At 38.6% G+C, this 53,305-nt stretch overlaps 1 protein-coding gene across 1 annotated transcript; it reads left to right on the forward strand.

The window, feature by feature from the left end:
* Nucleotides 1–2,547: 2,547 nt before the first annotated feature.
* CCDC93 (coiled-coil domain containing 93) lies at nucleotides 2,548–43,207 on the forward strand (the record flags this gene model as incomplete). Its single annotated transcript, XM_009879335.1, has 20 exons — nucleotides 2,548–2,659; nucleotides 6,684–6,782; nucleotides 8,125–8,181; nucleotides 12,984–13,084; nucleotides 15,970–16,009; nucleotides 17,466–17,558; nucleotides 18,039–18,089; nucleotides 19,052–19,138; nucleotides 23,727–23,843; nucleotides 27,843–27,905; nucleotides 28,091–28,164; nucleotides 28,705–28,786; nucleotides 29,938–30,009; nucleotides 31,124–31,195; nucleotides 31,437–31,545; nucleotides 34,735–34,817; nucleotides 37,536–37,573; nucleotides 38,905–38,989; nucleotides 41,832–41,944; nucleotides 43,153–43,207. Coding segments are annotated over 20 exons (1,603 nt in total), but the record flags the coding sequence as incomplete, so codon positions are not given.
* Between the last annotated feature and the right edge of the window lie 10,098 nt (nucleotides 43,208–53,305).

The following is a 53,305-nucleotide window of genomic DNA, read 5'->3' on the forward strand; positions in this document are numbered from 1 at the left end:
TTTATTTTTTAAATTTTATTTTATTTTATTCTTAGAGAATAAGTGGGCAGCAGGGGAAATTACCTGGTATTTGCTTGTTTATAAGAAAGATTTATAGTATAAGTTTCCTGCTTTTCAAGACCATTCATTTGCAAAACATCGTGCTGGTTTCTAGGTTTCCTAGACTCTCGTTCCACAAACTCTAAAACCAGAAAGAAGCGTATTCGAAAAAAGGCAGCGCTGTTACCCTCTGGTCTGCCGTGTTCTTATATCCCTACTAAGCAATGAAAGCTTTTATGTGGCTCCACGTTGAGCTTGATTGGGAGCTGATCCAGATTAAAACCTACCAAAAAAAAAGGGAAAATAGCTTTAACATGAATCAGTTCCTGAATCCAGTTCTCTGTGCAGCTGCACAGATGCTTTTGCTGGCACAAGGGGATGATGCAGAGGCCAAAAAAAAGGGCAGAGGAAGACCACGCTGCTGGAAACTGCAGTGTGACATCAGAAGACCTTCCTTGGGTTCTCTGTGTCTGCAATTTTGCTGTGTAAATAACCTCTGATTCTTGTTTATGGTTCTGGGTTGCAATTGGAGGCATCAGCAAAGAGAATTTTAAGCATGACACTGTTGCTGAAATGGTTAGCTGCCCCGTACTGATGAGGAGTCCCTTCCTGATGGTGATCCTATGAGATTGTTTTGGTTTGATTTCTTTCTCCTGTGTGGAATTCGCTCATAAGGCAGCTGATTGCTGTGTTAGAGAGGTCATAAAAGTTGTTTAGGCTGATAAAGGGAATATGTTCTAAAATACATTATTACTTTATGTATTCCTGACAGAAGAGCCATAATTAAAATTTAAAAGAAGTAAGAATAGCCCATCAAGTTACAGTTGTGTGAAGGTGTGTTTTCTCAGTGTAGTCAAAAATAATGTGCTTCTGTTCTTGTTGAGAGTCATTTAGCATTGGCAAGATTGTAACACATTTAAAGTTTTGTGGGTATTGCCATTAAAGTTGGTGGCACTCAAGTCGTCATAGCTAACTAGCTACATAAAGCATCGTTAAGTGCACAGAAATAAGTAGAGACTACGAAAGAGGATGGTGGTGATAGTTTTTATAATTGCCATCTTTGTTATCCTTAAGAACAGCAGGACAGGAAATAGTTAAGTTTTTCTGAAAATGTTCTGTTATCTTTCCAGCTGACTGGATGCAAAACTGGCAAAACAAAAATCAGGCTCCTCTCCCAAAACAGCAACAGTGATTTATTTGTAAATCTGAAGTGTTCAGTCACACAAGCATAGGCTGTTTCGATGTCCATGCAGTGTTCATATTGGTGGTGGCTGGGTGGTTTTGTGTTGTTCTGAACATAAGGAAAACTTAACTTGTGTTTTCTTAGTGTTATTCTGGAGACCTTTTGATGGTGTCCTGGATTGAAACAAACATGAAAATACGCATTAGGAGAGGATCTTGCATTTATTGGATAAAAACTTTTTTTTCCTTTTTATTTAAATTGCATTTGCTTTGATTGTGTTGAGAGGTGCAGCTGTTTTCATGTTGTAGAATATTAGTATGGTGCCGTAAAGGAAATTGTCTTATAAGAATTAAGTTGAAGTTTTCACTTATCTTAAGAAGTGTGACTTTTCAAACTCTGTTCCCAGATTTTGGTCTCTGTCTTGTATCTTTTGTTCCCCTTTTGTTCTTCCAGTTGTCCATTTGGGCAGTGCTGAATACTACTGAGGTCAGTACTGGACCAGTAAATTTTTTTTCCTTCATGGAAAAATCATTTTAGTTTTCCCAGTACAGTGTTTGTCCTTAGTGCTGACACCTGCTTTAAAAATGTACTTGACAGCATTGGCAGCCAAAAAAAAAATTCCTTGCCCTGAAATAAGGGATTCAGTGTAAGCAGGATGTTGTTCTTGTATATGATCTCTTGTGTTAGTGTAATCCTTTCCCTTCACCAGCTCTCACCTGAGCTGTAGAACTAGATGATTGCCAGCAGATTCGGTTTTACTCACTTCAAAACTACATGATGTACACTGTGTATTTAGCTTTTAGGTGGGATATATATTCAGACTCATAAAACTTCAGTAGTAATGTCAAGACATATTTTGGGAGTTCTGCTAAACAAATTTTTAAGTCCTTACATTTGATTTTGGCCTTTCTTTGAGTGCATGTCTTTTGCTTAGTATAACTGTTCTTAAAGCTCGTGTTTCTTCATGTGTGCACATATTTTAACAGGGAGAGATGTGTGTAGATTTATTGTGCCTGGGCATTTCATCTGACTGGGCACGCAGACCTTAAAGTTTTGTTTGTAGTACTGTGAATGAAACCACAAGCAGGGAGCCTGCAAGAGATGTTTAAACAGCTCTTAACAGATGAGTAAGATATGTGTATAGTAAAATATAAAAGCTATTTTGTAAATGAAAGTTTGATTGCTTTTCACAGCTGTATACAATGGAAGCCACTAGAGGGAACCTTCTAACTACTAACTGCCATCTCAAAAATAACTTTCAATTTAAAAAAGAAAATTATAGCATGTATGTGTTTTTGTGGTTTGTTTGTTTTATTTTATAATAGTGCCTTAACTGAAAAAATCGTGTCAGTATTACCAAAAATGAAGTGTCCTCATCGTTTGGAGCCACATCAGATCCAGGGACTGGATTTCATTCATATATTTCCTGTTGTACAGGTAATAATTCTTTGACGTATTGATAAATTGCTGAAAAAAGCATAAAACTTGCGTACAGATTGTAACAAAGATCTTTATTATTATTTGACTCTTAACCTTGGAATGAATCATCACAGAGAAGTGGTTTAAATGAATACTTTTAAAGAATTGAATGGTATTATGGATAATAGAATTCTTAAGTGTTATTTGATCCACATTTAAGAAAAATACAAAATAAGCTCTTTAAATTCTCTTAAATTGAATCAGGTTCTGCTGTTGTGGAATGTTTGCTTAAAGAAACTAAGTTTTGGAATCTGATAATCTACTTTGCCTGGCTAGGAAGTAGAACAAATATCTTACAGTCTCTAAGCTTATGGTGTAAGTTATGCAGATAGTCATTTGATCAGAAGGATGTGAATGAGGCAAAAGCCAGTTGAGGTAGTTTCTTTAAGCATAATTCATCCTGCATTTTTATCACTTAAAAACTTTATCGGTGGAAATATAAACTGCTCTGCTGCAGGATCCTGTTCCTGTGTACTTGCTGAGCACCACTACCAAACCATGTGCACGCTCGTAGTTCTCCATTTTATTAAGGTTTAAGCTAACACGTGATGTGTTCCCGTTACACATGGTATCCTGAGAATCCTTGGTATGTCGTTACCACGTTTTGATTTTACTTTCAGCTGCACACAAAAATGTGTATTTGATAAATAGGGAAAAATGAGGACTGCTAAGCAAGCTGCTTTGTCATGAAATACCTCCTTGCCTTATGCCTGTCAAAGAATTTAGCAAGTAAGAGTTTAATTTAAATTCCAGTTTTTAAGAAGTGGGGAAAACTTCCTGTTTTCTCTTTCTTGTTATCTTCTAGTAGGAAGCTTCTGAGGAAAACCACACTTAACTGCACTCCCCACAAACAGTTGCGTGGTGTGTGCCACTGTTACACAGCTTTCAAGCTGTACTGATGCTGCCTAAATCTTGTTAATGTGAGTTTTTACTTCTAAACTTCTCTTTTCCTACCAAAAAAAAAAAAATCCCAACCTAGATTAATTTTTTGCCCTGATCACTTGATAGTAGTTGTGTGGATACATGTATCAAATACAAGACTTCTCTCACAGGAAAAATAATTCTTCTCCTAAAGGGAGAACAAGAACAATTACTCTTGCTATAAAAACTATAATAATAGGTGTTCTTTTTTCTGACCTTCTTTATCCAAAATCCTGATTTGGGATATTACCTCTAGAAAGGAAAAACATCAATTTTAAGCAGAGAGGAGATCAGCTTCTAGATTTCTCTGAGCACTGATTCTCAGTATTAGTAGCTGGCCGGTAGGTGGTATATTTAATCCACGCTTGGTGAAGACGTCTTTCTTGATGACCTTAGTTTTTTGTATGCGGAGGATCTTTATTAGAAATTGTGTCTTCCTGTCAGATTCCTGTGAACCTCTATCTGCTCCAGATACTGTTGGTTCCTCATTTTGTCACAACCAAGATACTTTGAAGAAAACTTTTGTTGGTGTCACCAGTATGCTGTGTTCTGAAGACCATACAAGAGCTTTAGTAGGCTGGCCACACCATGACATGTCAGAATTACCTGTTTGGTAACGTCCTTTACTCAGTGCTCTGATTCCACTTGTGATCTGTAAATCTCAAATCAGTACCTGAATGATACAGAAGCTCCTTTCTCCACCTGGCGTTGTCTCCCAATAGCTCTTGTACTGTGCAAGCTAATCTAGTGAACCTGATGGGAAGAATTTGCATAAATCCTTCCCTACAGGAAGAAATTAGACTGAGTTGGCTCACTGTCATAGACTGTATCAGAACTATGAAAAGAGACCAAAAAAAAGAAAAATACCAAAGAATATTCCAGAAATGGTACTGTTCTTCCTAGTAAGTTCTACTTATCTTCATAGTGAAAAGTACATACTTGATCTTGTGTTGAGATGTGCTTTGTAATTAATAGTCTACATTTTCCATCTCTCTTGTCATCATCTTCCCCTCACTTTCCAGGGGTCCATGCCTATAGCACAGAAAACAGTTGCTGGTTCAAACTTGGGACCCAAGATTGATCTGATCTCTTTTGCGACCTCCTGCACTGGCTGTCAACAGCCCACAAGATTTATCTTCTCCGGCATTATTTAAAATGTACTTCAGTCTTCTGTGGCTTTTTGTGTGGTCTTATAAATGTCAGCCAAAGCCTTTCTTATACGGGCATGTGGTTCCTTTTGAACACTTCATAGGCTTGAACATAAGTCTTTTCACAGTGGAGCTGTAGTTCCTGAAAACAGTTAAGTGATCTGAAGTAGGAAAATTTGGTAGAAATACATATAACCTAGCTGTATAGCCAAAATTAATGAGATGAGATTGTGTTCCAAGTGGTGTCTTTGTCAGAGTATAATTGACTAATGATACAAAACAGGTTCCATGTTGGATCCTGGCACTGACAGCCCAGAACATTTTCTGTTCAACTTAGAATTGCTTCAAATCCAGCAGAGCTCCAGCCCATCTCATCCTGCTCAGGCTGATAGAGATGGATGCTGTGAACAGTTTGAGCTTGCTTTGCAGGAGAATGACCACACTGTAGCTCAGAGACCGTATAAAAGCCACCTGGACTATCTGTTTTAAATCTGCTCCCAAGGGCCTCTTTGGAGTAGAGAGAGATGAACCCATGTGCCTGCAGAGTATGATGACATTTTTCTATGTGTGCTGTAAATCCAGCGCTGCCTAGGACTGAGGGATTTGTTATTTATTTGAAACGGCCTGCTCAGTAGAAGGACAATGTTGATAGCTTTTACAGTGCAGTAGAGTTTTGAGGTTTTTGAATATAGAAGAGGTTGTGTAGGCTGGTACAGCTGAGCTCGTGGTCTGGTGGTTTGCGAGGTGTGCTGGCTATTCCATGGTGAAAAACAAAAAGCCAGAAAATTAATGTTCCTTTGTTTCATTAACTACTGCTTTGTATTTTTCTGTGTTATGTATTATTCTGTGCTTTGCTAGCATGATGTTAATAATGTTTAACAAGGAAGAATAATGAATAATACAGATAACTTTTTAACTTTGTGAAAATGTATCTTTAGCTGAAGTTGTAGATCTATCCTGCTTTTAGTTTTTCCTTCTAGGGTTTATGCAACTCACATTTTTTGTAAGGGGACTTCAGGGTGTTTTTTTGTGGAGAGGGGATATTTTTGGTTTTGGTTGTTTGGGTTTTTTTATTTCCCCTTAAAGATTTAAGCTAAAATAACATTTCAAGTGGCCCACATCCATTTCTCTTCCACAGATGCTCTTCACTTTCCTTTTTGAAATGATTTTACTGTAGATACAAGTATTTGGATCACATAAATTAATTTGGCAAAATTCCAATGAATTTTGCTTATGTTTGTGAAGTTTTCTTATGGTTTTTTTTAATGTTAGTCAACTAAGAATTCCCAGTAGTTGAAATTTGCAGTAGAATTTTCTTTCCAGACTTACAATTAGAGATTATTTAGCAATTCAGTAGCTGAAAATTTAGAATGCAAGCTAAATAAAGGGGAGTTTGTGGAACAAAATAATTATTCTTACAACACACTGTTTACAAATAACATTCAGAAAAGTATTTTCTTTGGATACCAGGCCCCACTCCAGGGAGCTTATAAGGGAAGGCAGTTTATTCTTCTTTGCACTGTTGAATCCCACTGTAGTGTGAACAGTATCGCTCATTGAGAATTACCTTGCTCAGTAGAGTTCAACAGGATGGAGAATATTTAGGTTTTTTTATATAAAACTTTGATTATAGGAAGAACCATGTGATTTTCTTACCTTATGCATTATCTGATTGCTCAGCTTTTTAGTGCGTAGAAGAACAGCAAAAGTGAAGTTTAGAAAATAGCTGATGCTGAATCATTTTGTTAGGACTAGGTCCCCAAGTTACCATGTTTACAAAAAACCTGTTCTAGTTTGTGTGCTTAGAATGTGCTTTTAGGTTTTTGTCTGGTATTAAAACCAGTTATGCAGTAGTTAGGTGTTCTCTGCTGTTATTTTACTTTTGCACTGATACAGACTTCATGTTTTTTCAGTGGCTGGTGAAACGTGCAATAGAAACAAGGGAAGAAATGGGAGACTATATTCGTTCTTACTCTATATCACAGTTTCAGAAAACTCACAGGCTACCAGAGGTAAGATCAAGCAAGTTCTTATTTTGTTTATGATATGCCAAATATCCAGATGCAGTACCAGTTTCAAAGCTCTGAAATCAGGACAATATACCAAAGTTGTCTTTGCCATTGTTTTGTTAATTGGCCCTAAAGGAATCCATGTACAAATTCAGATGGGAAAGAAAACGAAATAGTGTTATAACAGAGAGTTCATACTGGTTAACTTTTGCTTAGTAGTCTCTTTGATTTTTCTGCAGTATTTGGTAATTCCCTGTCAGTCTGTTGCCAGGTAACTTGCTTTTGGAGTGAATGTGCAGTGTACCCAGGCCTACCGTGTGAGTGGAGCTATGTTTCCTGAAACATGTTTGAAAACACTCAGTGTGCTGTGGCTAGAGTGTTCCAAGTCAGCTTCTGTCTCCTGTACCCAAACATCAAAATTAGTTCTTGAAAACTAGATTCCTAAAACACTCCATTCAAAAACTGATCTTTTGGGACAGACAGACAGGCTTGGCTTAAAAGGAAATAACGTTTGTCTTTAAAATACGATTACCAGAGGAGTAAGATGTACAGTTTTATCTCAAAGTGTAGTGGCAAAAGTAATTTTGCACTGTTTCAGATACATTGATTGCATTCCTTCTCCTGATAATGGTTAAATGCTGCCCATTTTGAAGTTACATGTTTAGAACAGTGTCATGATCCTCTCTTCTTCCTATCCTGAAGTATGGTACAAAGTTTCCTTGGTGTAGAAGGAGAGCTGGAGCAAGCTTGGATTTGTACCTGTAGAGCAGAGCCATCAGTTCCGTTCCTGCATATCCCAAGACAATTTCATATTTAAAATCTAGAACCCAAATTTTTTAAGTCATTCAGTCGCTGATTAGCTGTCACTATTCAGTAACAGCATTAGAAGTAGATGTCCCTAGTATCGGGAAAGACAGCTGGATTTCATTAGCTGCAGGTGTTCTGGATTTTATTTTGGGGTTTTTTTTGATTCTTTTTGATGCTTAGAAACTAAACTAACTGTAGGGGCAACTTCTCATTTCCAAATTAAGCCCATCCCAACTTCATTTCTTTGTAGCCTAGTACTGATCGGAGATCCCGCTAGTGGTCTGGGATTGCGTGTGTGGCAGCTACTGTATAAGCAGAGAGCAGAAAGGCTGCTCATCTGGATACAGTTTTAAAGATCTACCTACCTATCTGATGAGAAAAGTAGATACTTTTCTGTGTTACAGGAAATGACTGTTTCACCAAATAATTGGGCGGCTCAGATAGAAACTATTTAAACAGCTTTGCTAAACTCATTACAATGGTTGAGATGTAATCTCCATTCCTGGTATTTTTAATCACCTCCGTTAATGTCTTGCAGGATGATGAATTTATGCAAAGAAAAGAGAAGGCTATCAAAACCGTTACCGATATCTCTGTAAGTATGCTAGATTTTTATGATCAGGGAGTGAATCATTTTAGTAATGAAATTGCGATGGTTAATTCTGTTTAATGCAGCCAGTCATAAGCCTTCTCATGAGAATGTCTCAATTAAGTTAAATCTTGAGCTTCATTATTAGAACATGTCTCAAACGCCAGCATAGCAAACTCAAAACCTTTTAGGTGTGCACAGAGCGAGTAGGTAAACCATTATCAACTGCCTGCACAGAGAGAGTGCTCTGCAATCAAACAAAAATCACAAGGTGCCTTACAGGCTATTAAGCCCTCAACAGACTAAGTGTTTATTTGGAGCTATCAGCAATTGGACTGTTAATCATGAAATGAATCAAAATGGTGACAATCTCCTCAATTTAAGTGTCCCCAATTTAAATTTCACAACTTGTCCTTTTTAGTTCTTGTAATTAGCAATGAAAATACACACTTTACTTTGGAAATGTTTTCTTCAAGTAGCAAATCTGGGTTGGGAAAAGTGGTATCCTTCAGATGTAGATCTTCTCTCCGAATAATTTCTATTTTATGAAGGCTTGTTCATGAATGCTACCAGGAGTGATATGTAAAATACACAGGCTACATCACTGTCTCATACTTGAATTCACATGCCTGGGTAGCAAATTGAGTTGCTTTCTCTCTAATTTTCCTGTTTACTTGGGACTGTCAGTTCATCATTTCTGATTCCAAAAGTTTGCCTTTTTTTTTTTTTTTTTACTACCTTGATAAATTCACAGGCCAGCAGTTGAGAAGGGATGAGAAATCTGGGTATGCTTTGAATGCGACACTTCCAAGGATCCTCAATAGGTGGTGAAACCTCACTCTTCTGAGGAAATCACTGCTATTTCAGGTAGCTCTAGCCAGACACCCCGAACTCTTAGCCCTTGGATGAGGTGTTAAGTGCCAGTATAACGAGTTATAGCATAGCTTGCACAATGAAGCAGACTATGCTTAACCAGTACTTACTGAAGCAGTAAGTCCTCTTACTTCTTTGTCATGTTTTGGTGGTAGTTACTTTGCCATATTAACCTCCTGAGTGCTGCTGAGCCTGATATATGTGGTTGGATTGCAGTGTATGTTTATAGAAAAACATTGCTATATAAGCCTCTGGGTGATGACCAATGCAAGTCCCTTGTTAATCTATTTGCATAATTACTCTTACTTTAAAGGTTTCAATTACAGTCTCTAACTGTTGTTCCCCGTGGTCGTGTTGTTTGGGGTTTTTTTAAAAATTATTAGCAGACTACAATGAGTCTTTTACTCCAACCAGCAATACTTGTATTTCTAGTGAGATCTGTTTCCTGTTTTACAAGTTAGTTCTCCTTGTAAATGGGTATTACTGTTTTTTTTTGTTTACGGGTATAACCCTTTAAATCGAGAGAGAATGCAAACCTATGTAAGAAAGCAAATTCCAAGTGTGTGTTCTGTAGCACTTGAAATTTATTGAGCTTCTGCTTATTTTCAGTTTTCAGAATAATTGTTCTGATGTTTCAAATGTGTCCGTTTTCTACCTGCATTGTCTTTAAATAGCACTGAAGATTCTGTATCCAAGTGGCTGATACCAACCTTGTTGTTGAAGAGACAAAAACAAAGTAGTCACAATACTGAGACACCAATACCTAAAATTTTTAGTATCACTTAAAAAACATACAGAAGATAGTTGTTTAACACTGATGAAGGGATCCCTTTGCTTGCTGAGGAACAGAGGTGGTTTCAAGGCTTAGTTTTTATGTTCTAATGATTTGGGGGGTTAAGTTTATTCTATTTCACTAATGCATTTATTTGGAAGAACTTGTGTGGGAAGGAATGCAGTCTACTTTCAGTGTGTAGATACGGAGTAAATGTCAGGTCCGTTCAAGTGGGTTTTCCAAAGTTCCATGGTGTTTGGTTGAGTGTCCTGTACGTATCTGTCTGCATGTATTCTGAAATTGCTTTTTAGAGCTCTGGGAGAATGACATGGCAAAGATAAAGCAGATATGTGGATGCCAAATTAAGTGTTTTCTTTGTTGGTTGAAACCAGTGAATTGGTTTTCACTTGCCAAGAGTATCAGAGCTGTTAGTTTAAAATTCATAGATCCTGGAATCGGATATGCATGGATCTATTTCTGCAGCAAAGGGGGTAGTTCCATACTGAGGATCCAAGAATGAAAGCAGGGAAAACAAGGTACAGTCTTAAAAGTTGGGTAGTATTTTGCACCATTCAACTAGCCTGTCAGAATAGCTCTGAATGGCTCTTCTGCCTTTGAGCGTGCTGACTGCTCGCCCCAGTTTGGATCTATCTGGAGTGCTGATAAAGGTGTATCTTGTCTTCTCCTCTGGATCGTGAATCTCTAGTTCTTAGATGCATCCTCATAGGAGATAAAGTTTTTACATTTGTTCATCAGCGCTCAGGATATCGTTAGACAAACACGTTTTCCTTACATTTAAGAGCACTGCCAGGATTATATCTTCTACAGCTGGCACCTGATATACTAGATGAGAAATTACTTCATGAGATCTCTGAAGGTATCAAGGCATGAGTGCAATCTAAAAAGAACACAGAGAGAATTTTCAGGGAGGGGAGTACACAAGCTTTCCTACCCATCATTAGGAGCTGGAGGATGGAGAAGGTAGCTGTTGGAGGAAGGCTCTTTTGCAGGTCACTTTTAAATCATGATGCATTGGAATGGGAAGAGAAATCCACTTTCCTGGAAGAGGACCAGCAAGTGTGAAAGATTGGTGTGTTGTCTGAATTCATTATAACAACTCTGGTCTGAGGACCTACCTTCTCTTCTCAGGGGGTCAGTGCGGTGAGATTTACGGTCATGATCAGGCCTAAAGGTTAGAAAAGGGAATATTAAATATCAGTAGTGGTTATTGGAATAAGAACTACTGCTGCTGAAAGGTGACTGTCCAGTGAATTGAGGTTATCTTGCAGTGGTGGTGTTCGACTACTCCATTATCAGATGCCAGGACTAATGTTTATGGTATGATGCCTACACTTCATGTAGCACAGGTATAATATAGAATGCTATCATAAAAGCTATAATTACTTTTATTTCTTACTTAGATAGGTGTGAAAGTGCATTTTGTGGGAGATTCTTGATCATAAAAAGCTTTTTTGATATGACAGTCAAAAATGTAGCAAGACTTAATAGCTGGAAACAAGACAGAAACAGATTAGAAATGAAGTAAAAATTGCAAAGGATATCTGACAAATTCAGGAGGAACTTGCCCAGGGATACTGTCTATATTCACTTTTTTCAAATCTCTACTTGGGGATTACATGTCTCTAAAATAAAGATTGAAAGCTATTTTGGCAGAATTATGGTGCAGGAATTGCTTATTGAAAATAGTTTGTGTTGTACAGAAAGTCAGATCAAGCAAAAATAATTTTCCTTTTACATTTTCTGTTAGAGTCTTTGCAATTACTTGCGTTCAATCTTCTGTCCCATGTGAATAAGATTTTCTGAAGTTAAACATATATGTGGAAAGCCCAAGCTTTGATTTCAAGTGTTGTTTTTGTAATGTATTTTTTCTAAGCATTCTGAGCCTGGCCCTCAAAGGATTTAAAGATATGAATGTAAAACAGACCTTAAGAGAGGGGAGCTTTCCTTCTTAATGCTGATGGTTTGGAGGTGATGATCTCTTTCTTTGGAGCGATAAGAGCTGGAATTTCATTTCAGAAAAAGGAAAATGTCATTTAATTGGTTGAAGGGGACACTTTTTGAAAGTATATCAATTGGAGTTAAAAAAATCTTTGAGATCACAGGTTCTTGGTTAGTTTTTTCAGTATCATTGCTAGCAGGATAGCACTAAACACTAGACCTCAGTTAACTTCAGAGTCTTTATTCCAGCGACAGAAATGTTGTGTTACAGACTCACTGTGTCGCTAATCTTTGACCGAACAAACAGCAGAAATAATGCTGGTCGAACTAGATGTTATCTTGGTTCCAGTTTTCAATTTGGGAAAGCTGAGGATTTCATGAATATTTCTTGTTTGGTTTAATTTTCATTTTGTGTTTGAGGTAGAATAGCTTTTCTAATGTTTTATAAACTTTGGCGGTGACATAGTTGATCTATATGGAAGAAGAAACTAAAAAAGGTGCTTTAATGTAGACCAGTGCTTTAACAGTTGTGTCTGTGTTAACAGTCAGGAAAGCAGTTCTGTCAATTCATTTTCATTTTACTTTTAAACTGGAAGTAGCTCTATGAGCACAAAACAGTACTTGTGAATCCTTGTCTTATTTGATGGGCTGTTGTCCACCTGTAGGTTCACGCTGGAATAGCATGAGATTGAATGATTTTAGTACCAAACTTTTTAAAGTATTTCTGTTCCTCAGATTGCAATAAAATCTGGTTTAATTTCATTGTAACCTGTGTTCACCGAGTAGTTAATAATTACTCTTAATTATATAACAAGTGATTAAAAATAGAATTAACTCACAAAGGAGGTAACGTGATTTAAAGACACTGCCATTATAAGCTAAATCATAGGGCCTTTTTTGTTATACATGTTATGTTACTTTTGCCTCTTGTTTCAAAACTGATGGAGATGGTTGAAGAAATCATGTTTGACCCCTTTTAACTTTTGTAAAACCTGGAAAGACAAGTCCTTTAGCAAATAGTTGAGAAGTAAATTCAGGAAGACTTCCATCATGTAATTCAAAAAAGGGGAAGTGGAGGATGTTTATTTGGGCAAGTATATTCAGTTGGAAAGCAAACAGTGGTATATATCACTCTAGGTAACAATTCATCATTTATTCTAGAAAAGCCTTTTACGAGCTCTGAATTCTATTTGTTGTCTTACAGGAGGTTTACAAACCCCAGAGAAAATACAAACGTCAGAAGGGAGCTGAGGAATTGCTAGATGAGGAATCAAAGGTTCATGCTACGCTTCTGGAATATGGCAGGTGAAAGGCTTCATTTAATTGCCTGTAAAATTTGGATTGTGCAAGTTTATTTCTACTACTTGAGGATCAGACTGTTTCCAATTTACTCCTGTTTGGTTTCAGATTTTGTTTGCTTACCCTATAAATTCTCTGGGGACTTGGACAGTCCTCATGTGTGAACAGTATTTTGTACAATGGGAGCCCAAGTTCTGACTTTATGCTGCCAGTAGGGTATGTTTATTGAACACACTTTTTCTTCGTTTCATAAAAATGCCTTAAATTCATGATGCCTCTAGGTAGTGTCTGTCAACCAATATTGCCTCTTTGCAAGCAATCTCCAGGAAGTGGATGGGAAAAAAGGAGCTGAAATTGTTATTGCTTCTTTTTTCAGTCCTAATGTGGTTTCTACATCAGGAGGCTGAATCATGGTTTAGTGCTGTGTCATCGTGTTTTCTGCAAACTTCTATGTCACTGAGGTTTGCACTTACCCATTACTTTCAGAAGTCACTCTTTTACTGAGAGTTCTCCATACTCATAAAATGTTACAGATTTTCTCTTTTCATAATTTAATGGTATAGACAGCTTGTTTGCTGTCTGAACTCTTAATTGGGTACGAATGACATTTGAATTTGGGGTTTTATCTTCTGTGGCAGCTTCTCCCCCAAACCCCAAAGATTATTTAATTTTTTGTGCATTTCTCTTGACACAGTTAAAATCAGCAAGGGTCCTGGTTGCAGATTGCTTATAATCTTCCACTTTCATTCATGGTGGTATGTTTTGAGGGCAGTGTGGGCTCACTAATATCTTTCAGCTTATTTTCCATTAAAGTGCAGTAAAATCTCTGTGTGTTCCTAATGGAATGAAACTATTGGGAGGTATCTGGGTGTCCTATTAGTCAGCAGAGCTCTTCTGGCATTGCATATATTTTAATATACGAATGATTATTTGATATGAAAAGCTCAAGATAAATTGGATGGAAGTGGGAGAAAATTAGGATAGTTACAGGTTTTGAATGTATTCTGGTCATCATTCCTTAGTGAATTCTCAAAGCATAAAACTCTTGGTTACAAAACTGGTTTTGATATGGTGCAAATAAAAAAGAACAGCTGAGAAAATGACAGTGGTGAGACACACAAATACCTGTTTTGTGGGTTTTGGTAGAGAAAGAAACTCTTAAGGTGATAGTCTTTCTACTGTGAACCTCGTAATAAACTAACAAGAGTACAACGGCTCTGAGATATACAGAGATCTGAGGGGGCAGTAAAGATTACTGTCCATCTGTAGTGCTGTTAGGGGAACTAAAACACTGCAGGAAAAGGCAAATAGTAAATTTTTGGTAGGTTTAGGAATAGAGCTGAATGGTTTTTCTACTGCATGTAGATGACAGTTGTAGAAAATTGTGAGTAGAGGATTTTTTTTTTCTTCCTGAATGCCCCTAGTTTGTAATAAAAAATTCTAATCATAAAAGTTATTTTTTTCAGTCCAGTGCAATATCCCAGTGCCAGATGCAGCGACATTCAGATACAGGCAGTGATAGTGCCATATTCTAAATTGTGGGTTTTTTTTTTTTATTCTGTGGCCTCCAGCTTAAAGGTTATCACAAATTAGCTTGAATGTGGTAGGCCAGAGTCTGGCTTGAGAGCAGAGTGATGCCAGTGGCCATCTTTCCCCACAGCTGCATAGTCTTTTAGCTGAGGGCCTTCACTGCCACGTCTGTGTACTTTGCTGAAAACCGATTGGCAGTATGCAAAGTCAGTTCCTGTAACAGATGTGAAACGTTAAGCATGGGAAGCATCTGGGTTGATGGTTAAATTTTTGTTATTACTGTTCTGGTGCAGTTCATTACTTGGATGCAGTTATCTGTCTGAAATAAATTTGTGCTCCTACAAAAAGTGAGGACAAATACACAATTAATGGCAGTAACAGTTGAAATGTTTCCATACCGGTACAGCCTTATGCACGCTCCATGGAGGAGTTGTGCTCTGCCACATTCTTTGTATTACTAAGCTTTGAAACACAGAGACAACTTAATGGTGGTGAATTCTTGAAAACTTAAGCATTATGCTGTAGTAGAATATGGCTGAATTTAACTGTTGATTGTTGAATAAATGGAGAACTGGTGACAAGCGATACTGCTGCAGAGGATCGCTTTGGATTTTTAGCCCTAAAAAACTTAGAAGTAGTCTTCTGCAACACTAAAGGAATCAAACAGATGTAGCTCTAAGTTAGGCAATCAGGAACATCACTTCTTTTCATATCTCTGTACACTTGGGGTTTAGTGCTTCATAATACTCAAGATGATTGCTTGCTCCTATCTAAAATTTCTTTTGACCTGTTCTTTCTTTAGGATAATATTTCCAAAATAACAACATAGCTGAAATATCCATTTTTCCTCTCCCTCAAAAAAACCGATGTGAAGAAGTTTATTTGAATATGTATTTAAAGCTCTGAACATCACATTTCAGAAAGAAATTGCAGATTCATCAAAACACACAAGCACAAATGGTATTTTGGAAGAGAGACTGCACTGACAAATTCTTGGGGCCTTTCCAGAATTCAGTGCTATATAGTTAATAGGTCAGGATTAACTTCCAAATGGAAAGAGAACATTGCTTTGTCCTTTCCTGAGTGTTACATGACATTATTTTATGAAAGGACTAGATTTGCAAATCATGATGGAAGGAGTAGATGGAGCTGAAATTATTCTGTAAATCTGCTGCAGTACCTGTGGGGGTTTTTTTAGTTTATTTGAAGCATTCCAAACCTAACCTGAACCTGGATGTTGATTTTGTTTAAAAATTCACTTTTTAGTGCATATCTTATGTTGACAACTAATAGAAACATTATGTATTTGTGAAGGTTATAAACTGTAATGTATTTCTTTCATGTTACTTTTGTTCTTATAGGAGATATGGATTTAGCAGACAAGCAGGAAAAACAGAACAGGTAAAATACATTAATCTTAAATACTCAATTTGTGGAAGGAATTGCATTATTTTTGTTGAAGTGTTGGTTACTGTAATATCTTAGAAGTTATAGCTGTTCATTCTGTGGTATTCCTTTATTACTATCATCTCTAAACAGTGACTAACTGGAACTAAAATCTAGGTGGCATGAAGGATGCAACCGATGGCTGTCTCTTTTTTTTAAAGGGTTTCCTTCATCTGTTCTCAGAGATCACATTTGTAAAATATTTTTTGCTTAGAAGAATGGGGATTTTGGTGTTATGTTTTGGTTTGGTTTTAACTTGAGGTAATGACATATCCTGTTTGTTTCATCAGTATCTTTTAACTAAGTGCTCCATGATGTGATCATTAAAGAGTTTTCCCTTTTCTTTTTAAAGAACTATTCAGCATGGTGAAAAATTTTGTAGGCTTTTATTATATAACGGGTTATTTAATGTGGTAGAGAAATATGATACCATGCTGTAAATAAATCACAGTGTCTCTTGCAAAGTAACATCCTTGCTGTGCTTTTGATGATTATGGCAATGTAAAATGCCCTTGTCAGACTTTTCGCAGTTTTATTATTTTGGTGCAGGTATTACTTTGGCTACAAGTTTTTATTACAGGCAAAAATAATGAAGAAAGGCATTAAGCATGTTACGGACCAAGCTGTACATTGAATATGTTAAGGTTGCCCTTCTTTATTATCTCAATATTCTGCATACAAACTTAGCATTTAAATTTTATAAATGGAGATATTCTCCAACCTAGGCATACCTATTTTTCCATCAAAGTAGCTGCCACACTGCAGTAGTGTTTGTAGAGTTCGTTTTATTTCTTCAGAAATATTACTGAGTTTGGAACATTGTATATTAGATGGTCATCATGTTTGTTATGTGAATTGAATCTCCAGTAAGGTAGAAGTGGAAGATTAATTGGTCTGGTTAGTGGTGCAATAGAGTGTCCTAAAAATTGAGTCTGCCAGTCACCAGTTCTCATTAGTTCAGTGGTACAAATTCTTCTGATTGAACAGGCAGTTTTACACTTTGTATTGTGTATTTCTTGTACCAAGATTTAAGCTACAAAAAATTATTTGTAAAAAAAAAACCAACAAAACAACCAAAACCAAGACCTTTTTCCTGTACAGTAGACATGGTATTCTGGGGTAGCTAGTTGTCTTACGAGGTTGGTGGTTCTCAGAAGGCTGTGGAATAAGGGCTCTTTGCCCCAGATGTGTCCACAGTAAGCCAGAGACTGTCCTGAACAGCTGGAGTACTTGTGAGATAAGTGAAGGTTACATTTCAATTGACATACATTGGAGTGTGAGGATGTCCTAGTAGCCAGAATTTATTCATAAAACCAGAACAGCCACATTCTGATTTTTCTCCTTGCTGTCTTTCTCAATACTTGAGAATACTGGAACTAGATATAATATTTTCTTATTTTTTCTTTAAAAGGCTGAAGATAAAAAAGTTGCACTACCTCCAGGGCTTGCAGCAGCAGGAAAAGCTGAGCCTTGTGATGAAGATGACCTCCAAGCTGCTGAAGAGGTGTGCCACCTGCATAGTAGGCATGGATGTTACTAACTTGGGGTCAGGGCAGCAGTTATCAGTGCCTAGTCATTCTCTGCAAGAAGGAAAATTTTCCATGCTTAGCTGAAGTCAGAGTGGCTTCCCACAGAAGGATATGGAACCTGAAATTGAGACACAAAACTAAATGCTTGTTGATGTTTAATAACAAACTGCTCAACTTTTGTCTTGCAATCTAAGCATTTTTAAAAGGTCATTTTTTTTGACTGACGGTGGGAGATGAATACTCTTAAGTGAACCTGTACTGTTATAAGGAATTTTCCTTACATTTGGTAAATTTAGCCACCTCTTTAACTTTCATAGACTTACTGTCCCATTACATGCATTAAAATACATATGTTACATGATGCTAATTGTATATGTGTGTCCCTGTCAGTAGGCAGAAGTAACTTAAATAACAAGAGATAAATTATTACGTGTCATTCTCATATTTTGCCCTAGCTTCGCATTAAAACTCTAATGACTGGAATGGCTGCCATGGCCACAGAAGAGGTAAGCAGAGTTTTAAACTGATATAGCTTTGTTTAAATTATGGTTGATTATGGCAGTTATTCCTAAAATTGAGTTAATGAGTCTGAAGTCCTGGAATGGCTGTGTTTAAGTTTTCATGAAGGAAGTTTAAGAAAAGTTAGTTTCATTAGGAACACAGTAGTTTTTACAAGGGTGATTACTTAATCATTTGCCTTTAAATGATAAAAGAAATATAAATAAGTGCCTCTTTCAAATAGTTTCTACAAGGAGATTTTCAGAGGAAAGATATCACAGTGCAGCTATGCAAGATGCAGTATGATCTTATTTTATTCATCTTGTTAAGATATCCAGGAGTAATCATTCTACTAGGAAAAGTGGAGGCAAATTGCATGAGTTTCTAGCTGTTTTTCAAAACACTTATAAATATTTATTAAAAAACAAAAACATTAGTCTCAGAGGCTGAGAATACTGGATATGTATCTTGTTTTCTTAATTGGTTCTAGTTAATGGTATAATGGAACTTGGAGGTTGTTGCAGTTTTGAAAACTCTTACATTTTGAGAGGACTAGGAAATAAGTCAGTTGTTAAGCCTTGTTTCTGGTTATGCTGAAGTTGCAGAAGAGAAGGCGGCAATTAGTCTAGTCTCGAGGTTGATTGGCATGCTTTCTACTGAAATCCATTGCAGATTGGGTTTGTACATTTGAAAGGTGTGTTCTTTCACATATCTACCTTGTTACAGTTTGGCTCAAAACGTGGTCCAACCGTGAGTTTTATTACTTTAGTTGAAAGGTTGTAAGTGAGAAATTTTCATCAGCAGTTTTTTTGGAGGTGGAATATTTCTTGGTGGTTTTTTTTTTACTTTTTCATTTTTATCCACTGTAAAGGTTTTGTACGTTTTTCTTAAAATTAGAGCTTGGGGTAACTCTCGTATAAACAGCACAGGCAGTTCCAAAACTCCAAATATTTTCTTGATGCAATTGCAGGGCAAATTGACAGCAAGCACAGTTGGCCAGATTGTTGGACTCCAGTCAGATGAGATCAAGCAAATAGTGTCAGAATATGCTGAAAAGGTAAGCGTGTTACCTGATTTTGTTTGATAGATTGTTAATTTATTGCCATGATTCTCTGGGAACACTGTTTCATGTATGCTGTAAATAGCAGCACAGTCAGGATTCAGGAGAGTATTTTAATGAGATTTAAACATGCATAAGCTTTTGGTGTGATAGTGCATATTCCTGAAGTGCATTCATGGGTATACTGCTTGGGTTTAAGTGCCTGCTTAAATGTTTTCATGAATAAAGAAAGGCTGGAGTTGATATCTGTTCAAACCAGAGGCCTAAACTCTTAATGTGTTTTAAAATATTCACTGTTAAGCACAGAAATACAGTTCCGTGGGTCTGCTCAGAGAAAAATCGATGCCTCTCCCACTTAGGCTTTCAGACACTTGGATCTCACCTGCACTGGGTTCCAATTCTCAGTCATTCCCTGGATCTCTAGTTCTGAATATAGTATCATCAAAACCAAACCTTCGTTGCTTTTAGAAGTCAAGGCAATTAAATGTGCATATTAGCTCCATTTATTGTGGTCAACTGTGATTGTTCTTACAGTAATGCAAAAAGAAAATCTGGCTCTTCAAGCAATTAATGCATACGATAAATCACTGCCAGATGTGAGTTATAGGTTGCTCTTATTTGACCAATAGTCTTGTCGTATTTCTTCCTTTTTGTTGACATATATGAGGTATGGAACTTTCCCATTTGGGAGATAAATCCTATAACTCAACACAGCCTATAGCAAATTCTTGGCCTTTCTTTATTATAAAGGATTGCAAGATCAGAAGCCCAAGGGTCATATTTCAATGTTACATTTCTTCTGTTCTGAGAGAAGGCAGCAGGACCTTGACTATTATAGTAGAACAATGATTAATACTCTGGAAAGTAAGAACTGATTGAAGTCAAACCAAAAATATATTGCTCTTCAAATCTTTTGGATGTGATCACAAAAAAAAAATATCTCTGTGTGCATTTATGCACCAGGAAAAGAGAATTAAGGATCTTATCAAATGTTTTATGGAAGCATCAGCAAAGTTTGGATATCATTGTAATAGTTTTAACCCCTTGTTACTATACATAGTCTGAAGAACACAGCAATGCTTATTTTACTACCAGAGCCTTAACAGAATCCACAGGCCCAGTGGAAATATCTGGCAAACAGAATTCTAGATTTGATGTTGCTATGTGCCAGAGCCTTTCTTACAAGATGGTATTTTTGCAGAAGGTCAGTGCGTGCAGTTTGCTGCTTTTTCCTCTCCTTTCTGCTGCTGTGTTAATTTGCTGGGTAAACTGGAAGGAAGAGTCTAGTGTCGTTCCTCACTTTTTAAAATTCCTGGCAGAAAATTATTCACATGGCTTTTATCTGTCTGTTCACCACTTAGGCCAATTATTCAAAGTAGCTTTGATTTTAATCTGCTAGAAGGATTCTTCCTCTAGAAACTTAAAAGTATAGTCATACACAACAAGGGGTTTTTGCTAGAAGTAGAATAGGAGGAAAAGCTTGTTTCCTGGTAAAAGGAGACAATGACTAAAACTACAGAGGTACTCTCTCAGAATTACTCCCTTCAAAAATGTCTGAAGGAGAATCCTCTTCCACGGTTTGAAATGGGGTTTGCAAGTTGCTGATTCAGAATATTGTTGGATTCCTGGAGTCCTGTGTCAGAGATTACTGTGCACCCTGTGCAGCCAGTTAAGTAACATACAGTTTGTGTTTCATCTGTTTAGTATGGTTAGGGATTGTCATTGACTTTTTTTTTTTTTCTTGGATTGAGGAAACCCTCAAAGATAGTGAGATACAGTGATTTTTATCTTCGGGTTCATGAGTCTTGGGAAGGTGTCAAGGAAAAATGAAGGCAGCTCACATCGAAATGACTGCTAAAGATCTACATGGAGCTTGACTGAAAACAGATTTGAACGGTTATGGGGCTGGAGACTGGTTTTGGTTTGGTTTGGTTTGGTTTTGTTTTGTTTTTCTCCGTGGGTTTCAGACAGTGGACTTCAAATTGAGGCAGCTGTCTTAGAGTTAGTCACAGATCTAAACCTCTGAAGTCTATTTGCTAGAAAGAGATGGCTGAACATGAAGAGATAAAAAAAAAATTATTTGCTGTTCCAAAGTTTGTATTTTTGTAAAAGACTTTTTTTTTTGAAGAATGTGAGGTTCTGTAATGACTGAATTATCTTTATTTGTTAGAATCTTTGTAACACTACTGCATATGAGAGAATCTCATTACAAAGAATAATAGCATCAATTGCATATATTTCTTTCCTCTTTCCCATTTATATCTTTTACATGTGAACAGTGAGAGGCAGGCTCCTGAAGTCTAGAATTAGCCATTTATTTTGGCTAGCAGTTTTTGAGCTGCTTTAGATTAGTGATCCTCAGGCGTAATTAATATGGTATTTTAACTTAACAAATTCTGTCCTAGAAAAAGAGGTCACTAACACTTCTTGTTCATCTTATTTATCTGGATTTGTTAAATCTTTTTAAGGCAATTGAGTAGTTGCAGGAAACAGGGACGAATGCAGAAGCAATTCTGCACCTGCCAGTGGTGGCAATAATGTGTGTTGACAGAAAAGTTGAAGGATGTATCCAGGTATCCCTTCTTGTCATATGCAAGTGAAGTTCTTGTTTTGAGATAGAGTAGCAAATCGATACTCTCAGACAGAAACACTAGGGCTTACATACAGCTTTTTAAAATTATGTTCAAAAGGCAACTGCTGTTTCGTCTGGTAGGAGACCAGGTAACAACAATAGTGTCGAAAGCAAAGTAGCTTCTACGGTTTTGTGCTTTCTTTCTTTGTGTGCTGAATGATGCGTTTTTCTCCACAAACTGGAACCTAATTCCTCAGTGACTTTGGAGCTGAGGTGTTACTGCAGAGCAGATCGTTAGCCCATTTTGACTGCATGAGGCTTAACCCTAGCTTTCTCATTTGCAGACCAGGGTTTTTTCTGCGGAAACCTCTGTATTATAGTTGGTTCCCATTTTCAGAAAGCAACCTTTAACAGTCCACTTCTGGAGATGTGATCTTTTCTTTATGCCCAAACTATACTGTATGTGTTTTTACTATTTTTGCAAGATCAGTGTGACTGATTTGGCTCATGTTTCTTTCTCTTGCATTTCTAGTTTTCTTGATTTGCATCTTATGCATATTAAATAGAGTAATCGTGTGGTGAGAAGGATGGGGTCTTAGAATGCATGACACGATGAGGGAATGTGATTTGGCTAACTAATGAGAGGAGTAAGTAAGTCTGAGTGTGTATTTGCTGAATAGTTCATTGTTTCAGGTGTTGCTTAAAGGCATTTTTTTTCTTTCCTAACAGACAGAAAGAAAGTGTGTGAACTGTTGGGTTAAGATGTCAGAATGGGTCTTTTCTTGCTGTGGGTATAAAAGTATAGCAAATCATTAAGCTGCTCTTCAATGTGAAAACTAGAAAATGGAGAAGAGAAAGACAGGTTTTTGCCTTGAATTTTCTTTTAAAATTAAGCTGTTAATGAAGACCTGCTTACCCATCTGCCTAGACTGGATACCAGGAGCAAATATGAGTGAAGAGTATTTCATACTTGTAACGTTTTTGCTGATTAAACGTTGTAGGGGTTGTCAACATTTGGTAATTACGCAAAAAACACTTAGTGTTCCAGTCTGTGACAAACTCTGCAAATTGGCACCTGAAGTACTTGAAAATTAACTTTTTCTAGCACAATATTGTAAAACAGAGTAACTGGGAAAAGAAGTCTGAGTGCATGAAGCAAATGAGCAAACCAGATGGTTATAAGTATTAAAGTGAGGAATTTCCAAAGGTACAGATAATGTTAAGGTGAATAATCACTTAGACACGTAGCTATTGCTGATCCTTAATCGTTCTTATGTCTGTGCAAATGTACAGTTTGTGTCACAAATGTTATTCCTGGTAAAGAATGTTTCTGGCAGCTTCCTTGTCACAATTCAGAGAGAACAGGAGACTGGGTCTGGATTGCTCTCTTCATTATGTACTTAGGAGACACTTTCTTGGCAATTCAGGCTGGATTGAGTAGCTTTCAAAGAGTGGCGTCCATGGTACATGCAGAAAAAAATGCTTAGAGTGGTAAATGTATCTACCGCACCGAGTACGTCATCGTCACTCAGCACAGAGATATATCCAAGCCAGTATTTCAGAATCTAAATACAGAATTGTTCGCGGCTATTGAAAGTTCTAGATCTGCTTATTGGGGCACAGACCATCTCTGATTTAACAAGTACAGTAAATACCACTGTTTGAAGGGGATTTTACCATGACTGTATTTTTTCTGTTGAAGAACTTCACCAGGTTTAACTGTAATGCTGATGCCAAAAACTATTTCTTTCTCCTATATTCCACCTGTGCCAGGGCACCAAACCTTATTTCTAGCTTAGTTTACCTGTTACCTTCGGGTTATAGTTCAGTTGTTCAGCTGCTTCCTTATCTTGATGCAAGATGAATTGGTAAGTCATTCTTTCTGTTGGGTAGTGAGACACAATTCTTGATAAGGAATATCACAGATATGTCTCACTTTGGTGTTTCCTGAGCTACAGAAGAAACAAAAAAGTAATGATGTGAGGTCAAGCAGGCTGTTATTCTTTGTTTTAGCAATCTGAGCTTTCCTCTGAGGAGCGACCAGAAAGGCTTGGAGCTGCCCAACAACATAGAAGGAAGGTGGCATCTCTGAATAAGCAGATTTTGCAAAAAACCAAACTCCTGGAGGAGGTAAGAAAACATTGATAAATGTGATTGATCCCAAAGTTTTTGCCATCCAGAAGAGATGTGCGATCTTCTGTACCAGGAATTTGTCACACTGAACATTCATTTCAGCATCTCTGAATATCGTTCTTGCACATGTGTTACTAAGACAGTGTGCTTAGTTTTATATTATAAAAAAATTGTTTATACCTGCCTGTGAGGAGGAGGCTAGCTAATCAAAATATACTTTTCCTTATTTTATTTTTGTTTCCAAACCTCTCTTGGAGAAAACCAGAGTATCTCCATTTGACTATAGTGTTGAATGGGCTGTTTTCACAGTTTCAAGAAACAGCTTAGAAAGTTATTCTAAAATACGCTATAAATGACTTTTTATCTCTTCCTGTCCTTTGTATGAGCCAGCTTGTCTCTCTAAGGTAGGATTTTTACTTGTGTGTTTGTGGGCGATTTTGTCAGTCAGTGCTTGGCTCACATTTTCACATTTGTTTTAGGGGAGAAAGGCGCTTGAATTTGTGACTAATGTTCTGTTCATATCTAAAAGTAAGAGCAAGAACTACCACTCCTGTATTTCAGCCTACTTACATTATTGTTATTTAAACCCAGAAAAGTAGAAGAGTATGCCATTAATGAAATGCTGCTTTTAATTATGCATGCTGCTGCAATCAGCACCATGCCATCGTTAACGTGCAGAATCTGATGAAAACGTACTGCATCAGAGTCTGTAATTGGAAGAGCTTGCCAAAAATAAAAAAAATACAGTGCTTGAGGAAAATCTGTTGCTGCTGTCTTCTGTGGTTGAAACCCTGTCAAGTACAGTCCTGCTCCAGCAGCCTTTGTCTGTTTTTCCTTTTGCTTTGCTCTTGTCGGTGATGTTTCAGTGCTTTACCCCTTAACGGGTTTTACCTATTAAATGTTAGGGGTACAAGGGCTCCAAAAGGTAGGTGCCTGTATGGCACTTTTAATGAGACAGAGATAGGTTCAGTCCTACAGAGGTAAAAGGATGGTAGCTTTGAAACCCTTACCTGCTGTGGCATAACTGTGGGAGCACTAGATTGTAAATCTTCCTGCTTAGCTGCTTACTAGACCTGACTTTATTTTTAAAATGAGAATGAAATAGTCTCTAGCAGTGCAAAAAAGTCTTACTTAAAGGGTGGTGTTTTCCCTTTTAAAGTCTTTTTTCAGCAAAGCATATGCTGTGAACTATTTTTTTGAAGTCTTTGACTAACGTGCAAGTAGTGAAAGCTATAAAAATAAAAACCGTGCACAAAAATTTGGAAAGACTAATTGCCTATCCTGTTCTTTGTTTCTCTCCTCTTTTTTCCAACTTAATAAAAAGCTTTATGAAGAACTGGTGCAGATTCTTCTTAATTTATTTTGCACAAAAAATACTTTCAAAGGGTGGAATATGACAGTGTTTTAACTGGTAAATATAAGAATGCATTACTTTTTGGAACATGCTGAACTAGTTTTGTTCTTAAAAGGATGCATTTCTGTTTGTGTTGCTCTCTAGTATGTCCTATATATTAAAAATACACCTTTTTCATGGTCAGTAACACTAAAATTGTTATTTGCACTGTACATTGAAGGTAAACCGTGTGTGTCACAATTCCTCTGCATTCTACAATGAAATAGTAGAAATATAAGTGATACTATGATATACTGAAATTAAATATACTTCTCTTTTACTTAAGTTTTTTTTTTTTTTTACTTAAGTATTTTAACACTTTGGTAATATGAATAATCCATGTCTACTTATGTCAAACGTAACTTTGATGTCCTGTCAACATGATGAATGTTAGTAAAAAAATACTGATGATACATAGCATTTAAATGCAGGCGGAACTTGTCAGGCTTTCAAAATCATAGTATGGGGCTTGCAGACAGTTAAATCCTGTGTGAATTCCCATGTTGGTTTAAGGTTTTTTCCTGAAGTAGAAACGCAAATTACACAATGAGACCTTTGGAATTTCCTCAGTGGAGGAGAAAAGGATATTCAGTGTCCCGAGTCATTGCAGTACGTTTCTGTCACATTTTAACTCTTCTCTTAAACCACAAAGGCCATAAGACAAATACGTGCAGAGGTCAATACAGATGTGCTGGGTGCATGTAGTAGGACAGAGACAGATGTGGGCGCTCTTAGCATCTGCTCTGGGTGAGCGGGTTGCAAACCTGTCCCAGGTAAGAAGCTTTGTCATGACTGACAACGATGGGGCACATTTGCTCAGGCTGATCAGGCTGAAGGATGTTCTAGTACAGTTCTACAGGTTTTGAATGGATTTAGGTTGTCTCCACCAGCTCGTATCCACCTGCAGTTTCTCTGCAGGCAGTTTGTTGACGTACCTGGAGGCAGGTTCGGTTCTGAACGTGTGTGTGCACTACACCACCACCTAGCTGAGTGGGAAGAGAGGCTCAGCAGCTGTGCGTGGCTTTTGCAGCTATTCTGTGTCGTTGTGTCATCATGGTCTGGAGAGCAGAAGGGATCCACCAATGTCTGTAGGCAGTTGCAATGACTGAAGCCTTCAGAAGCATGTTTTTTCTGTAACAGATGGCTAGTATCTTCTAGAGAATTGTCACATAGTGTGGCTACTGACTTAGTAATGCAAAAACTGCCTGCAAAGTAGGTATGTGGTGAGCGGATTATGTTTTCATGCCTGGTGCAGGTAATTACCAGTTTCTCTGAGACATGAATGGATGTATTTGCTTGCTCTCCACATACTGCTGATAAGGAGAAAGCATTTTGCGGTGGTGAGGAAACATGATTGTAAACCACATAAAATTGGTAAAGTCCTTGTTTCTTTACAGATCTGCTTTTACCTGCCAAAAAAACCTTCCTAGTCCGCACAAAAACTGAAGTATGTTCTAAATCTGCTATCATGCTGTTTGCCATTTTAACAGTTGAGGGCCCTTTAATTCCATGTTAGTTATTTCCAGTACATAACAGTCTCAATGCTACGTTTTCGTGTGGCAAAAAAGTACTGACAGCCATAAGCCAAATATAATCCTTTTGTCCTTTAGTAAAGTAAACATTTCCTGTGGAAATTTTTTTACCACTTGTCAGGACTCCCCCTTTTAAAAAATGTTTGTGAAGTTCTGGCTTCAACACTGCAGTAAGTTTCGGCAAGAGTTCTTACAACAAACAATTCTTTAATCTTTCTGTCAATTTTCCTGAAATGTGGGCCACAAGCTTAAATTATTTTTTTTTCAGGTAGTTAGAATTCAGTCTATTGGTGGATTCTTGGTGAAAAACATAAAAAAATGAAAAAGCTTTCCTTTTTATAAGTTTGGCTGTGGAAAGGGATGAGAGGAGTGTTGAGTCACAGCCCCGCGTTGTGAACAGCAAACTGAACCAACATGGAAACACGTGGAGCAGAAAGCCAAATGTGCATTTCTTTGTTTGCAGCGCTCCTGCTCTTGTTTTTATAACTCATGTCCCCTTTTTATTGTACTGTTTGCAATGTTATCTTAAATCCTGAGGGCTTTAAAGAAGAATGTTCTAGAATTAGCCTCTGTAAATTATTTGACAAGTGAAATAGCCAGTGGTGTTTTGTTAACTGCCTTCTTATTAGACTTCCCATAGTTTCACAAAAGAAAATCATAAACCAGCTTGCTCTTGTGGTATAGACATGTCTGTGGTACGGTGTCGTGGTGCTTTTATGCGAGTTTTGAATCGCCCTGATTTATTTGGAGAAGTACAAAACAGGACTCTCTCCTAAGCCTGATGTGAAACTAGGCCAGTGTAACCAGCAAAGGAGCAGAGATTCTGCCCAACAAGTCACCGTTTTGTTGGCATCCATTTTGTAAAAGCTTCCACATCTCGAAGGTCAGGTGGAAAAATGTTTGCTGTTGTTAATTATTCACTCAGAACTCTTTCAGTCGGGGGCTCTCAGAGAGTATTTGTGATGGTTGGCCTATTGTTTAATAGACAGCCTTTATTAACAGCTCAAATATTGCTCTTCTTCATTACAGGTGTAATTAGCCTGAAACTCTTTTCTTTTTCTTTCATAATAGTTGCAAGCTAAATATACTGATCTGCAGGCAAAATGTGCCGAAGCAAAGAAGACGTTAACAGAGGTAATCTTTGCTTTCCTGTGTACTGATTTTAGCTGAATGGTTTTGAGTTTGGTGTGTAGAGGGATATACTAAATGGAGAAGGTGTTTGACAACTTAACTTACTGATCTTGTGGTGTGGGAAAGCTACCATGAATCATTCTGTGTGTGGAAGTGTGTTTCAATTTCTGATTAATTGCAACCCTTAGGTTAAGAGTTACAGTGAAAAGCTGGACAAGGAATTGGCAGCCTTAGAAACAATAGAATCCCAAGCAGATTCTAGGTGAGTTTCTTCTTTTGTGACCTTTGAAATTCTGAAAAATGATGGCTTTTTAAAATGAGTCATTCCATGTTTTTTGCTTTGCCAACCTATACAAATAACTGAAATCAAAAAATTAAATCATTCTCCAGCTTGCTTTCCAAAGATAGGAAGATATTACTGTAGCATTCAGTCAGAATGAAAAGTGTCAATCTGTAGTTGAAAATAATTGTACATATTTAAAGTAAAAGAACTATAGCTACATCTGACAAGTAGATGAGGCCTTTCTGATTTTTCTTCATATTTGACGGCTTAATCTCAAATTAAATAGGAGTCTCTCTCAAAATTTCTTCAATAATGAGGTCAAAACCATCCAAATGTGCAGCGTAATACTACATTTTTATTTTTCCTTGGTGTATCAGTGGTGATGTTGGAGTTTTTAATTTACACAGATTTTGTTGGACATGCCCTTAGGACTAAGCTTGTTCTAATGTCTTTTAGTTCTCCATCTATTTAAATCAGAAACTAAAAATCTAATGTGTTTTACTCAATCTTTGAATTTAGCGTATTACAGAGTCTGCGAGCACTGGTGGCCATGAATGAAAACCTAAAAAGCCAGGAGCAAGAGTTCAAAGCACATTGTAGGGTAAGTTTTAGTTTCCTATATAAGAATTCATTTGAGTAAATAAGCATTTTACTTCTTCCCAATTTGTTAGCATCATATTGAATATTGACACCAGCTTGATTTGCGGCAGAATTATGGACAGTTGCCTGGTTCTGCAGTGTGTCATATCTGCAACAAGGCTGGTGGCCAAGAAGGCTGGAACTGGATTAACCGGAAGAACTTTCCCCCTGCACTGGGGCAGGGAGGTGTAAGGACAGCTGCCGAGGCATCTGGCTTGGTGTGACCTTCTGTGTCCAGTTGTGCCTGGGACTCTTTAAGACATCTAAATCCAGATCACCCTTGTACTGCTTGCAGCTGTGGCTCTCCTCGTTCCCATTGCTGTTCTGCCGAGAGCACCTTGGGGTGGCTTCTCCTGAAATGGATTGTCTCTTCTTGGGTAACGCGGTTGGCAGTGGTGCAAGGAGAGGCGCAGTGCCGAAGAGGAGAGCTGTGTGGAAGTACTTCATAGCCACCAGAAGAGAGAAGACTGAGATGAAGCTATTGCAGTTTTCAGAGCATGTTTCATTTTCACTGCCTAATTGTTATGGTTTGCTGTGCTGGTTACTGCTGTGTTTATGGACTGCCTAGAAATGTGATCATTTTTATTTTCTTCTATTTAAACAAGAGTGGATGCAATTTAAGAGAATGAAAAGAAGCAAAAAGAGATTGTGCCCTGAGGAGTTGACTGAGCACGGGAACATCATTTTGCGATACATACTGCTTTGGAAAGCTCTGAAGCCTTGTAAAGGAAACCACCTTGGCATTAGCTTCAGGTTCATTCATTTTTGCAAATGCCAGGTGTTCCAGTCCCATGGCATGTTGTTGCTATTGTAATGCTCCTTTCCTTCCTCAGTTTTGTTTTTTTGTGTCACTCAGTTGTCCTAGATAGATCTAGTATATTTGCAAGTAAGAAATTAATCTATTCCTGTGTTTGATAAAAGCAGATAGGTTTATGTAGTGAGTAATAATAGATGCCTTACCCTTAAGCAGGGAATGCTGTTCAGTCTTACTAATTTAAAGTGTGTGATCAGCTCCACAATTTTGAGAGGCATATATTCTCAAGCTTCCTGCTCTCCCCTGTTAAGAGGATAGGTCTCAGTTAAAAGCAACATTTTTGTTTGTTTGTTTTAAAGGAAGAAATGGAGAGACTTCAACAAAATATTGAGACTTTGAAAGCTGAAGCGGAGGAAAATGGGGAGGAACAGGTAATAACAGTGTCTGAGGTTTTATTTTCAATTTGCATTTTATAATGTTGGTTTTAAAATGTTGGTTTAGGTCCTTCTGATTTTTGGGACATTCTTGTAAGCATTGAAATCTCTGTTGCAGTCTTTGAAAAATTCTGTTCTCCCCCACTGGTAAAGTTGTAGTTCAGGCTTACTAATCGCAGAAATACATCACGTTGAAAATAGCTGCAGTATCCTTCATTATCCTTGCGGCAGAATCCATGGGGCTAACTTGTAGATCCTTCTGGCCTTTTACGTCTTTCTTTGTAGTACCAGAGAAGAATCTCTGGATGTTGTGTTGAGAGCTGTGCATACCTCTGACAAACCCAGGTTTTCCTCAGAAAGCGTATTTGTTTTGGTGGTTGTTTTGTTTTTTTTTTCCTTAAGCGTGGATTTATTTGAAGGATGAAAGCAGAAGTTTTCAGTGGCTCGGTACATTGCATGCCGTGAGCAGCTGTTAGAAATTAGGCTTTAACACAAGTGCATCCAGACTGATGGCAATGAATAATGAATGAATAGAAAAGGAAAAGCTTGAATGACTTGTATTTTCAGTGGGTAAACGTTTGATACATTTATGCCTCTGAAATGAGGTACATTACAGGTTCCATGATGCTGCTGTACTTCTGAACACAGCATGAAAAAATCAAAATGTAAACCTAAATCTTAACTTTTTTAATTCCAAGCGAGGAAATCTAGAAAACATGTCCGAGGGTTTGTTCTGCCCTGGGACGTGTTTATCCATAAACCCACCACGGAATGGAAGTGTAAACATTCAAACAAGGAGTATGGAGAATCTTCTGATGCACACCTTCGTTTAAAGTGTGACTGTCGTAAAGCAGCAGAAAAATGATAGACAAGCCTTGAAAACTAAATATCAAAGGCTTAAGCTAGCAAAAAGCACTTGTTTACAGTAAAAGGTGTAAGTTTTTAAATGCAGATTATGAATCACTGTTAAAAAAAATAACAGCAAGTGGTGGTGTGGGAGCCATTACATGGAAGATAGACAAATACAGAAAACAAACCCAGTTTGCACGTTTTTGTATTGCAGCTCTCATGCTGCTGTAATACACAACTGTTTTGGTTTCTCAAATTCTAGGAGCCGAATAAGATTATAGAACAACAGTACAAAACTGAGAAAGATAAACTCCAAAAGATCCGGCTGTTACTGGTGAGTGACTTGTACTTGTACGAAGTCATAAACATTTTTCTTATCTTGTAATTTCTAAAAAGTCTTTTTGTTCTAATTTTAAAACCTTTTTCTGACACAAATCATTTAAAAGAAAAATTGAGCCTCAGCCAATGCTTAAAAAAAATTATTTAGTAACAAAATATTGCTGGGGGGTCTTCATCCATTTTAAGAAGAGAACAAGAAGAGGCTTTGTTTTCTCCCCTCCTAACTTTCTATTCAGGCACGAAGAAACAGAGAAATAGCCATTTTACAACGCAAGATTGATGAAGTACCCAGCCGAGCTGAGCTAACACAGTATCAGAAGAGATTTATTGAACTTTACAGTCAGGGTATGTATATCAAGCAGGAAATCCTGCCGAAGGCTAAAGCCCTGAAAGGAGGGCAATTGCATTTTAAGTGTATGGCATGTAACAACAGCACTTCTTAATTTTGTGGTATTTTAAGGGTCTTTTGGTATTTGTGTTATACACCTTATTTTCAAGATTTTATAAGCTGTTTATAAGGATTTTCCCGAGGGTGAAACTTGATGCACAAGATCTCTGGAGTAAATTTTGTCTGCAGCAGGTTGGGTCGTTTAGGTTAACGATGAGGATGTTTAGAAAGTTCTTAATTCACCATTTACAAATGAGATTGCTGTAAATTCAAGTCATGTTTAATTGATTGCTTTTAATGTTTGATTGCTTTCATTGTTTTCACTGCCGTGAGACATCTGGTTCTGACCTAAATTAAGGCAAGAACTATAAAGGCTATTTCTTGAAGGGATCGTTTTCTTTCATTTTTGATGTATAAATTTTCTGCAGTATCTTAGTAGGATCAGAGTACAAATTGTCTTTAAGCTTCTTTTTATTTTAACAAGCTATAAAACGGGGAACTGTGCTCATCTGACTTTTTGGATAGGTGTGTGGATGCTGTGTATGGATGGCATGGACCATGCAAACTGAATAAAATTTCCCAGTTGTTCCATTAAACTGGTAACAGACCAGTGTACTTACTGGGGTATATTTAATGTAGCTTGTGTATTAGCATAAGCTATAATAAGTTTCTACAAAGATAGAATGAGCTGATGTTTTAAAGATATTCATTTATTAATGGTGTGTGAACCAAGCTCTTGAAGATTGAGCAGCTCTAAAATTCTTATTTAATTTGGATTGAGATCCTTTGCCCTGATGAGGCATGTTTAGTGATATAGGCGTGTGCTGTCGAACTCGGTGCATGGAATAGATGCACTTCTTCAGTGAGTACGAGGCCAGCACTTCCTTCCCCCTGCTCTGCTTCTATGAGCCATATAGTTTATTTAATCAAGTCCAGCTATGAAGATAACTTTGTCTTGCATTAAATTTTCTACAAATTGTTTTCCCTCTCATATCTAAGTAAATTCAAACAAATAACCTGTGGTCAGAGCAGCTACCTGCTTACAAGATGAGGGCTTCAAAAGTATAGAAAGATTAAGGTCGAACAGATTTGTGCAGCTTTGGATGTAGATTTAAGATGCTTTGAATTTTATGGGACTTTGCTTTCTATAGTGCAAAATCATGTGTAGTAACTTAGGATAGCACACTGCTCAGTCCTGGCCAGGAACCTGCTAAGCTTTTGGAAAAATGAGCTTAAAATCTCTGGCAAGTCTTTCTGTGAGTTGTGGTGGATTTTTAGAGGTAGATTCAAGTGATCTTCGAAGTTGCCAAAACCTGTTTTTTTGAACTTTCATTCAAAGGGTGTTGGACAAGACAATCTTCAGCGATATCTTCCAACCTCAACAATTGTGTACTAGAATGCTTTTAAGTTCTGATTTTCTGTGCTTGATTTTTGACCTGACTGAACTTCTTCCCTCAAAAACATTAAGCTGCGGTTTCAAGAGAATCAATGAGCCGAGTGGCTCCTTCTTCCTCTTTGTCTTATCTTAGGTGGGCTCTGGCGTGTGCACATAAGGCTCCATAAGCCAGTACTACTTTCTAACCTAGAAATAGAAATGCTGCAAAGTTTTCTTCTAAGTTGGTATGTGCAGTCCACTCGTAAAAGATCTGTGACTACCAAGGCTGCTGCAAGAAAGGGGAAGAGCTGCATAAAGGAAATAGTTTGGGAAAGGCCTCTTCCATTTGGCAGCAGTCCTGCAAAAACCAAATTGATTGAGAGCACACCTGAAGTAAGCCTGTTGGCGATTCTTGTGTTCGTGCAGTTTTTCAAGAAGTAGCCTGATTTCAGCGTTTGGAATATCATTGTGGAACATGCTCAACAGCCCTTAGTAACTTGTTAACCTTTCCCAGGCTTTCCTGAATTCTCACTGCTGTCAGGCTCCAGCGGGTCAGCGGGTCTTGACACTAGAGCATGTGCCGAACGTATGTCATAGTCATGCTGTGGTCTTGAGAAGGCTCTTTGGTCCTGAGTAGCCACTGCTGGATTTCTGGTACCAAGACAAGTCAAATTGGAGCAGTGGGTTGCTGTTGGTCTTCAGCTGGAGAACAGAATTATACAAATCAAATGTTGGAATTTCTTTAAAAGTTTGGGTGTTCAGTGATGATGTAATGTGGGAGGATGGTAAATAGTTTCATTCAAAAAATTAGTCCAGTGTATCACTGGACAGTTCAGTAAAGGTTTTAATTAAAGATGGCAACTTGTTAGCCTTCAGAAAAGTTTAATGTAATGAGCATGATTTCACTCAGGTTTATCTTTAACCCATACGTTTTTTGCACATTGAGGATTCTAGACAGTGCTTGATATATTGGCCATAATTTTTGCCAGCTGTCCTTCTCTGCTGAACTCTTTCCTTGGGAATCACAAATATCTTGGTTTAACTTAGGCTTTGAAGAACTAAAGCACAGATATACACTTAGCACATCTGAGATCAGTCGTCATCTTTTAGGCCCAAAGGAGGTGCATGTCTGAGCCTTACCTTCCCCACCGAGACTAACATCTGCTATAATCACCTAAACCAGAAAGTGTTATTTGGGGAAAAAAAAAATGTTTTGTTCTATCAGTATGAATAAACTGTAAGAAGAGGAAAAAGGCTTTAGAGCAGTGAAAGCTTTCTTGGGCATCTTGCATGTGAGTAGCTCGAAATATGTAGTATAATGCACTTTTTTTCTGCACAGTACTACCAGGTTGTGTGTTTCCTATCTGTCCCTGCCAAGGCTATGCCTCTCCGCCACTGTGGGCAAGCTGTGTGAGGGCAACTGTTAGCAACACAGAAGCCTGTGAGGTGTGAGGGGAAAGCTTACAAGGGAAAGATGAGCAAGACAGTGGTAAGGAAACACAGCTGAGAGTGCCAACATACGCTTACATAAAGGACTGTCAGCAGTTGAGCTTTAATTTAAACACTGAGCTGTGTTGCTCTCGTAAAATCTGATAGCCAGAAAGCCTTCTGAAGATTTACATGCAGAGGGAGTATTCTTCCAGAAGGTAGAAAAAGAGTGTATTCCGTTGTTCATAGTGGAAAGTATATTATATAAGGCCTACGAAGTATTTTTCAGATTCCATTTCACCTCATGCTCTTTTATCATTCTACCCTTTTTTTTGGTTTGCAGTCTCAGCAACTCACAAAGAAACGAAGCAATTCTTTACTCTTTATAATACACTGGATGATAAGAAAGTATATTTGGAAAAGGAGGTAAGAAAATGCTGTTACTGTTTTCTAAATATTCAGTCTGTGGAGAAGGAGATAAAGAGATTTGACTTGGTTTTCACAATATTCAGTCGTGTCAGAGCAGAAGTAGCAGTCTTTGTAGGTAAAAATGAAACATTCATTAAAATATTTCAAATGTTGAGGAGGAAATGGTCTGTGTTGTAAAAGAAATACTGTTAGTATAGCATGTTTAAAATACTCATTGTCTTCCCAAAACATGAGTAAAATTTAATTAGCAAGTATCTCTGTCTTGGTATCACAGGACCAGGTTGCCCTCTTTTTCTCTTTTTGTTCAGTATCTTTTATTATGAACCAGTTCTACAGTCAGTAACTTTGGACAGTGGATTCCAGCTGCTGTCAGCAACACTGGAGAGTTCTCGGGTCTGAGCCTGCCTACAGTGAAGTTGCTGGTGATTTTACTGATCAGGATCAGAAGACTAGTTCTCATGGAAGCAACTTTTTATATTTTTCCCCCTCTCCTCTCTTCCTACTATATAGAGTTTGTGTTTGTCAATCTTTTAGATTGATGTCAATCACAAGAGAGAGTTCTGAATGTCTTCTGATGTAGTCTTAACTTTGTTAAATGTATAATATAGTTGAGGTTGCCTTGTGTTGCTTTTACTATTAGAACTACGGTTTAAGCCAGTAAATATTATCTAATAATGTATAAAAGATGCCTTTGGCATCTGTGCCTCACAGTGATTTCTAGAATATGCTTGTGCTTCTTATTTTTTTCTTATCCTCAAACCAACGTGTTCATGAAATGCACTGAGCATAGTTACATTAAAATAACAATACCAGAAATTGTTATGCAGTGGAATATTGGCTATTAGTTCTGACATGAATATGGCTCATATTTTAATTATATTTTGTGAAATATGCATTTTTAAAATGCCTTTAAACTTACTTTTTCATATTGTCTTTGATCTCAGGGATTTATACACTGATTTTGCAGTTTGTAATTTAACACATCAGCACTCTTACTATGCAATAGCTGTGCAGTGTTACTTTTTGTGACTTGTTTGTTTTGTAGCATAAACTGTAATTACATTCTTAAATGCATGCCTTTTGGAAATATCTTGAGGCAGGGATGTGGATTGGCCAAATATTGATGAGTCATGCAATAATTTCTTTCCTCTGAGTAACAGGAATTCTTAAGCGTTTGAACTGCTTTGCAGTCTGTTCAGAATTTGTGTGTTTGAATTTTTTGAAGTCAGGTCAGGAACAACTACGGGTTCTGCCGTGAATGTGCTTATTGCTGTCTCATTCAACTGGAAGATTTTAGATTGGGGAGAGATCGATTCAGCTTTCCGTAGCAGTGGGGCAAGTGATTCTGTTTCCAATGCTTAGGTTTGCTCAGTACAGAACACCTTGAAATATTCATCAAAAGGAGAAACTGCTTGGAAGGCTTAACCACAGGAGGCTTGTGAGCAAGAAGTATTCAAAGCCAAGAGAGAGAATCACGTTAGTTGCTGCTTGGTGAATTTTAGTGCTCTCGGCAGTATGTAGAAAGGAAGAAAAGAAATCAAAGATGGGTTACATAGCAATAATAGAATATATAGTTTAATTAGTTGGGGGAGTTTGTACTGAGAGCCACAAAATATTCATGCGATGCTGTTGCAGATTTCTGTCTTGATGCAGCGCAGTGTTAGTATTTTATAAGAGGGGCCGTGCGTATGAAATGCCATTCTCTGCTTTTTAGAAGTCCATCCTTTAACAGCCGATGAAATGCGTATAAGCAAAGGGGATAACAATGCATGGCTGTTTGTAAACCTGTAAAACTCATCGGCGCAGTGAAAGCAGTGCAGAAATTCACCTGCAGTTCCTGCGCTGCTTGGTGAGTCTTCAGTGTTGTGTGGAGATGCTGGTTCCGGTCTCAGAGATAAAAGGAGGGGGAGTGTTTCTGTTTGTCTTGATGTTCTTTTTGTTGTTGATTTGGTTTTTGGTAGTGGTAGTGTGTTGTTTATTTTTTTTCCCCTCTCATGGAATGCTTTGCTTCAGCTGATGAGCTGAGCTGCATCTTCTCGACAGAGGTACAGTGCGAATAGCTTCCACGCTCACCCCTTCAGCACCGTTAATACAATCTGGGTTTCTTTTGATTGGGCAGTGAGGAGTTATTGCTTGGCGTTTTTGCTTGGTAGGATGCAGGGTTTTTTAAAGATACTTCTTCATTTGCTGTTCTGTCTGGCTTGTAAGCATAGTCAGGGATATGCCTAAGTCAAACAATTCTGCTTTATCGCTACAAGTAAGATTTGTTACGTGACCCTAATACAACCACAACGTATGCTTGTGCTCTGTCACTGGACACTGCATGAGCACCTGTAAACTACTTATACATCAACGTTCAACACATGTTGGACACATGGATATGCCATTTTCCCTCATAGCTTTAGTTTGGAGAGTCATCACACTAAAAGGTTCTCAGCAGTATAACTGGGTGTCAGTAAAATTAAAAATCTGATTGTGGTCCAAGACTTTGTTCTGCCTTTTGTGCCTCTTCCACTGCGATGGGTTTTGTTAGTACAAGAGAGTCACACTTTCTCTCCTGAAAGTTAATTCATGGTGATTTTCATACAGCTGGCTGGTTTTTGGGGCAATACTCATATAGTCAAATTTTTGAACTATATTTCATGTTATTGTCTGTGAAAAACTCATACCAGAAAGGACAAATGTATATTTTATTATTCTTTTTCTCATTCACAGGTTAACTTACTGAATTCTATTCATGACAACTTTCATCAGTAAGTAATGGTCTTTTTTTTTCTTGATAGTTACAATGAGTTAGTACAGTTTGTTGGAAAATTTGGAGTGGGCGTGAGTTAGAGAGACTAAAAATTTGTTAGAAATTTTTACAAACATACACTATTTTATAAAATAGTGTATTAATTCTCTTTAAGCCAATGTTTGGGGAATCACAAGCTTGTAACTACCTAACTTCTGTAGCCAACTTATGTTTTTAATATCTAGTTCTTCATTTGGAGTTGTGGAAAGAAATCATTCAGTCATAGTTTTTCTGGCATTAATTTAAATATTTTTCCCCATTTTGAGAAGTTGTTATTATGTTATGTACAAGACATTAGACTCTGGTGTATTTCAGACATATTTGTTATAAACTAATGCTCTATATAAAGATTTTTATATAGGGTGGAATCTTTAGGTAAAGTTATGGTTCTGTTGGAAGTTCAAGGTCAAATAGTCTGTGATGCAGTTGGCATTTATTTTTTTTCTGTTTTTTTGACTGGAGGGGGAAGTCCTGTATGAATTTTTGCCAGCAATATGGTTCAGGAGAGTCATGGGGCTAGAGATGGCCACTTAGTAGTTTTAAACAATTCCTCCTATTATATCTCTGTATAATTCTATTGTGAAATTCTAAGCTTTGTAGGGTTTCTGTCTGTACTTGCTTCTATGCATTTGTCCTTCTGTGATTGGTCAGAATTTTTTTTTATTATTATTTTTTTTCCCTATTGCCATATCCAGAACTTTTAATTACAACAAAACCCAGGAATTAACTATTTCAGATGTTTTCCTTTGCAGCAGAATTGTAGATCTATTTTGCTCAGTGATGAGATTGTTTTGATTCTGTCCAGTCAGTAGAAACAATACTGTAATCAACAGTTGGGGTTTAGATTGTTTTTTTAGTTTTACGGGTATGTGGGGGCATGGGTGGGGATGTTTTATTTTCTTTGGTTTATTTCTTGTAATCTATTTAACATACTTTACATGTCTAAAATTACTTCTGGGCTTTCCTCGTGAGGGCATGAAATTATTTTTGGAATATTTGCTGATCTCCTAATCTGCTAGCCCCCTTAATATTTACAATAGCTGCTTTTATAACAAGTTTGTACTTTTGGTTAGTTAATAGCCATTTATTTCTAGACCTCACATGAGAGAAAGGAATAGACTACAACTGGCATCAGAAACACTGTTACCTGAAATCATTGGTTAAGAAGATGAATTTTTATACAGAACACTAAGCAATATGAATTTTTGGACTTGGATCAATATGCAAGACAACTATAGATGAGATACTTTGCCCCACATCGCTGTCGGTTGTTACCTTTTTTCTCTCCAGAGCAATGGCATCTTCTGGTTCTCGAGAGCAGTTTTTGCGGCAGATGGAGCAGATTGTAGAAGGCATCAAGCAGAATCGAATGAAGGTCTGAGACTCTTTTCGCTTTCTTTGCTAGAACCTGGGAATTATTTCAGAAAAGCCTCTTGGATAATAACTGTGCATGGAAAAATCCATTATGTTAGTTGCTTGCTTAATTTGCACCTCGCTTTCCACATTCATAAAAACTTCTCACTACTACATAAGAGTAGAACAGAGGTGTTGTAACACCTCTCTCCTGACAGAGATAGCTTTGTTATCGGCAGTGTAGTGATTGAGATGCTTGAAGCAGCTGTTTGGGTTGCAGGGCTGCAGTCAGACCCGTGTCTCCGGCAGCTGGAACCACTGGAAGCGGCTCCCGCTGTCAGCAGCACCTCACCGAGTGCCAGCCATCTGCTTCCCTTGTCCCATTCACATCTGACACCTTGTGGAATCCGCTCAGGTGTTTTGGAGTTGTCTTTATTGCTTTTAACCTGATTTAGAAAAGGCTCAGCGTTGCTCATGAATACATGCCAAGTGAAATGGGTTTGTGGGTGAGCAGAACCCCAGGGCTCATTCAGAGAGAGCTGCTTCTGGTAACGTTCAGGGGCTACTTCTCAAAAGCACAGCCTCAGCAGACTTGTGTTAAGTGATCTTTGGGAAATTTAAGCATGAGGTCCAGCAGTGGCTCCAGGTAAAGCTGTCCCTTTGCATACAACGGATAGATTTAAATACTTCTTATTAATGGTAGCTACTAACTTATAGCTATTATGTTGCTTCACTCTTATTTTCATATGTGAGCACATGTATGTTTTGCTAAGTCCCAGAGAGGGTTTCTGAGATTCTTTTCTCTATAAACCAAGAAAATTCTTGGTGGTGGGTTATAGCTGTTCTTTATCAGAGTTTAAATGGAAGTGTGATAGACTATGAATCAATATTTACTAGAATGTGTACTGAAAGGGCAGTCTGTCCAGGTATTGGGCTGTTTTATCTTGATAGCTAAATAGAAACTTCAAGTACAAAATATGTTAAGTATGTACTAGAGACAAGCAAAATGGGCTGTAATTCAAGCTGTAGTAAAGCTCTTTTGGACTAATAAACTCTTAATATAAAAATAAGCGACATCTGCCACAGACCGCTGTGTTAGAAGAGGTGACTAGTTCATTGCCTTTTTATGCAGTGAATTATTTTTATTTGCTTGACTTTTTTCAGAGAGAACAAAATGACAGCAGAAAGAACAGTGTGACTGGTGGTTTTATGTGTGGATCATCTTTTTATTTTCAAGGCAGATGACCTAATGAGTGACTTGGTGTCAAACAGAGATTATGAAAATACTTTAGAATGGTGTAATTCTGACTAGTGACGATGAGCTTGAAGATAATTATCATTTTTTCTTTTGGAAGAATGGCATTATGTTAATTGCTGCAGCAATCAACTGCCCCAAATAGAAGCTCTCCGGGGTTCAGTGTTTTGTTTCTGTCTTGTTCTCCATTACACACAGAGAGATGGGTAAGAGTACAGCAAATGCACGGAGTAAAAGCAGCCTGAGAGCTTCGCTGTTTCCAGGTTCTTGCAGCTGAACTCTTACATTTTTGAAGTCCATAGAATCATTCTGCACTCTCTTACCATATTCTCAAATGGAATCAAAAGTTTCAGCTGCTGGAAAGCAAATGGGAGCTGTCATGTCAGGTGGCTCATTATTTTGGGGGAAAATACAATTTCAGTATCTCTGATAGTTGCTGAAAGCAGTGGCAGCTCCTGTCACTTGTGCTGTATTCCTGCCCTGGCAGTTTGGCCACTGGTGTATTGCGAGAGAGTTCACAAGTGACATTTCATTCCTGGGTGTAGATGTCTGGATCAGCAGGAGGTCACACAGTTGCAGCTAATGGAGAAAAACAAGAGTTTCTGAATGAAAAAGTTAAGCTTATCTTGACTGAGTGAAAAAAAAAAATAAATTTGTTAGTGATGGAGTAGATAATCATCCAGTACCTTCTAGCACTTGATTTCTCAATGCCAGTGAAGATACTGACAACAAATGGATGCTAAGGAAGTTTTAACAGTTCATATAGTTCCTTGGGGGACAGCTTTGCAGCAAAAGGAAAACTTTTCTTATTCTACATCTAGGAGATGTCTGTTGAATTATTTTTTTAACAGCCAGGCTAGCTGTACGCTCCAAGGCTTATTCATCCCCATGACAGTTTTGGTCTTATGTATTTGACTCTGTCTGCAATGCATCAGAAGTGCTCACAGTTGGTTTCACAATTCACTCTTAAAAGTGTATCCACTTTTTTCTGTTTTCTGTCCAGCCCTGAACAAATTTCAGTTTTCAAAGCCTATCATATTATAACTGCATCGTAAAAGAGGCCTAAAGAGAAATTAGGCATGCTTGTTACCAAGAACGAGTCACTTGTGAACAAGCATTTCAGTGTTATAACAGATATTCATGAGACTTTGCGAGGACAGAGCAGGCCAGGTTCTACTGAGAGAAGTATATTGAGATTTTCCATGGTCATGCATAAAGGAAGCAATTTATCAGCGGATACTAATAGGGCGTTATCTCTTTTCAAGAATCCTGTTTCTATGTGTTTTAGCAGTGCTGTTTTTAGCCACAGCGTAAAGGAATAGGATGCATGTGATAATGTTTTCTTCTGTATTAACACATTTGACAATTTCTCATTCTCAAGCGTAACTTAGAAAACCTGTAGTACCACTGAGACTTCAGCTTTAGGTTTTTAATTTTTTATTAAGAGCTGGTCTAAGTGTTTGTTGCATTTAAAGCACAAGCCAGGGGTATCATTTCTGAAGCATCTGTCTCCCATTGTCTGTTTTAGTTGTTCCTTACACAGCGTATACGTGTGTGTGTGTGTTCCATGTGCAGTGTATGATCTCTCATCCTTCCTGTACACCAACAGATGGAAAAGAAGAAGCAAGAAAATAAAATGCGAAGAGACCAGTTGAATGATGAATACTTAGAGCTTCTAGAGAAACAGAGGCTTTACTTTAAAACAGTGAAAGAATTTAAAGAGGTAAGAACATTTGTGCTAATATGAACTGTCAAATGTTCAGTGACCTGTTTTGGCTTGACTTGTGCATTAATACAGGCACAAGATTACTCAACAGGATGATTATCACACTGTGTTCACAGTGTCTCTAGTGGTTCTCTCCACTGGATTCTTGGACTCTGAATTTAATTCTGAAAATTCTTTTTTTCAGTGACAGACTAGTACCCCTCTGTGTTACAGGGGAAGGACAATTTGTTACTGAGCCAGCTGCATATCTGGGTTTCCATATGGATTTTCTTAAAGATCTATGAGCAGTTGGGTACTGGAGCAAAGAGAGTTGTGGAAATAGGGGAAAAAAGGAGGGATATACAGAGTCTTGGTAGTTATAAATACTTTTAGGAAACGGCCTTGTTTTCTAGCCACTGTGAAAGCACTGTTTCATGCTTCATTGATTTAGCCTTTCCTGAGCTTTACTTCATAATGTGCTTCTGTTAATTATTGTCTCCATGCTAAGGAATGACAAAGTAGTGCTGTGAGGCACAGTTGTCATTTGGCTTCAGATATTTGAGGAAAAACATTTTTCTGTAATTTGTCCTGCTTTGTTCTGAGACTTTTCCTTCTGGTTTCAGCAAGGTACACCAGGAGAATGTGAGAGGACTGTTCAGCTATTTTTTGGACATACAGAATTTTACTTCCTAGTTGCAGAAATTAGATGGAAATTTTTATTTTTGGTAGAGGCATAAACAAGCCATTTTTCTGCCATTGCCTTGTGAGGGAACTTCTACTTACCCTTGCTGTCCTTAAAAATAAAGGAAGTCATGGTTGTGGTACTGAAAACAGTCATGGTTGTGGTACTGAAAACAGGTAGTATGTGCTTGTATGTCTTGATCTGTCGTTGTTCCCTGAACACTGACTTTTTTGCAGGCTGTCTTGTGAAGGTCCAAGTCACCTAAAAGGAATCTCAATTTCAGGTTTATTCAAGTAGCTTTAGCTACTTGTAGCAACGTTAGATGAAAGATCAAGCAGCAACCCTTTAGGCTTGAACATCATGAAGTTTAATGAATATTACCATTGGAATACCATTATGGATGAATCACAGTTAGCATGAGCTCATCACTGACTCCAGACTACTTTGGATTTTGGAGAGCTTTCAAAATAAAAGAGTTTAGTGAAGATAAAACTGAGCGAGTTAAGAGAAGCTACCTCCTTATGTGTTTGCCTTCTGTTTACCGGACTGCCGTAAGACTGAAATGCTGCTGTCCAAGCTGAAAGCTAGTTCTTCCTGAGGACCTCTAGCTGGTGAAGTTGATAGAAGATCATTCAGTCCACTGAATCTCTTTTGGGAGGTGACAGTTATAACTGCAATGTAGATATATATAGATATATATAGACATATAAAAATATATACGCACAGCTGTAAAAGTCTGGTTTTTTTCCCAGTATGTATTCAGTTTTACATTCCTTTATCACATGGCTGTATGACTCGTTGCATCCACTACACAGTAAAGAGTTAACACAGTACAGCACAATAGAAATACTGTCTAATTTTATTTATTTGGGTTTGGGTTTTTTTCCCCACAGTAAGGATAAAGGGGATTTTTTTGTTTTGTTTGGGTTTTAACACTGAGTTAGGTCAAGATTGTGGAATAAGTGGGTATGTACTGTGTAATATGTTAGTACCACAAGCACTAACTGCAGAATGCAGCAATTTGTTAATTTTGGCCAAAATACCCCCACAGAATGAGATTCTTGAAACTTTCTTCACCAGCTAATAACTTCACATTATTTTAATTTACACGCTAGCCATAGACAAGGTTCCGAAGGATAAAAATTAATTTCTGATGGTTAAGACGTAAGAAAATGGAAACTTACCTTGGATAATTCCTGGTGTAAAATTATAGATTTATATTTTTATAAAGCCTAGCTGTTGTATAAATTTCTTGGAAAATTCATTTTTATATATAGAGTGTTTGTTAAATTAATAGCTCCAGGAAAAACACCTTAATCACTAGGACCATCGTGTTATCCCTGGCTGGGATGAAAATCAAAGTCTGTCACCTGTAATATAGGAGGACAAAGATTCAGACATTCTGCTCAGATGAACTGATGCTCACCTTTGAAGACAACAACCTATTTACCCTGCTGAAGATTTGCCCTTGAAAGTTTAGAAACTTTGTGGAACACTTTCTGAAACATTTTTATATCTGTATATATGGGATTTTATAATTCAAACGGTTGCTTTTTTGTACTTAACATCAGGATTTTGGACTGACTTCTTAATGTACATCACATCTTCAGGAGAAGAAAAAACATGTTCTCTTTTCCCAGTAACACTGATGCCAGTGGTGCCGTTGCAGCGAATATAAAATAAAGAATGTTTGGAATCCAGTGATCTGCTATTGCATTTTTAAGGTGGCATTTGCTTTAGAAGCCTTAATGTGCTTTTGAATTACAAGTGCATCAAAAGATGAATTGTGTCTGTATTCACTCATGAGGATACTTTCAGGTGTCTCTTAGTAATTGGTAACATTTTGTTCTCTCTTGCTGCTTTTGGTAAGCTTGGTGTCTGATGGTACAGGCAGAGGAGGTCCATGGAACATTTCTATTTGTCTCCCATAAGCATCTACTTAAGAATTGTCAGTGGAGATGGCCCAAGTTCATCGCATACAATACCTGATTCCACTTCTTTGGATACAACAGGTTTGATATGAGCATGTGAATTTATGCAAACTCTGTAGCATTGAAAATTGCGAAATGTGGGATTTGTTCAGCTCCCAGTGTGAAAATGAGCGGAAAGAGGCTGGGGAGGTATGGAAAAGGTAACCTCAGCTGTTCCTTGCTTTCTGTCGCAGGCTGTGTACGTTGGGGGTACCACTCCTTCCAATGCCTGGGCAGGAATCAAAATGAAAGAGGCATTTTTTCTAACAGCCACCTTCATTCCCCCTCCCGTTTGATTTGACGACTGTCAGGCTTAACCTTTGCGTCAGGCTGTCCCTGGTCAGTTTTAGGATGGAGGAATGAGGACACATCAAGCGATGGCTACTTGTGGGAAGGGGATTTTTGGGGAACTGTATCCAAGATGCTTTGACACTATAAACATGACAATCCTGATAAACAGGATAAACAACAGAGGTAATTTTGGCTTTCAATGAAATGATGACAGCTGTTTGTCGAAGTGAAGGGCAGTGTCTGGAGGTAACTTCTAAGTGGAGTTTTCAAAGAAAGGATGAGAGTGCTTTAAAGTGGTTACTTTAAGTCATTAAACTTCAATGTGTAGCATGCCTTTGGTGGAGACTGGAGGTTGTCTTGCATAATTAATACATTAATTTATAAATCTACAGAATTAAAAATATTTTTAACTGCCACAGTTCAGTGATTGGAGCTGTGCAGCTGAGGTACTAAATTCTGAGAGTGTAGGTGTGTGTATGCAAAGGATGGTACAAACCTAGAGCAAGCAGAATGTCTTAATTGCCAGTTTCAGCTGGTTGCAGCAGAGGAGCTAAGAGCTTCTCAGAATTTTAACTTAGTATTGCTGCGTCTCTTTGACTATTAAGGAGAAAGATCTTACCCCGAATTAATTTGGTGTTACCAGGCTTGTAAAAGAACATTTAGAGGACTTGTAGCAAAACTTCTTGGTTTATTTGATAAAGCTTTAATTTGCATTTCAATAAATTTAATTATTTTGCTGTGCTGATGAATGAACTGTTCTAAGTCTTTTAGTTTCAGAAGCTGAGACAAGCTCTGAACTCAAGGCATACACTTATATTTTTTAACCATGACAGCTTTCTTTAAATGCGGTTTTACAAATGCACTTGCAGAATATCTTTTGAGAGTGAACTTGGTGACATACACCTGCCTGAGTTTACAAGCATGATAAAATCCAGGCAGTCTTTTTGTTACACTGTATCAAAAGGAATGGAGTACTGCACCAAGTCACTGTTGACATGAATAAAAGAAAATCTTGGAAGGCAAGTTAAAATGTGACTAATACTTTAAGGTTTCTTCCCCTTTTCTTCTTCATTTTCTAAAAAAATCTGCTTATTGAAGTGTGACCTTACAGTTTGGTTCAGGAATCTGAATGGAAGAGAAATGTATGACATGCAAAAATATTTCACTGTGTGACAAAGCAGCGCTTTGTACTCTTTAATTCTCCAGAGACACTACAGTACAGGTATACCCAGCCACATAGGAGAGAGCAAAACTGCTGAAATTTCTTTAGAAACATAAAATTACTTGCATGAGAGAAAGGGTATCACTTCCTTTAGGTCGCACTTTGTATAGCTGCTGGTACTCGTGCAAAACAGACAGCAAAAGAACTGTGCTTTGGTGCGGCACCCACCTCCCTAGCGTCAGCTTTGTGAAATCAGGCATGGAAGTAGGGCACCCAGGCAAGGTAATATACAAATCTTACTCGTTTAGGGGGTGTATGGCATACTCTTAGATAGTGTTCATCTAAAAATACTTAGGAACCTGTTAATTCATGGAGTGTGTGCACAGCCAGGGCTGCAGCCCGTGCCCAGCTGGCATCCCAGGTGCCAAGGCTCTGGTCCCCAGAGCTCAGGGCGGGCTCTACAGGCGGGCACTGGCCACTTTGCAGCCAGCACTGTGTTCCTGTTGTCACCTGCTCCTCGTAGAGCCACAGAATGCGTTGGGCTGGAAGGGACCTTTAAAGGTCATCTAGTCCAACTGCTGTGCAGTGAGCAGGGACATCTTAACTAGATCACCTGGTATCTTGGGGACTGTGTGTGGACTCGTTTAGACGTTGCTGCTCATGGTGGTCTGTCAGTGTGTATTCTCAGGGCCAAACCTTTCATCTCTTTTTGCATCAATCTTCACACAGGAAGGGCTCGGGAAACCAGCTATTAAGAAGGAGAGGCTGGAGTACAGCTGAAAGATCAGGTGCTCCTGGGTACAATAATAATCAAAGAATTTTCATTGTGGAAGCTGTAGCATAGATGTGGATCTCTTGGAAGGAGGAGCACAGTAAGATATGAGCATTTCCTGTTCACATTCAGCTTCCAAAATTCTTTTATTACTGCACAATCTGTGGATTCCAACAGCACAACAAACTGAGGCCTTAATTCCAATACAGCTGCAGGGTTCTCAGAGCAATGCCTTTCTGCTGAGGAATAGTCTCCAGAGAGTTTATCTAGGAGCAGGTTCAGTGTCAGGGAACGAAATGAAAGCTTGAGGAGTCCACTGTGTACAAGCAGTGGTGACTGGTGTAATCCAAATTGGTGACTTCTCTTTAGGGAAGTAAATAACTATGTCTAAGCACTGCCAAAGGATGTTTCTTTAGAATAGCTGATTTTCTTGTTTTGTCTTCTGTTTGGATATTCAAGATACTGTATCATTTATCCTAGTTCGCATAGGAGATATACTTTCCATATTTTATGTGGAACATCTTAAAGCCAAAGATAACAACACAGCAATAATGTAAGATCTAAATCCTAATGCTTGAAATGCCAGAAAGAGGAATGCTTGCATGCCTGATTTTACTCTCCTCATTTTTCAGTTAAAAATAAAGTTGCAAGTTTTAATAATTAGAGTAATTAATCACAGAAATAAAGTACCAAGGGAGACAGAAAATTATCTATATTTCTAATCAAGGTTGATGACTATCCAACACTTATGCTCCCACTGCACCACGTTACTGGGTTTGGGACACAAATCAGTGTGTAAAACTCTGTACCTGATGTGCAGGCAGCCAAGAGAGGAATAAAGCTTTTTCTGGCTTTAAGCAGGAAGCGGCACCCAGCACAATGGGCTATAACCGCAGATAACAAATTTATTTTCCCCACATTAAGCTCAGATTCCACATATTTAAAATGCAGGATTTTTAAACCCTGAATATGTGCCGCTGCTCTTCTGAATGCAGATGTGCACAGAGCCAGCGTGGGAAGCTGATTTTGTTAAGAGCTTTCTAAAATTGCACTGAAGTGAAATGAAAGCTCCTTTTATTTCTCGTCACCTCTGGGTGAGTGTGAAGCCAGGCTGCTTTGGGTGGAAGTTGTCATTCTGTAACAACTCACTGCTGTCACAGATGCTTAGGTGGGCAGAGTGCTGAGCTAGTTATCTTGAGAACTTCTCACAGCAAAATTACAGAGGCTCACAGTCACCTACTAAGGAAGCTAAATTCATCTTTGAGGAGGTGGAGAGCTATGCTTTGTGCTACATCAGTAGCCCTGCTTACCAGTTCTTAAGCTAGCTCAAGACAGCCCTGTTGCACCTTCAGCATTTGCTGTAACGCCAGTGCAGCTACACTGCTCGTCTGGCTTTATGGTGTTTTCTCAAGTTCTAGATGCCAAGCCATGGGAAAACGTACCCCAAAATCTGTTGATTCTTGAAAGATCTTCTGCACCAGAGCCTGCTGTTCCTCTAGTCAGCCAGCACATACAGACAGACCGATTTTTCTCTGCTGCTGCTGCTGCAGCCACAGACAGTGATGGGACTTAATTTCAGGCTTGGTGTTAGATCTGTGTGCTAGAAACAACTTGTCTTACAGGCACTAAAATTTGGCCAAAGTGAGGTCACTGGAAAGTTCAAGAGTGGCCACGTGCAGGAGATTTGTATGCTTTTCAACAACCAGCTTAAGGTGACTTCTTCATTTTCTCCTGCTACATCATCTGTTTGGTTTTTAAGGTTTTCAGAGCAGTGACTGTCTTACGTGAAAAATTCAATTAACTTGAAAGAAATCATCAATGGTTCTGAACAAAGCCTGCAGTTGCTAGTAACTTCTAGACTCTTACATAGGTGTCTTCCTTACAGTTTAATTAAGCCTCCAAAGACTATTTTGAACGGCAGCTATTCCATATGCAGGCAAATTGAGATTCACAAGGGAGTTACTCAAGTTGGCATTTAAAAGTCTGAGCCACAATCTAACAATTCATTGAAATTCTAGGTTATTAAAGTCCCTTAATTCCCATTGAGATTGAGAGGAGATGCATCCTCTACAGCTACACAAGATGCGCAGGTGCCTGGAGCTGCCGACACAGCAGGTCACACTGGAATTTCACGGTCCTGCAGGGTGTGAAGTACAGCAGTGCCTGATCTCACCTGTGCTGGTGAGATGAGGCCAGGTGGTTCCCTTAAGGAGCTGAAGGAATGTGTCCCTTTGTTTAAATCTCTTAGAAAGGAGCTGGAACTTGCCTCAGAGTTGCCCATATACCTGGTATTTGGCTCAGTTTAACAATATCAGGTACATGAATCATTTTAGGCTACACTGCAGTAAACTCGAAGCAAGTAGAGGCTCCATCATTTTTCTGTGGGTTTTGGTTTTTTTTAGCATATGCAAGCTACTTGCTAATACCTCTCTGACATGGCTGTTAAGTACATCAGTCCCTAGGAGAGGGGAATACACCTGGCTCCCCTTGCCTGTGAGAGACTGCCAGGATACCAAGACGGTCAGCACGCGCGTCGATGCGATGCCCATTAAATCTGTAACGGGCCGAGATGAGGCTGAGCATGATGCACTGCGGTGAGAGCAAGATGCCTGTGGTGTACATTGCTGCAGCTAAAATTCATGACTTTTCATAATACTGCTCAGTTTTGTATTCTTTGCCTGAGGCTGCGCTTTGAATCAAAGTGTTACTTAAGCAGCAGAAAACACAAAACTGGTGGAGAAAAGCAGTGTTAGAGGTTAAACCTCAGCCTCAAAAGGAGTTGCCCAGCCGCATCAGAGCTACGATGTTTTGCTGTTACCTAAAGAAGCTTTAGGAGGACATGGGAGACGGTGCTGGGACTCTGTGTCAGTAAAGAGCTTTGCCATGCTAGAAATACTCAGAGATGCTGTTAGCGTCCCCCCACCAAGGGAAAGGGAGGAAGTAAAACCCACTGGAGAAACAACTATGAGGAGAGAGAGACAGTATGCATGGAAATACTTACCTTTTAATTTATCTACCTGTATATCATTGGGACAGGGGTGTTTTGTTTGGTCTTGGAAAAACAACTTAAGGCTTGGTTTTGTGTCACTTTGGAATTTCTCGAGTCACCTAGACCTAGTGGTATCAATCCCTTTCTCAGAGTAGGAGGAAGCTGATGCAATCTGACCAGTTGTGGCCCTCACTCAGGTAGGTGATGATCACAACATCTGTGGTGCTGACAGCTCGGTGCGGATACTCGCCTACCACTGCCAAGCAGCCGTGTGTGCCTGTCAGCAAACCTGGTGTTTGACTACAGTGTGTTGGGCGTTTGTAACACAAACGCGCTCTTAGCTTTGTGGCAGCAGGAAATAATAATGCTTACAGTCCCCCTACACTCGGAGGTACTGAGTCTCTACCTTGAGCTCACCTGGGTTTCAAAAAACGGGCAGAGCCTGAGCGCTGCAGAGTGAGAGAGCACAATACAAGTGAAAACTCCATGCTAGAGCCTCCTCCTGTGCAAGCAGTGCAAGCATGTTCTGAGTAGCTCTGAATGATTTTACGCTTGGCTCTAAAATTTCACTTATCCAGGGGATGTAACTGACCTATATTTCACCAAGACTTCCCATCAAGGACTGCCACTTGCTAGAGAACCCACAGCCCTTCAATCCTACTGGGGTGTGGTTTGGAGCTGCTTAGTCATCCATTTTAATTTCACATCAATTCAACAACTGATTGAATACAGCATGTTTATTCCCTCCCAAATTAATCTCAAAAACAAAGCCAGCATCCTGCCCATCTCACAAACATTTCAGTACTGCTCAATTAGCAGTTCCTGCTGGTGCCTTTGCTAATGATGAGAGAGCTCCAGCACGGCACCTGTAGCTGGCTGGATGAGATCAGTCCAGTTCGATTTGACAGTCAGCGCGTTTGACACATACGGAGCTTCTCTTGCAGACCTTAACACACGTTGATTCAAGGAGCAGACGGGAAGTATTGGCTGCTTTGATCGTCTTTGCCAAACCCTGAAGCAGCATATCTGTATTTCCAAGAGGGAACTGTAAACCGTCAGTAGGTTTATATGCAAACATCTTCCATCTCTTTCACTGTTCCTAAATACCCTCAAGTTCTTGTGCATGAAAACTGAACGTCTCACAGGCATGCTTCCCTCAAGAAATCTCTGTATTATGCAATAAAGGAATAATTTTCTCCTGTGTCCCCTTTTATCTCTGCTTTACAAAAAGGTTCTTGAAGGCACTGTTGTATTTTTTGTTAAATGCTGTATAAATGAGAGGATTAAAGAAAGAGTTGGAGTAGCCGAGCCAAAGAAAGATGCTTTTCCAGACGGGTGGGATGTTGCAGGAACAGAGGGGACTTATTAATTCTGTGATGAAGAAAGGGATCCAGCACAGTACGAAAACTCCAATTAAGATGCCAACCATCAGAGCTGCCTTTTTCTCTTTCTGTTCTCTCCATGTTTCTCCATCTGTCTGGAAAGTGATGGCTGCACGACGAGCTGTAAACACCATCTGTGGTTCCTGTGAAGCTTCCTTCACCTCAAAACAAAAACAAACATGGATTCTTACCAAGACAATTTGTTTGAGTGAAGTATTACTTTTAAATGACAGCACGACATCTGTGCACCTACCACAAAGGGCCCCAACTCCATTCCTTCCCTGCGAAAAGAAAGAAAATGCCCCAGAGTGCCAAAATCACCAGACTTCTCATTATGTTGGAAAAGCTGCTGAGTGTGACTGACAAACAAAGCTAAATGAAGAGTAACTGATGTCATGCGTGTTGTGGGCATTCATTTTCAGTTTATTTTGTTGGCTGCCTTGATACCTAGTGGGAAATCAGGTCCTTAAGGAAGGCTAACAAATGCACATGCCTTCTGCCTAAACTAGACTCTCCTATGCTGATACCTTTAGGGTTTCTCAGGCCTGAACTGTAAATGAATTTCATTCCACTGCAGCCCTTTGGGTCATTTCCCCCAGGTATTAGAGAGGGACCTGTAAAAAATGCCTGCTCTTTGACTACAAGCTTTTCTTTCTTGAGTGTAACTGCCTGGGCAGAGAGCTCAACATCTCATCTGAGTGGTGCAGGAGCTTGGCCCTGCAGGAGGACCAAAGCATACACCAAAAACCAGCTAAATCTAGAGGAACAATTTTCCATCAGAACATTTTTTAAATGGAAGGATAGAATTTCAATTAAAGGAAGTTTTAAGAAATGTGCCTAATCTTTGGAAAACGTTGATATTTCATTATTCCCCCCAAAATCATAAATGCCTGGAATAAAACTGAATGCTTTGGAAATACGTCAGTGAAACGTACAGCCATCAAGAAGAGTCCCTTATGAAAGACGAAGCTCAAGTGCCTTCTGCTCTTTCTTGACAGAGCCTATCTCATCTCAGGCACTTCTGCCTCCTGGAACATCGCACCACTGCAGCCTGGTCACAGCGCCGACACAGCGTATGACCACGGCAGCGTATGGATGCACCCGAAATGTGGGCCCCTGTAAGAGACTCTGTTAATCTTTTGCCTTGACATTGCTGAAACGAAACCACTGAAGCCATCGCTGCCATCACAACGGAGCAACTGCTAGACTAGAGGTTTCCTGTTGCTGTACAGACCTGAGCATGAAGCGTACTCCGAGAAACTGATCCTAAAGCGAATTCTGAGAAATTCTACCTAGCCTCCACGGATGCGCCCAGACTCGGGGTCTGCCTCTCGAGACCCCCACAGTGACGGTGTTGGGCATGTGTACCACCGCTGGTGGGAGGTGGAGTTAAGCAAATCAGCTCTTGGAATATGCAAAAAGATTCTCAGAAGAAACATAAATATGTAATAAGATGACACGATAAAAGTGGAAGAAGGGACTACTTCGCAGCTTTTTTCCTCTACTCTGCTTGTCTGTCCTTTCTGGGGTCTGTTCTTCTTCCGTTGGACTCTCCTCTGGCTTGACCGCGACTCCCCCCACCCTCATTGCTCCATGGACAGACTGAACTGTTGGAATCTCAGTTTTGTGGTGGTAACTTCTCCTTTTGCTTTCCTTCCTTTTCTCTCTCCCCCTTTTCTCCTCTCTCTGCACTTGTGCGCCAGTTGTCAGAATAATAAAGCTCTTGGGCACTTGAGTCCGTTTTGAGGCTTAATTCTGTTCCTGGGTATGTGAGCAGAACCTTTCGCACCGGTCCCGGACCAGCTTGTGACAGCCCCTCAGGCACTGCGTCACCATTTTGCATTAGCTTATAAAATACACTGGTAGAAATTAAAGAAAAGCTTCGCTGGAGAAACAGCATTTTCTGGCCCTCATTTTATCAATTCTGTCACCTGCCCTTTATTTTGCTTGGATTGGAAAATACTGCTACTTGGTATTCTCACAAAAAGTACTCCAGGGCCAGAAAAACACCTTTACAATCAGCCTTCAGCAGTTTAAACTCTGGCTTCAACTGAAGGTACGTGAGAAAGGGGAGAACGGCAGCTCCTCCAGGCTGCCCACGGTGCTAGTGGTCTCACAGAATCACAGAAT

Source organism: Apaloderma vittatum, unplaced genomic scaffold (genome assembly GCF_000703405.1).
Source record: "Apaloderma vittatum isolate BGI_N311 unplaced genomic scaffold, ASM70340v1 scaffold12332, whole genome shotgun sequence".
In the NCBI taxonomy this organism is placed as follows: Eukaryota; Metazoa; Chordata; class Aves; order Trogoniformes; family Trogonidae; genus Apaloderma; species Apaloderma vittatum.